Consider the following 72,089-nt stretch of genomic DNA (forward strand, 5'->3'; position numbering starts at 1 on the left):
GTCCACTACTTTTACCCCTTTCTGCCTTTGAAGTAGGCAAAATTCAAAGGAAAGTCTCTAATGTTTGTAAGATCCTGCCTTGCCCAGGCCAGGCCCCAGACACACACCAGGTGGTTGAAGACTTCATTATGTGAGGGCAGACACAGCCCTTTCAGGTGTGAGTGACCACTTCTCCCCTCCCTCCCAGGAAAGATGGCTCATCAGGATACGCATGTTACACCCCAGCTCCCTTTGTGTCACTGTCTAGAGGAGAGGTGCAAATAGTGCACCTGTCAAACTGACCCAGATAGTGAATCCACAAACAGGCAGAGTCACAGAATGGTTTAAGCAAGAACATTTCTACTTTCTAAAAGCTGCATTTTCAAACATACAGTGTAAAACCAACCTTTACCAAAAGATGTATTTTTCAATTGTGAGTTGAGAGACCCTAAACTCCAAATTTCTATCTGCTCCCAAAGGGAATACGCACTTTAAAAATATTTAAAGGCAGCTCCCATGTTAACTTATGAGACAGATAGGCCTTGCACAGTTAAAACCAAAGTTTGCATTATTTCACTGTTAGGACATAGACAACACATTAATATATGTCCTACCTTAAACATACACTGTACCCTGCCCATGGGGCTTCATTGGGCCTACCTTAGGGGTGTCTTACATGTATGAAAAGGGAAGGTTTAGACTTGGCAAGTGTGTATACCTGCCAAGTCAAATTGGCAGCTTTTCAGCTGCACACACAGACACTGCAGTGGCAGGTCTGAGCCATTTTTACAGGGCTACTCATGTGAATGGCACAACCAATGCTGCAGGCCCACTAGTAGCATTTGATTTACAGGCCATGGCACCTCTAGTGCACTATACTAGGTACTTATTAGTAAATCAAATGTTCCAATCATGGAAAGCTAATTACACATACATTGTACATAGAAGCACTTGCACTTTAGCACTGGATAGCAGTGGTAAAGTGCCCAGAATAGCAAAAATAGCAAAAACAGAGTCCAGCACACATCACCAACCTGGGAACAGTGGCAAAACGTTAGGGGAGACCACGCCTAGGATGCTAAGTCTAACAGCGTCTTGTATAAATAATTGTATTTATTTGAAAGCTGCAGGGGTAGTTAAGGGCCTTAGGCCCATATTTATACCTTTTGACGCAAAACTGCACCAATGCAGTTTTGCGCCAAAAAGTTTAATGTCGGCTACCGCCATTTCTTTGCATCGCTCGGGCATCAAATATATACTTTGACGCTCAGCGGCGCAAACCACTGGTGTGAGTCATTTTTTATTTTACTCAAACCAATGCGTCACATCATAAAGAAAAACGACGTTAACGTGGCGAAAATGACTTTGATCCGGTTTACGATGTTGCAAACCGGATATGTGCCTTTTTTTGATGCAATTGCATCAAAAAGCGGCACAAACACAGCAACATGTGGAAAGGAGAGCCAAAATGGATCCCAGAAGCTTTGAGAGACCCCAGAGACCAAGATGACAACCAACCAGGAACCAGCCAGGCGGACCCACACAACACCCAGGGGAGGGGGAAGAAGAAAAGGAAGTGTCGGTTCAGTGCAGAGGAGCAGGAAATACTGGTGAAAGAGGTGACGGAACACAAGCACCAACTTTTTGTCACCACTAAATTGCCAATTAGTAGGAGAGAGGCAATTTGGCAACAAATTATTGACAAGATAAACAGTGTGGCCGAAGTACGTAGAACAGTCATCGAGTGCAAGAAACGCTGACATGACTGCAAGTGCAGGACCAAGGAAAAGATGGCCAGGAACATTAAGGCAGCACTGAAGACTGTAGGTGGGAGTCCAGCACCACAGAAGGCCCTGGACCACAAGGAGGAGAAGGTGGCAGCCACCATCCCTGAGGAGATCGTCACAGGGATTCAAGGACAGGGCAGCGCAGACTACCAGGAGACAACACAGATGCAGGGTAAGTGGCATGCTGAACTAAAATGCCTAAATGTTAACTGTAAGCGGGGGGACATACCTACTACACAATGCATGTAAGTCATGATATTCAGGGAATGGAATGGGCAAAGGGGCATGGCACGGGGGTATGGGCTGTTCAGGGGAAACCTGGGGCACAGTACAACACTACACCAACAACCTTTGGATTGGGGTATGCTGCCATGCCAAGGATGTTGGAAAGGTAAAGTCAGTCCAGGAGGGTAGGGTACAACTTAAAACTGGCCTGCTGTCACACGAAAGCTGGTATTCTCCCTATATGAACTAGGGCTCAATTAGCAGTCTTAGGCCATATCCGCAAGTGGAATTTAACATTGACAACAGTTGCCACTACCACATCTGCTGTGTGTGCAGGTCAAGTAGCTAATGGTAGCTACGTGCCCAAGGACAAACACACCCAAAGTAGAGGGTTCAGGATGACAATGTTATCAATCCCCTGTAATCAATAAAAATATGCTAATCCTGTCAAATGTGAATGTCCATAGTCGCTACACACATCAGCCATTGCCATAAACATTATGAGGTACACAGCAGTAATGTCATACCCCTGCTGCACATGTCAGGGTCCACCCTGTGCCTGGGTCACAATAGCTGCAAAGATACCATGCAACATCCCAACTGTCATACTGCTCAGACAAAAGCATTGAGTGGGAGGACTTATTTTACCGGCTAGTGAAACACACCTTCTCAGTCAGAAGAGGAAATGGAACACTGCTAGGAACATCAGTGCAATCCAATGTAGCACACATTCCCCAACATGAACATTACACACTACCAATGCTGACATCTGTATTGTACCATGCCAGTACTATACATAGTATATGCTAGGTCACAGCAACATATAGCTGGATGTGAAATATCAGAGACTGGGGCAGTTCCAGATTGTTAAGTGTGATGTAAGTGCCATCAGAACACCCACTGTCAGTGCAAGGCCACAACATGAGAATGGAAATAGGCAGAGGGTTGAGTTGTACAATAAGGTGGCAACATACAATTTGGGCAGAACCTACACCTAGAGGATGCGACGCAGACAATTCCCCAAACTGCCCACACTACATGTGACATGCAGGTGGGGCATAGGCCTGGGAAAATGCTAATATTAAAGACAGGAACAATGGACAGGAACCAAGATCACAACGTGCAACTAATAGGAAGTCTTGTACGTCACGTTACAAATGCCACAACACAGACACACTAATTGTACTATATCTCATTGCAGAGGATGATGGCTCTCCTGGGGATATGCCTGTCCTGGACTTCCCTGATGACATGGATCATGAGCTGACAAACATCAGCCAGCAGACCCTCCAAGATGTCCTTGGAACCCTCCAGACGCAACCTTCAGTCGCAAGGAGGAGCACAGATACAGCAGCCATCACAGAGGACCCACCCTCCACCCCAATATTACAACCTGCCAGCTCCAACCCATCTGAGGACTCTGACGACACTGGCACCACCTTTGAAAGGACTGTAGTTGAAGTATAGCGGGAGCTGGCTAAGGAGGTGCAGGTGGGGATGCAAAATATGTCAGCCAGCCTAGAGGGTGTGTGTTCGTGCATGATGTCAGCTGCAGAACAGGCAGCAGCCATACAAGGGCGAACACCAATCTTGCAAGAGCTTCAACAAAGTGTGAAGGAAATCAGCACAGCAGTAAAGGAGTTGACACAACACCTCCAACAACAAACCTTTCAACGCGTGCACACATCCAATATTGACCCCCTCAGGGCCGACCTGGCTGCCTACCACAGTGATGTAGCTGCTATCCTTAAGAACCAGCAGCTCCTTCTTGCTGCAGTACTGCCCTTACTAGCCCCACAGTTGGCAGCTACCGGGATTTCTGACTCCACGTCTTCAAACACTGAAGTGTGTGTTGCTCTTTCAAATCCACCATCACCAAGGGCAGAGGAGACGACACACACATCAGAAGATGAAGACGTGGAACAGATCACCTTCACCCGTAAGAGTATCCAATAGCAGCAGTCCCTGCCACATGGGCACTTGTAACCAAGGTCCTGTGCTTTGTAACATGCCAGTCTTGAAACAGCTGCTCACAAGCACTGTTCTACAGCCCACTGTTTACCTTGACACCATGCTCAGTGTCTCTCACTACCTCATTGTCAATTCATGTCCCTCTGCACTGTATGACACTTCACCCCAGCATGTCCAATGACATGTCCTTTTGCAATTGTGTAGGATCACAATGGAAGGCGTCACACTAATGGACTCACAATCCTGGACTATGTAAATATAGCACTACAGCACTTTAAAATAAATAGCACTTACACAACCAATTTGTCTGTGTAATATGACACATCAACCGTGAGGGAGATTAGTGATGTTTGCCTCATGTCAATGCCCATAGAATGTCAATAAAACTGCCCTGAAAGATTGTAGGCTGATAACTATGTACTGTGGTCTGGATTGTACCATCATCTGCCCTTCCTGACGGTTAAATCTGAAGTAAATAGAAACATTACAGTATAATGCTGTGTTGGACAGAATAAGGCCCTCATTCTGACCCTGGCGGATTGAATCCGCCAGGGCCGAGGGCAGCGAATGCACCGCCAACAGGCTGGCGGTGCATTCATGGGCATTCTGACCGCGGCGGTAACGCCGCGGTCAGAAACGGGAAACCAGCGGTCTCCCGCCGGTTTCCCGCTGCCCATGGGAATCCTCCATGGCGGCGCAGCAAGCTGCGCCGCCATGGGGATTCCGACCCCCTTCCCGCCAGCCTGGTTCTGGCAGTTTACACCGCCAGAACCTGGCTGGCGGGAACGGGTGTCGTGGGGCCCCTGGGGGCCCCTGCAGTGCCCATGCCAATGGCATGGGCACTGCAGGGGCCCCCTAACAGGGCCCCACATTGCTTTTCAGTGTCTGCTTAGCAGACACTGAAAAGCGTGACGGGTGCCACAGCACCCGTCGCACACCTTCCACTCCGCCGGCTCCATTCGGAGCCGGCATCCTCGTGGAAGGCGCTTTCCCGCTGGGCCGGCGGGCGATCTTTTGCAGATCGCCCGCCGGCCCAGCGGGAAAGTTGAAATGCCCCCCACGGTCTTCTGACCGCGGGGCGGTGTTTGTGCGGTTTCCGCCCGGCGGGCGGCGTCCGCCGCCCGTCCAGGTCGGAATGAGGCCCTAAGTCTTCTTTAAGGGATGTCTAAGCAGAAAATCATTGTCTTCAAATTTTTCTTCCAGACAATCTTTAGGGATGTGACATTTGACTCAAATTTTTCATCACACACACCATAAAGTAGGAATGGATGTGTACAAGTTTACGTACATATAAGTAACCTGGCTGTACAATGTAAGAAATTATAGCTGTGAGTTATGTATACTATGCTACATGAGATTATACCATCACTCACCTTATCAGGGTTCACATGAACATCAGGGTGCAGACAGACGTACCACAGTGCCCTCAATACCAAATCTGGTCTCAAAGTATGACACATTAAAAACATACATCCAAACTTAACAAAACATTGGGAACCATAGTAACCTTGAGTGGTGTGTGCAATGGATGGCAGATTCCTAGCGAAGTAGCTTTGGTGTAGCTGCCAATGTGACAGCTCAATTGGGATTTGGATGCAGGGTTGAACACAAATGCAAATACTAAATTGGCACTGTTCACCCATGCCAAGGCCCTGATCCAAGCATATGACACATACTGTAAAGGAGTACCTACATATTTATTTAACTATAAAAATAGGATGCTAAAACTAGGGGAAACACCTTAACAAACCTAACCTATCCTAACGACACATTACCCACAACTGGCCCTAAGTACCCTAAGCTAAACTCACTTATCACATTTAACTAAACATTCTAAACATCAACCCCTCACCCCCCTTATATGATGGGACACATGGAGGCCAACATATACTAATCTAAACACATACTATCTTATACTAAACAAATATATACATATTTTTTTATATATTTTTTTTAATACATAAAAACACATGTAAAAATATCATACCCTCCACCCCCAAACCACTAGTACTAACTAAACTAACAGCCTATTCTAACCTAACACTAAGCCCCCTAAACCCACTAATTAAAAGAACAAAGAAAGAGGAGGGAGGGGAGGGAAACATGGGTGAGGTTATCAAAGTCACAAGTTCACCCTCCGCAGGGTCTTCTTAATACCACACACTCTCTTGTTTATCTGGGACACCTCCTGCTGCAGCCTGTCCAGTCTGCGCAGCATCTGTTGCATTGCACAAAATTCCACGTTGTCAATGACTGCAGCAGGCGTGGTCTGTGTGCCAGTTGTGGAGGGTTGTCCAGTTGGTTGTGCCATGCTTGGAGGGGGAGGTGCAGGGGCTGCTGTCAGTGGTCCAGGAGCTGAGGATGTTGATGGACCTGCAATGGTGGCTGTCATCCTTACTGCCACCTGGGTCGTAGTGGTAGTGCTGGTGGTGGCGGCTGTTGTAGATACAGATAGTCCCCCTTGGGCAAATGCCCTCCACATCCCTGAGGCTCTTTTATGGCAATAACGCTGTGCAATGTGGCGAAACCCAGACTCTACATCCGGAGGTGGCGGTAATGCATCACCCTCTGCTGAAATTCACGGATCTGGTTGGCATCCATATTGGCTGCTGTTAAAAAAGATAAAGCCAAACATTAGTTACCTCATTGTGTGATACAGCTACTGATGAGAATCAGAAAATACATCTAATGTAGCTGAAACAGGCCATATCACCGTACAGATCACAGATTCTCCCTGAGGATGTACATGCCAACGCAGCCTTCACATGTCCTATCTAACAGCACAGCAATGCTCAAAAAGATGTGTAGATACTTAATTGCTCTAGGTATTATTGTTCTGTCATTAGTCATATAACAAATACTGCAAGTCCTCCACATGTGACAGGACAATTAATGACTATCTTCTGCATGACAATCAAGGGCCACAAGATCTGTGATTTGTAAATGGAATTGCCAGGATGGTATGCAGTTGCTAATCAAGAGTGTGTATCCTAGGACAAATTAATTACAGATTTACATGTCTGTGTACTACACTTGGATCCTCACACCTAGATACACATATTCATAACCCTAAGCCTGTGCCTCGGGGGGAGGGACAAGCAACACATACTTTCAAACATCAAGGACAGCCAGGAAGCTTTGGACAGATGTACATGGGTTTCGCTAGTCCACCACAGGTAAGGAGGGTGTCCAACTAGGATAGACACAAACAATGGACAATCCCATCCATATTTATGTTTGTAATTGCAGACAATTGTCAACATCATTTGATACCAACAATACCTGTCTGACAACAAGTAGATAGATGCAAGCACCCATCTGGGCATGAGCTGCATGAACACCTAAGACATTGAACTCAAGTGCCACATACACGTAGCACAACATGTGGAGCTAGATGCTGCTAGGAAGTCAAACATACAGTCTAACATGTTTATTAGTGAACAGGGAGGTTCAAGTCTGTGGGTAATATTTTAGCATCACTATTCTGAGAGATTCATGATATGACTTGCTGATTAAATCATGAAAATGGCCCTCTCCAAATTTTTCTTTACAAGAAATGTAAGAACAAATGTCACCCTATTCACATGGCCATGCCTACAGGGCTGCACTACAATCCCAAAATATGACTCTACGCCACTGATTGTCCAACTCAAATATGGAAACAAAGTCAAACTCTAGTCAAGTTACATATCAGATAATGTGCCAGCACATCATACCTTGCTATGTGTCCAACACACAGGAGTCAATCACACCACAGCTGCAAACACAACAAAAAACTGAAATATCAACACTTACTGGATATTTCTGGGTCCGCAAATCGAGTCACTTCTCCAATTGTGTAAGGGGCAGGTCCACCTGTAAAGCATGGAAGGGTGAAATGTGCTCAATGTCTGTGCACTGTACAACACTTTCAAGTAAAATTACTGTGTGTGACATTATATCTGAAAGTCCAGCCCCTCAGGCATGATGATACTCCAACATACATACCACTGCAAACATTTATAGACCCTGTCACTCCAGTGAGTGGTACACACACATATACACACATATGCACATGCAGTGGCCTTAACTATCTTGTGGTGACAAACATGATCCCTCATTTGGTTGCAGACTCAATTATAGAGTGTACTCCATTTCATCATTTGTTGTAATGAGAGACATGCAAAGCCACATTCCTGGTGCACTGCAATACCAGTCACTCAGGTATTGTGGCTTGTGCATCAAGGGACAATCAGGTACTGTGTGATGATCATGTGGTTTGAGTTAAGCTCATGATTTATTATGCTTTCTATGGTCCCTTACATGTAGGCCTGTGTTGTGTGTAGGTTACATATGCTACATTTACAGTGTCCCCAGAGCCACATATGCCCCCTATGAAACCATAATGATAGGGATCCTGTGCGTTACTTGATGACAATCTGACGCTAAACATGGATTGGCCATTTATCGAAATTAATACAACAAAGAAAGATGTGCTGACAGTGTATATTTTGGTCATCAATGACAGAATGCATGGGCACAGGCCTGAAATGTGTCACTCATTGCCATATGTACTCATATTGGGTATTGGAATTCACAGAAAGCAACATTCATCAACTTACATTTGCCAAGTTGGGAGATCAGCGGGTATACAGCAAACTGACACTGTCCCAATATTGCAACATGGTTTAGCAAATGTCCTACTGTGTCTATCATGATGATGTAGGTTTGAATTTGTCTGTACCTTCGGAATGGTAGCAGTCACAGGAATGCTGGTCTTCTGATCTTAGCATACACCCATGTCTGTGAAAGCCTTCATACTAGGAAGTTAGCTATTGTACATATGCTGCACTAGATCAACATGGGTGTACCAAACGTAAACTAGCAAAGTATTTGGGAACTTTACATGTATGATGGAATTGCTCAGGGGTCCCTTGCACAACATCATGCAAGTAATGCATTGTGACCATGCATTCCCCAACTTCAGGTATCCCATGATGACCCAATAACTTCGAAAAGTGCATGGCTATCAGGTAACACAGATGGCAAATGCATCAGCTCTGTTTCAGCTATTGTGCACAAGACCAATTTAAAACACACAGGTATAATGAACAGATGGCCAGGGATATTTATTATCCCTCATTTTGTATCATTTGCTTCATGTTTTACGCTATAGCTATGGAAAGTAGCACCAAACATTTAAATATGAACCCGTGTGCTTTACTTTGGCATACATTCCTAATTTCATTGCGGCACTACCAAGTCAAACTATCAGCCTAAGATATTACCTGAGGTTAGGAAGAAATTTGTACGTATGGGACAGAATACAGTTCAGACATGTATTCAAAATAATTGGGGAACACATTAATTCCTTGCTTTAGCTTATGAAAAACATCTCTTTCCTGGTACACTCACAGACCATGGATAAAACATATGTTTGAGCTGCATTACCATCATCTATTGACGTGAAAGCAGCACTAATTTACAAGATCAAGTTGTGTTTTGTAAGTTTGTGCAGCTGTTCCGTCAACAAATGACGGTAATGTGTAGCAATTATTGTATAACTCAGGGCCACTGTATGTTTAATTTGCATTCCACATGTCCAAAAACATTGCCTGCAGCATATCAACAAATCTGCTACTGTCACTACAGAGCTTTTAAATGTGCACATAACTCTGAATTGTACTCACCAACAGGGCCACCAATCACAACACCCCAGGTGGTCCATCAGGTCTTGCTCTCTGGCAACAAGGGGAGCCCAGCGGTGCTTCAGTTGGTGGTTGTTGTGAGGTGTGTTGAAAATTTGACGCAGATGGTACAGCACCTTGTACTGCCTAAGCCGCCTCGCCTCCGTGTGATACCCCTGTATCACCCTGCCACCTGCTTCAATCATCAGGGGGAGGAAGTGGCACACCAACCAAAGGAATGCCCCCAGCTCCTCCTCACCCATTCTTCCCAGACATGGCCTACCCAACATGACAGAAATAATAGTACAAATAAAGGGTACAGAGGAAAATAAAGGGAAAGGAGGGAGGAAAATGAAAGTAAAGTAACCCACAAACAGCCCAACTATCCCCAAACTACCAATACCCACTACAGACTCCCAACAGTGCAAAGACAAAATTAGACACCAAATATGACAAATACACACTTACAATGAACAACTGAGACAATTACAAATAAAACAGATGACAAATAGGATAGCACACAGGAGACAGAAGCACAAATTGGACAGTCAAAACTCTCAGCACAGCCACATAGTGTAGAAAAATCACAGACTGCAAAGTGAAAGTGAAAGTACACCCACTGTACCATTTCTTTAAACAGGATATTCTATTACACCACTTCCTGCCTCAAATGCGGTGTGTTCTTATTATGATGCGTAAAAATGTTATGACGCTTACATTCTGTGCGTAATTTTTTTTTTATGCAAATGCTTAAAAATCACCCAGCATCCATTGTTCCAAATATTTTGCACTGGTAACCAATTTCATGGGGTACAGTGTAGGAATTACAGCTCAGGCCAATGGATGTATAATGGGTGTGAGCGTCATTTTTCAACTCATATGTGGTGAATTTTGACACATATGCATCTTTTTTTACGCATTTGCGTCAAAATATATGTCTTTTACTGTGTCTGTGTTTGTGTCTTTTCTCACATTTTTAAAGTACATGACAGCTGTAACTGTACAGAGATATGCTGTTTGCACCTGCATTGTGTATTCCAGTGTTTGGGAACATGTGGCAGATCACACTACTACGTACCATGATACTCATGTTGTTGTACCGGATGAGCACTCTTCACTGACGCAATAGGTACCCAAACTTTTAAAATACAAATTAGTATTACCCAGTTTGAGCAGGTTGTGCGTCAATAGAGGATAGCACGGCTACGCAACTTAATACATTAACTCATTGCCTGTGTCAATGTCTGTGAATTGGCTATTTCATTTTTTGTTGGGCTTCTGTGTGCACGTCACAAGACGTGCTTTCATTAATGTGCTTGTATGCATGTGTTGTAAATGTGGATAACCTTCACAAACTATTCAGTGTAGATATGAGTCAAGATGTGTGTTTGTCACACATGTAGCATCTAATGCTATGTGAACTGCGCTGACTTTTGGGACAATAGATCTCCCATGACTAACTATGCACAGGATAGATAGAGGACGGTTGATAATGACAATGAGTAAGCCATCACATGTACAGGAATGTTGGATACAACATCCTGGTAACTTGTTTGTATGCTAACCATTAGTCAGTCATTTTTAAATGCTACGTAGGTACAGTGTTTGTGGCAGAGAGTTGGAAAACAATCCAAAAATGTAATGTCACTCCACAGTTTGAGTCCTATATATGACCTATGTTTCTTGTGTGGCAGTGGAGGACCAGCAGACCAAGCTACATGTGTTCACATATTTTCAGTGGTTAATTGCACAAAGGTGTCCAGTTCAAGTGTGTGGCCATGTGTACCCGGTGTCATTATTGTCCTCCATGTTGTCACTGTTACGTGCATGTCTACTCATGAGTCTGTGGTATTATTTCCTGCATTAATAGAGTATCTTTCAAAGCAGAATTGACCTAAAGACAAAGGGGAATCGACAACACACATGGGGATATTTGAGCTATGGCACTGCAGAATTTTATGAGGCTGACAACAGGATAACCTTGGTGTGCTCACAAACGTAATGGATCAGTAAATATAACCCGGCAGCTTTCATCACAACATTTGTATACAGGGTGGCACTGAAAATTTCCATTGCAACAGGGAACATCAGTGCCTCTGTGCTGATTAATCTCACAGCTATTCACCACGCAACCACCATCATTGGGTTGCAGCCAATGTGGATCTGTGTGTGGACTGTGAGGGCACAAACATGTTTTGTCCATTCATACACATTAGCAAACAGGTTTTTTTGTGCTGGAGGCACCATTCCCAATCCATGCATACAGCCATAGTACACTGTCATTGTTTTCACTCATGCATACATGAAACACAGGCAAGGGATAGTGCCGGGATTAGGCTATTTGAATATATATGTCCCAGACCTTGATACCATCTGTAAACTGATTAAACTATACAATATATTTGTGGATTCATCATAGACCTACCAGACACAATACCCCAGGAGGAAAGTGAGGGCATGGTAAGCAACTATGAGAGAAATGTAGCCACAGGGAACCTCTATGGTAACACAAAGACAGGTAACAATCAGGCTAACAGGATACACACTCTGTCAGGAACTAACATGAACACGGCAAATGTACAGTGAGCAGACTCAGACTGGGAAAAGCCTGAACAACACTGTGGAAGATGAAAACTGGATTTGTGCTATTGGCTGCAATGTTACACAATAACCCAAAGGCTGTGTTACACAAGTAGTTTAGACAGAAATGCACAACAAGGATATTCATAAAATGGCAGCTTCTAAGCAGTTCCATGCAGCAGCAATGGCAGTGCAGATTCCAATGGCTGGTCTGCATGGAAGTGCTCACAGGTGTGTGCAGCTTCAGTCTCTCACAAGTCCTGTAGGTGAAAATCAAGTTCAAAGGGCCAACAGTACCTTTAACATTGGAAGCAATGGACAGGTGATTACAGGCGCTACAGACTACCAGGCAGTGCATTTTGGGACCTGCAGTCCATGCAGTCAGATGAACTAGGACTATGGCATGCTATACTAAAGAAGGAAGCACACTGGAGTCAGAATGTGAGTCTGTGTGTGTGTAGATGATGGATTATCAGGGTACAAATAGTCCTGGTACAGGCCCACCTAAAGAAGGGTGGAGAGAGACTGAATAAATGTCTGTGACAGAACTTATAACCTGGGATGGCATGCACAGGGCATGTCTTGTGAGCAATGCTTGTCATACTTGGGGCACTTGTGCTATCCATTTGCATCTTACATGGATTTCTTGTCACTCATGCTCCTTGCAGAGATAGCTGATCTCACACTTACTGCTGTCAAGGTTGTGGTCATACATTCCTGTTACTAATGCAATTGCAAATCCACTGGCTCATGTATGAAGCAGGTTTTTTACTTGTGCTTGATGGTGTCTTAGTTGTGTGCCATATGCTGCAATGAACCATGTTGCCAACATGGATGTGTCCCATAGTTGTGCTACTCTGTGTGTGAAGTTGTGTGCACATTCATGCCCAACAAATATGATATGGCTTTTTCAGTATCCTAATCTGTATTACTGCACTGCTCCATGAGGGTAAACTCAGATTGTGATTCATATGGATCATGTGATGCATAAATAATTACCCAGACCATGATTTAGTGATTAGATTAGGTGTTTAATGAGATATGGTAAGAAAGTGGTGATGGTGACTATAGTTAAAAGAAAATTTTGTACAATGTGTTGTCTCCGACGCAATCCTGCAGCAGTGTTTGGATGGTTCCCCTCATGTTGATGGACAGCATCCTCCTTTTCCTCCTCTTCAGGCATTTGTGGGTCTGGTTCATAGAGGGGAATGTTCCTCCTTACATATATAGGTGGTCATTACAACCCTTTGGTCGGTGTTAAAGAGGTGGTGAAACCGGCAACAGGCCGGCGGTAAAAAAAGTGGAATTACGACCGTGGCGGAAACCGCCAACATAGACAGCCACTTTAACACTCCGACCACCACAGCGGTACACACAAACACTGCGGCGGTAACCGCCAACAGAGAGGCGGGAGACAATGTACCGCCCACACTATTACAACAGTCCAATCCGCCACCTTTTCCGAGGCGGATTCCCCGTGAACAAAAACACGGCGGAAACAAGACTTGGAAGGGAAAACGCTCACCTCTACACACCCCACGAGGAATCAGGACGCCATGGAACCGGAACTTCAAATACTCCCAGTCTTTATCTTCCTGCTCCTCCACCAGGAGCACGAACGCCGTCGACGAAGACCACGGTGAGTACTGCAGCTATGACACAGGGGAGGGGGGAGGCAAAAGAGAGTGACACCCACACGCAACACACAACACCCCCACCCACAACAACACATACACTAATACAGCATGATACATTACAGTTACACCCCTCAACCCCACTGGAAGAATGCAAGGACAAAAGGAAATGAGTCGAATAATTGTTATATATTGAATTACATTAATCAAAAATATTTACATATATATACATTTACACTATAAACAATTATATACACCAAGAACACAAGTCCAAGGGATTCCACCATCATAGTCTGTGGAACACTGGGCCCAAAAGGCATGGGTGAGGCCTACACTCAGTACCCAAACAAGACGGAGAGAACACTGCTGGGGCATCCGATAGAAATTAAACAGGCACCTCAGGGAGAAGGGAAGGGGGGGCACCTCAGCCAGATGAGTGCACAACGCCAGATCCACGAGGTGGCTCCATGCCCACTGTTCAATCCTAGGGAGTGCAAAGCCACAGTCTTTCAAGTCTCTACAGTGGGTGGGTTGCCCACTGTTCAATCCTGGGGAGTGCAAAGCCACAGTCTCTAAAGTCTCTACACTGGGTGGTTAGCCCACTGTTCATTCCTGGGGAGTGCAAAGCCACAGTCTCTCAAGTGGATAACAGTCTCCACTGGTTCTGGAGGGGGCTTGGGGCCCAGAGTGCTTCATCCTGCCAAGGACAGAGGTAGTGGATGTGAATCTCCACTGGTTCTGGAGGGGGCTTGGTGCCCAGAGTGCTTCATCCTGCCCGTGGCGGCCTCAGTAGCGTTGTAATCATTGGCGCTCACTGTCCTGCAGTGGTGCTGGCGGTCTTGTCCTAGGTAGCGGGGCTGCTGGCAGTCTTGTCCTGGGCAGCATGGCTGCTTGCGGTCTTGTCATGGGCAGCGGGGCTGCTGCTGGCGGTCTTGTCCTGGGCAGCGGGACTGCTGGCGGTCTTGTCCTGGGCAGTGGGGCTGCTGCTGGCGGTCTTGTCCAGGCCAGCGGGGCTGCTGCTGGCAGTCTTGACCTGGGCAGCGGGGCTGCTGGCGGTCTTGTCCACCGTGCTGATCTTCCCAGCCTTGCCAGTTTTACTGTGCCCCTTCCCCACCTAGGATGGTGTTGCAACTGTCTCCACACTCCCAACTGTACCCCTGGGAGCGGCTTTGGTGGCTGATTTCTTTCCCCTCTCCCGCTGGGCACTGGCCAACTTTTTATGCTTGACAGGGGGGGACTATCCGTGCTCTGGCTCCTTGCCACACTGGCTGCCCTGCTGCCTGGTGCACTCCAGAATCCGGTGACAACTGGCACCACTGGTCCTGCCAATGTTGTGGCTGAGGTGCTAGGTTGGGACCTGGAGAGTCAGGCCCTAGGAGACTGAAGAGGTGGGGGAGGTGAGGGAAAGAGGTCAAGGTTGGCCAGGAAAAGTTTCTTAGGAACACTGGGACGGGTAGCTGGAGGGGGTTTGGGAGTGGAGGAAGAGGTAGTGGTTGTAGGAGGTGTAAGTTTGCTGAATTCGGGTAAAGGTGCATGGGTTGGAGGCTGTTGTGAGGTGGATGGCTGTTGGGTGGGTGTGTGGCTGCGTTTGTGTACCTTGGGAGGTGGCCTCACAGACACACTGGAAGAGGACACAGGGGACGTGTGCATGGTAGTGGGGGTGGTGACTGCATGTGAGTGGGGTGTGGTGGTGGGTGTGCTGGTGATGGACGTAGTGGCTGAGGATGTAGTGCATGCAGGTGTGAGTGGAGACGAGACAGGGAGGGAGGAGGGAGACGAGGAGGAGGGGGACACATTGGAGGCAGTGGATGTTGGTGTGTCTGCATGTGTGTGATGCTTGTGTGAGTGCCTGTGGGATGTGTGGTGCTTATGTTTGCCTGAGCTTCCCTTGTGTGTTGATGTGTGTGCATGCTGGTCTGATGGTGTGCTTGGGATAGGCTGGGGTACAGGGGTGTAGGTCTGGGTGGAGGAAGTTGGAGGGGGGAGGCTAGAGACAGGGACAATGGCTGCCATCAGTGCTGAGGACAGAGTCTGAAAAGCTCGCTGAAGGGCTGCCTGACCAGAATGAATGCCCTCCAGGTATGCATTGGTTTGTTGCAACTGCCTCTCTACACCCTGGATGGCATTCAAAATGGTAGACTGCCCAACAGTGAGGGATCTGAGGAGGTCAATGGCCTCCTCACTGAGGGCAACAGGGGTGACTGGGGCAGGGCCTGAGGTGCCTGGGGCGAAGGTGATGCCCACCCTCCTGGGTGAGCGGGCACGGGGCAAACGCTGAGGGACTGCTGGGAGGGTGGTGCTGGTAGGTGGGGTGGCGCCTGTACCTGTAGATGCAGTGGGCACAGATAGGCCCGCCACCGCAAGGGAGCTCCCATCAGAGGATGAGTCCGTATCGCTGGTGTCAGCTCCTGTCCCCGCCGTGGAGCTCCCCTCGCCCTCCATCCCACTGGTGAATTCAGACTCCGTAGTGTCGCCCTCCAGGGCCATGTGGGATGCAGCTCCCTCCTGCTCCGGTGCCAGTGCTCCTCCGCTTGATGATGCTAATGCACACAAGGACAGGGAGACCACAAAAAGGGGGGGATACAGAAGAAAGACATGTTGAGTGCATGCAATACCACTACCGTTGGCGGACACGACAGACAAAGAAGCCCCCTGCACTACGCCGCGCACTTGGAGTCCACTATTCACTCCCAGGGACATGGGATACAAGGCTATGCCCGATTTCTGCACACATGGATGTCACAGGAGCCTAACTAGGTGTAGTTTGCACTGTACACAGGTGGTGTGGGGTGCCACAGGGCCTGCCTCACGAAGGGTCCTTGCCTACTAAACTCGCCCTGGCCTAGGGGAACCCACAGCCCTCCTCCCCCACCCAGACACCTACAATGAGAGTGTACTCACCCCCTTGTGTCTGCTGTGATGCCCTCAAGCGCCCATCCAATTCCGGATACGCCACCACCAGGATCCTGAACATCAGGGGGGTCATGGTTCGGTGAGCACCCCTCCCACGTTGGGAGGCCATCCCCAGCTGGGCCTCCACTGTCTTCGTGCTCCAGCGGCGAATGTCCTCCCATCTTTTCCGCCAGTGGGTGGTCCGTCTGTGGTAGACCCCCAGGGTCCGGACTTCCTTGGCGATGGCACGCCAAATGTCCTTCTTCTGGTAGACGCTGACCTACAGGAATTGTACAGGGGAAAAAGAGAAGTAATTACCATCTGCACTGTCACAGTCATTGGCCCGCAACCCTACCTTTGCCATGATGCACATGCACTCACCGTCGTTTCATGCACGCCTCATTCTCACCCCCCCATCTTTCATCCACCCAACTCCACACAGGCATTGCCCATACAGCATGCTCACAGTGTACTTACATGTTTGTCTGGAGGACCGTAGAGTAGTGTGTACTGGGGGAGGACCCCATCCATGAGTTTCTCCAACTCCTTCGTGCTGAAGGCAAGGGCCCTTTCCCCAGACACACGAGCCATTGTCTCTTCCAGACTGAGGTCACAGCAGCACTTGCAGTGTAGTTCCTCTCCTGTCGAAGATCAGGTATCAAGTGGTTGAACAGATAGAAAATGGCGGTCACATCCACAGCGGTGCGTACCGTCACTGCCGGTGTACATCGTCATTGGTTCCTGGGACCCATAGGGTCCAATGTTAACCAATACAGGATTGTGCCGCGGTCTTCGACCGCCTTCCGTGACGGTGTACAACGCCAGCACAGTTACCTCATATCCCCCTGTCCCACTTTACAGGTCAGGCAGCTGCAATTTCAGGGGCCAACATGGCATTATTTTGGACTGCGTCACACATATCTAGGCTTTGCCTAAACACTCATATAGGCATATTTCGATTTGCTAATATTTTCTGAGTAAGTTGTGTTTACGTACCTCGGAGTTGGTTGACTCTCTGCTCGCTGTTCTCCTCCAAAGGCACCGTCCGCTGGGGCATGTGAGGAGATGGCGGCATCCTCTGTGTGCAGACCGCTGGTGGACCTGTCGACAATGGAGAAGCGACATGTGATCATCACCTACAGGCATGATGGTGCCACAATCCAGGAACTGTGTGCCCAGTTGGAGCCAGACCTGATGTCAGCTATCCGCCATCCCACAGGAATCCCCCCTCAAGTGCAGGTGCTGTCAGTACTCCATTTACTAGCAAGTGGATCTTTTCAAACAACAGTGGCTATAGCATCAGGGATGTCCCAGCCTATGTTTTCCAACGTGTCGTCCAGAGTGTTGTCTGCCCTGATGAAACACATGCGGAGCTACATCGTTTTCCCTCAGGTGAAGGATTTGCCTACAGTGAAAGGTGATTTCTATTCCCTGGGACATATCCCCAACATCATAGGTGCCATTGATGGGACACATGTGGCCTTGGTACCCCCCGCACGAGTGAACAGGTGTACAGAAACCGGAAGAGTTACCATTCCATGAATGTGCAGATAGTGTGTTTGGCAGACCAGTACATCTCCCATGTAAATTCAAAATTCCTTGGCTGTTAGACCTGGTTTTTTGACAGGGTCATCCCCAAACTTTTTGCCTCCTTCCTCCTATTTTTTCTGACCTGTTGTTGTTGGCTTTTGAACTCTGGGCACTTTACCACTGCTAACCAGTGCTAAAGTGCAAATGCTCTCTGTGCAAATTGTACTGTTGATTGGTTTATCCATGATTGGCTATTTGATTTACTTTTAAGACCCTAGTAGAGTGCACTATATGTGCCTAGGGCCTGTAGATTAAATGCTACTAGTGGGCCTGCAGCACTGATTGTGCCACCCACTTAAGTAGCCCCTTCACCTTGTCTCAGGCCTGCCATTGCAAGGCCTGTGTGTGCAGTTTCACTGCCACTCAGACTTGGCATTCAAAAGTAATTGCCAGGCCTAAAACTCCCCTTTTTCTACATATAAGTCACCCCTAATGTGTGCCCTAGGTAACCCCTAGAGCAGGGTGCTGTGTGGGTAAAAGGCAGGACATGTACCTGTGTAGTTTATACGTCCTGGTAGTGTAAAGCTCCTAAATTCATTTTTACACTACTGTGAGGCCTGCTCCCTTCATAGGCTAACATTGGGGCTGCCCTCATACATTGTTGAAGTGGCAGCTGCTGATCTGAAAGGAGCAGGAAGGTCATATTTAGTACGGCCAGAATGGTAATACAAAATCCTGCTGACTGGTGAAGTCGGATTTAATATTACTATTCTAGAAATGCCACTTTTAGAAAGTGAGCATTTCTTTGCACTTAAATCTTTCTGTGCCTTACAATCCACGTCTGGCTAGGTTTAGTTGACAGCTCCTTGTGCATTCACTCAGACACACCCCAAACACAGGGTACTCAGCCTCACTTGCATACATCTGCATTTTGAATGGGTCTTCCTGGGCTGGGAGGGTGGAGGGCCCTCACACAAAGGACTGCCACACCCCCTACTGGGACTCTGGCAGAGAGGATTGAACTGAAAGGGGACCTGGTGCACTTCTTAGCCACTCTTTGAAGTCACCCCCACTTCAAAGGCACATTGAAGTGGGGCCCTACCACCTCAGACACTTGCTGGAGAAGAAACCTGAACCAGAACCTACATCCTGCCAAGAATAACTGCCTGGCTGCTCAAAGGACTCACCTGTCTGTTTTCTACAAAGGACTGCTGCCTTGCTGTTGGCCTGCTGCCTTGCTGAACTCTTGTCTGGCTGTAAAATTACTCTCCAAGGGCTTGGATAGAGCTTGCCTCCTGTTCCCTGAAGTCTCAGGACCAAAAAGACTTCTCTTTTTCATTTGAACTCTTCGTGCATGGAAATTTTCAACGCACAGCTTGTTCCGCAGTGAAAAATTCACTGCACGCCGATCCAGAAAGATGACGCACAACGTGAAAACTGCGGTGCGACCGGAAGTTTGACGCACGGCCTCGCATGGACAACGGCACCCGACTTCGAGAGGGGAAATCGACGCGATGCCTGCTGCGAGAAAGAAAATTCCACGCACAGCCTCCCGGAACGACGCACAGCCGAATAACAAGCCGAGGAATCCACGCACAGACCCTGGGACATCTGGTAATCTTGCGATCCAAAGAAGGAGACGGTCCACGTGCCGGAAAACGACACACGTCTTCCCGAGTGAAAAATAACGACGCAAGTCCATGTGTGAAGGGGCGTAACCGACGCACACTCCGTTTTTTTCACGCATCTCCTCTTCTGCGGCCCTCTGCGGAGATTTTCCCCTCCAAACCAGGTACTTTGTGCTTGATAGAGACTTTGTTTACTTTTTAAAGACTTCTCAGTGATATCTTTACAAATTCATATTGCATCTTTGATCGTTTTGACCTACAAATACCCAGATAAATATTATATATTTTTCTAAACACTGTGCAGTGTGTTTTTGTGGTGCTATATTGTTTTATTGTATAATTTATTGCACAAACGCTTTACACATTGCCTTCTAAGTTAAGCCTGACTGCTCGTGCCAAGCTGCCAGAGAGTGGGCACAGGATCATTTGGATTGTGTGTGACTTACCCTGACTAGAATGAGGGTTCTTGCTTGGACAGAGGGTAACCTGGCTGCCAACCAAAAACCCCATTTCTAACACTGGCTCAGTGCATGACGTTTACATCCTGCGGAATAGCAGCATCCCTTATGTGATGGGGCAACTCCAGAGGCACCGGGTGTGGTTATTGGGTGAGGACATGGACCCAATACAGTGGGAATAGTTTTCTGGGTCTGTGGATGTCCCTATGAGTTAGTGTGTGACTGACAGTTGTCCCTCACCATTTGCAGGTGACTCTGGCTACCTCAACCTGTCATGGCTACTGACCCCAGTGAGGAATCCCAGGACAGAGGAACGCTACAATGAGGCCCATGGGCAAACTAGGAGGATTATAGAGCGGACCTTCAGCCTCCTGAAGGCCAGGTTCCGGTGCCTCCATATGACAGGTGGTTCCTTAGTCTACTCACCAAAGAAGGTATGCCAGATCATTGTGGCCTGCTGTATGCTTCACAACTTGGCTTTGCGATGACAGGCGCCTTTTCTGCGAGAGGATGGTCGAGATGGAGGTGTTGTGGCAGCTGTGGAGCCTGTGGACAGTGAAGACGAGAGAGCAGAAGAAGAGGACATCGACAACAGGAACACGGTGATCCTGCAATACTTCCAGTGAGACACAGCTAAGAAGAGAACACTGCCTGCTACATCTGATTTACATCTACTACCTCTCTACTGTCTGTCATTTTCACCCAGTGTATGGTCACTGAGTTGTCACTTTCCCTTATGATTTCACAGATATGGGTCCCACTGTGTGAAATCTGCTTTGTTTCCTCATAGACTAGAGCTGTGTGACATAGGTATGTTGACATTACATTTGAAAGAGCATTTTGCCACTGTAATTGCTAATACACTATTTCGAAATCACAGACTGATTGTTTTGTGCTTTAAGGGTGTTTATTTAGGTGCTCAATTTTGGAGGGGTTGTAAAATGGTGAGGGGTGACGGTAGAGGAATGTCCATGGCAGAGTCCAGTCTATTAGTCTCACAGGTGCATTGTCCAAAGGGGCATAAGAAGTGGAGCTGGGGCAGTTTAAGGATGGACAGGGGGACAAGGTGGGACAAAAGGATGACAATCAGGGTGGTCTCATTTCTTGGTGGGGGTCTTGGCATCGTTCGCTGTCTTTGTCCTGGATCTCAGGGACCGTTTGCAGGGTGGTTCTCCCTCTGCAGGGCGTGGAGTGCTGGTGTGGTGGTCCTGTGGCGGTGCCTCCTGTCCACTAGCGCCGGCGGAGGTGGTGAGTCAGTTCATCATCCAGTCTAGTGTCAGGGGACCCTTGTTGTGCCAAAGTGTCTCTCCTGGTGTTCACGAGTTCCTTCAGCACCCCTACAATGGTGCCCAGGGTGGAATTGATGGATTTGAGTTCCTCCCTGAACCCCAAATACTGTTCCTCCTGCACCCGCTGGGTCTCCTGAAACTTGGCCAGTAACATTGCCATCGTCTCCTGGGAATGGTGGTAGGCTCCCATGATGTTGGAAAGGGCCTCGTGGAGAGTGGGTTCCCTGGGCCTGTCCTCCCCCTGTTGCACAGCAGCCCTCCCAGTTCCCCGGTGTCCCAGGCCTCTGTCCCCTGAACCGTGTGCCCACTGCCACTGCCCCCAGGTCCCTGTTGTTGTTGGGGTGGTGGGTTAGCCTGGGTTCCCTGTAGTGATGGACACACTGCTGCTTGACGTGTCCTGGGGACAGAGGTATGGGCCCGCTGGGTGGGTACTGTGCTGGTGTTTCCAGAGGGGAGAAGCTCTGTAGTGGCTTGTGCCAGTTTGAGGGGAACCGACTGTCCCGAGGCCCCAGATGGGCCAGGCTGGTCATCTAGATCCAGTTGGACAGAGCTGCTGTCATCACTGTGGGCCTCTTCTGTGGGTGGAATGGACATATCTGGACCCTCCTGTCCGGTGACATTGGGTAGGGGTCCTGCAGGGGTGTAAAAGCATGATTATTGCATCTGTGTGTGCCATGGTGTACAATGGGTGGGTGACCGTGTACCCCAGTGCTTGCATTCCTGTGTAGGACCGTGTGTAATGATGGTTTAGGGGGGTGTATGGGTATGTGCAGTGGCCATGCTTTGGTGATGGGTGTCCGTGCTTTGGTGTTGCATGCAGGGCTTGGGTTTGGGATGTGTGGTTTGTGATATTGGGACATGTGTGAGGAGTTGGAGTGATGGGGGTGAGGGCGAGGGTGGGGGTATGTGATAGCATGCAGGTTGGGTGGGGGATGCAGTAATGAAAGAATTGACTTACCAGAGTCCATTCTTCCAGCTACTCCTGCGAGGCCCTCAGGATGCAGAATAGCCAAGACCTGTTCCTCCCATGTTGTTAGTTGTGGGGGAGGAGGTGGGGGTCCGCCGCCAGTCCTCTGTACCGCGATGTGGTGTCTTGAGACAACGGAACGCACCTTCCTCCGTAGGTCATTCCACCTCTTCCTGATGTCATCCCTAGTTCTTGGGTGCTGTCACACTGCCTTGACCCTGTCCACGATTCTTCGCCATAGCTCCATCTTCCTAGCTATGGAGGTGTGCTGCACTTGTGATCCGAATAGCTGTGGCTCTACCCGGATGATTTCCTCCACCATAACCCTGAGCTCCTCCTCAGAGAACCTGGGGTGTCTTTGCGGTGCCATGGGGTGGTGTGTGTTGTGATGTGTGGGGTGATATTTAGAGGTGTGTTGTGTGAGGTGCGTGGATGTTATGTGAGTGATGGTGTTGAGTGCCTGTGGATGCTCGTTTGTAGATGGTGGTGTCTCTCTCTGTGCTTCTTTCTCAATTGTTGTCATAGGGGTTTGTGGGTGATATGGGTGTGTTTTATATTGTATTGGATGTGTGGGAGTGGTGTGTGTATGTGTATCAGGTGTGTGTATTTCGAATTGTCCAATGTGGCTGTGTTTTGTAAATGTGTGTGTATTTTGAGCGCAGCGGTGTGTACCGCCAATGGAATACCACGGTTGAAAGACCGCCGCGTGGATTTGTGGGTCGCGATAGTGTGGGCCTATTCCTTTTGGCGTGACGGTGGAGATTTTGTTACCGCCAGTTTATCACTGACCTTTGGTGTGGCGGACTTGTGTGGCTGTCTAGATTTTGGCGAATTCCGGGCTTTGGGTCATAATGACCATGGCGGAATTCCATGGCCGCAGCGGTGTGTTGGCGGTCTTCTGCACGGCGGTAAGCGGCTTTTACCACCAATGTTGTAATGACCCCCATAGTGTGCAGGATGGCACAGGTCAGAATGATCTTGCAGACCATTTCCAGTGAATATAAGAGGCTGCCTCCGGTGATGTTGAGGCACCTGAATCTTGACTTTAGGATGCCAAAGGGCCTCTCTACTGTTGTGCATGTCCTCCGATGTGCCTCATTATAGGCATGCTCTGCGACAGTGCTTGGGTTTGCAAATGGGGTCGTGATCCATGGCTGGATCCAATACCCCTGATCAGCTGAAAGAGAAAATGAGTGAAAATATTTGATGGGGCTCGCACCATGATTATCACTTTGCATGGCAGTTGTTATCTTCTGTTGTCTGTGACTCATCTGTGTTTGTGTTATTGTGTGCAATCATAGGCTTGTAGGATGTACCATCAGCATTGGGTTGTTTCATTATCTGAACTGGTGTTTGGCTGATTGACTGGATTTCAGCGGTATTTTTGTAGACTTGCAGTACATTGTGTACTCCCATGTATTATGTCATGTGAAAGAGGTGTCCATGTGTCTTAACTGTGGGTGACATGATACTTCCATACACAGAATCAATTCCACAGTGGTGGTGACACGGTTCCATCTATATGGCTTGGACATCCCATCCAATTTAACATATGCAATAGAATTTGTTAAACATCAGTGAGGGCCTTTGATTTGGCTAGGTGACAATGTACAACACATCTCCATAAGTTGGCAGCACTGACAGCACTGAAGTGTTGACAATTGACAATGCACAAATATCCCATGTGTGAGAAGTTCAATGCAAACCTATTTTTCTGCCCTCAACGAGTTGGCTCATGTTCAAAGGAGTGCCTACACTACTGAACCTGGTCCACGTAATGTGGCTAGCTTTGTTGTGGGGGATGAAGCTTTAATTCTAAGAAGGTCCACATGCCTGTACATCTGTTGTGTCTATGTGTAATTGTCTCAATCCGTATTGTAGCAATGTGCACTTTGCAATATTGTCACATCAATATGTGTCCTTAGCACAGTCCACTTGCTTATTGGTAGTGGGCAATGTCAGACCAGGAGTGATGTGAGATGTTGGTACAGCCTCGATGATTCCATGTCCCATTCATTAGAGTCATCATCATCATGCTATGTGTGTCATGGTGTTTGATCTGCAGCAAAACACATTGCATACCCATTACACAGTACATATTGTTTGGAAGGGTGTGTGATTGAGTATTATTGATGTGATGTTGGAAGATTCATCTTCCAAGTTGTACTGGCAGTTAAGGCCATGTCATTGTCACTGTGTGGTTTTAAATTGGTCCCTTGTGTCTCTGGAGTGGCATCTGTTGTTACTTGCATCCTCCATTTGTCCATAGGTGTGTATCCCATTGGGTCAGGATATCAAACATGACTAGCAGAGTCATAACAACAGTGACTTCCTAGCCACATGTCTTTCTGTACTTACCAACAGGTAGGCCATTTCCATATCGTCCATCCTGGAAGTGTTGATTGATGGTGCTGTGGCGGAAGATGAATGAATCATGTACACACCACAATGTTGGTGATCAAACCCCAGTGATCCACAATGACCTGCACATTGATGGAGTGTGTGTGCTTCCTGTTGTGGTATAGATGCTCGGTTGCAGCAGGTGGCACAATGAATACATGTGTGCAGTCAATGGCACCAAGCACGTGATCCACAATGACCTGCACATTGATGGAGTGTGTGTGCTTCCTGTTGTGGTATAGATGCTCGGTTGCAGCAGGTTGCACAATGCATACATGTGTGCAGTCAATGGCACCAAGCACGTGTGGGAAGCCATTGATTTGGTAGAAGCCCTGTCTGGTCTCCTGCTGCTTCAGCTGTGTGTTGGGGAAGCTGATGTGGTGGGGAGTGAGGGAGATGATGGCATCCTGTACTTTGGGTAGGAAGGCAGAGAATGAGGGCTGTGAGATTCCGGCTACCAGGGCACCAGTGGTTTAAAAAGAGCCACTTGCCAACATGTGGAAGACAACTAGCAGCTTGGTCTCTGGTGGAATGATGTGGGGTGTCTGCAAGCTGGGTGCCAACTGTGGCTCAATGTGGCACAGCAGCACTGTATGGCTTGCCAGTTTAGTCTGTACCTCTGGATGATGTCATGTTCCCTGAGGTCCAGAAGGGTTGTCCTGGTCCGGAATATCTTCTCCTGCCTTCTGCGATGCCTTTGGGATCCCTGCTGGTATGGTGGAAGCTGCTGCTGTTGGTCCTGTGCTCTGCGTCTTCGTGCATGCTGGATGAATAGTGCCTCCATGTCTTACTTTGGAGCTCTGCTGTTGCTTCTGTGTGTTTTCCTTAAGTACTGGTGTGTTTGCCCCATTTTAATGCCTGCCCTGACCCAGGTGTTAATTTTTTACGCAAATCGGACTGTGTGCCATTTTCCGCTTCCCAGCCGTGCAGGATTTTTGCACAGTAGGATAAATATGGCGCACAGGTGTTTAAGTCATTTTTTGGATGGGAACACCTACCTTACATGTCATTAACGCAAGGCAGTTTCACGCATCCAGAAAATGATGCACACAGTCCGATTTGCGTAAAAAATTAACAAGTTTAAAACGTTTTACCTGAACAAGTTATATTAAATCTAACAACTGGAAGTTGTGGGCTTTATTATAACAATTAATTTGCAAACCAAATTCTTTGTATCTGTCACTTAAGGGGACTTTTAAAATTAAATTAAAGTCTCCCCATTCTAGCCTGTGAAGGCCATTCACTACAATGAGGGAAAACAAATGTGGCTGTTTTTTCCTCACCAGGGCTTATAAAACTACTTTTATAAGGTCCCTGCTTCTATTTACATGGCACCCAGGCCTAGGGTCACATAGGGCACACCTTAGGGGTAACTTATATGTAAGAATAAGGTCGTTTAAGACTACGTTTAATTCCAAAGTCGAATTTGCATATAACTTTAATTTTAAAAGCAGCCAGCAAGGCAGGCCTGCCTTTAAAATGACACTGGGCGCCTCAGCAGTGCACCTATGGGTGCACTACCTATGCTGTGGTCCCTAAACCTACATGCCCTACCATATACTAGGGACTTATAGGTAGGTTAATTTAGGCAATTATAATTAGCCTAATTTGCATATACACTTTACACAGAGCTCTGGCCCTGGGACTGGTAAGCAGTACCGAGGGCACAGCCAAGAGTCAGTAGCCACCAGTACCTGTCCAAAAAGTGTGGGGGTGACCAGGGCAAAAAGGAAGACTTTCCTACAAATGGCATGTGCAAAGTGGATGTATGCCAAATTTGAGTCCATATGCTATCCATGTATATGGACAGTAAGGTAACGTTTGTGTCCAGGATGTGCATTTGCGTCTGAGTAATTTTAAGGCAGTTGTGATTGCTATCACTGAGAGCCAAAATGTTTACTGCTCTGACCAAAGAGCAATGTCCAAATTGCCTAGAACTGTGACATATGTGGCTGTTCATTCATATGTTAACATGGCAGGGGACTTCATACATGGCCCAAAAAAAAAATCATACGCACAGATAAGCTGTTGTTCCCCACAGTGCTATATATGTCCGATGTGTATGTGTAGTCTACACAGGGCTGTTGGGTCCAAACACAGTGATGACAGTGGGACATGTGCCAGGATTACAGGGTCCTACACATCTATGCTGGGTGTCAATATGTGGTTCATGGAACATGTTCCTTCTGTGTATGCACAGGAACATCACAGTCAATTATGTTCTTCCAGTACTGGGAAGATTGCGAATAATCTAAGGGCCTCATTTACCAGGCCTGTGACGCAGGGCAGCACAGCAAGTGGCTTGCTGCGGTGCCTTGCACCACTGGGAAAGGGCAGAAATGCACTGTATCTAGAAGATATAGCACATTTTTGTCCCCCCCCCTGCGCTGGTGCACAAATTGCTGCTGTGTGCCAACACAGGCACCTTTGCACCATGGTGCAAGGGTGTCTGTGTTGTGGGAATGGTTGTTTCTGTGCAGGAAGGAACACCTTCCTGCAAAAAAGCAATCACAAGAGGTGGTTTCCTCTTTCTATGTGTGCTGCAGAAGCAGCCCTTGCTCAACTGACTTTGGCTAATGCCTACGGATTCAAGGGCATAGGAAGATGCAGAAGGGACAGTGATGGTGAATACAACATGATGGGTATGCTATACCAAGGTCACAATACTGCATTGTTCATATGTATACTCAGTGCTGACATGAACAGGCCTAGATGTTCCAAGTCAGGGCATTGCTATTACACAATGGTAGCTTAGCCTTGGTCCTTTGACCATATTAAATATGGGCGTAACTGATATTGTGAACATCTATGTTTACTTTGACCATCAAGATGTATATGGGATTTGTGAAGTGCAACATGTGATGTCTGAAGAATGTATTTCCATCTCATTATTGATGTTCATTTGCCAAATAAACTTTAGAATTACATGATTTCTTCACGATTACACAGGGAACATGACCCCAGACAAGAAAAGGAAGCACGAAGTGAGGGTGAAAAGGTATCACCACATATGTTAGGTGTGCAAGGCCTTTAAGAGGATGGTGAAAACATTTGAGAAGGAGAAAGCTTTGGGGTCCTAGAGTGCCTTTCCTCAAAAGGGGCCCAAGTTGGAAGGAGCAACCAAAAGCAAGGCTCAGGCCACAGACAAGGGTGGGTCTGCAGGGGGAGGCCCATCAACCTCCACCACCATTCACAATGCACCATTTATGTCCCATGTCACACCACAAGTACTGGCTATTGACTTGGACCATGACATGTGGAATGCATTGGCTGACCTCAAATACCATGTCTCCAAGTTGGAATATGAAATAGACTTGATGCTCATTCTGCCTTGGGAAATAAATCAAGGGGTGACAAAACCATGAGAAACAGGATGGGCCAAATTGACCCTTGCAGATAGTTGTTTTTATTCCTGGGGTTTTTAGATAGTTCAGTTTAAATAAGTTAGTATACTATAGGTTAGTTGTAGTACATTGCACTTTTAATTAGGAGTGAGTACACTTGTAGGGCTTTGTTTTTATTAGATGGTTATTGGGTGTTTTAGTTAAGGTATGTGTTTGTAAAAAAAAAAAAACATTTTGAAAAATACAAAATAATGTATCTTTGTTGAGGGGTAGATATTTAGTTAATTTATGTGTAGTTGTAGTTACTGTTGCCCTTGTCTGTAGATGTGTTTTAAGGGGGTGGGAGTTGATGTTTATCATGTGGCATTACATGTATAGGTTAAGATAAGATAGTTGCAGGTATCAGTTAGTTTAAGGTAGTGTAGGTTAGGTTAGGATAGTTACGTTTGGTAGTTTAGGTTGTTTTAGTCACATATTTATGGTTTATTAAATATTGTTGCGTCCTACATTAGAGTCTCCATCATGATTTACTGTCTAGGAGTTAGCATGTCTACATAGGTTATGTAAAGCACATGCCTTTGGCTGTGTTAGCACTATTTGACAACATGAGTGTATTCTCTATGGGCAAGCACCTGTCAGGTTGACAATGGAATCACATCAGCTATCTACAAACATTGTTGAGCAATGTATGCGACAATCTTGATGTGAATGGATACCCATCCCAAAATAGGCATTCCTATGCAGTTGATCTGTGTTGGTAAGTCAGGAAAAATGCATTGGAGGAATGTTGTTGTTATTGCACTCACCCTAATTCTGGGACTTGTTACTCACACGCTTAAGCCAGCCCCTCACAGACTTACACTGGCATAATTTGGTTGTCACTTTAATGTTGAATTGTTGCTACTATACATTCTTAGACTAGTTACCTGTGGTTTGAGTTACATCAGTTGTAACAATGACTTTATGATACCTGTTGTACTCCATGCTTGGGAGCCTTAGGAAATGCTTGATAGTCAATTTACATATCAGATTCAACAAGTATGTTTCACTCAGTCTGTTTGGCTCTGTCTAAAATCCACACATATACCTTTGGCAAGTAGTCAATGTATTTGCTTCACACAATGCAACATGTTCATATTGGTCCAGCTTCAGACACACATACAACACAAAGGTTGCAGTTATTGAATTTATTTAAATGTGAAAATGTAAATTTTGTTCTGATGTACATTTCATGAGACAACAACCCCAACAGATGTATCAAACAATTGGATGTCTAGACAGAGTCCATTGGAGTGAACATGTACTGGGACATGTTTTGAAGAGGAGGGCTTCAGTGAGGAGGAGGACCACACTGCCATTAGGGAAGATGGCCACAATGACAGTCTATATATGTGAGAGGTCAACAGTGGGAGATTCCAATTGAGGATAGTGCCAGGTGTTTTGATGCTGGCATGATCTTTGGTACAGATCAAAGGAGAAAGGGGCCATGTCCCACATAGGAAAGCTACTAGGCAGTTTTCTTGGTAAAATATGTATGTGGATCCTTCTGTGAGAGGGGTGTTGTAGGGGTAGACGTTGAGGGAGGCACACACACATCAGGGTCTAAAGATGTGGATCCTGGGTTCACAGCAACTCTCATCTGTGAGAACACATGAGGCAGCACAGCAGCAAGAGGGATCTGTAGGGTCTGCAATACAGCAGCAACATCATGGTGGTAGGCACCCATGCTGGCTATGAGAGAGCCCTGCCTCTGCTCCTTGGACTCAAAGACATTTTGTATTGCCTCTAGCCTGTTGGCAACCTCGCTGGTGCCACTTTGGATGGGCATTTGATCATGCCCCTGCCTCATGATTCCATGATGTCAGCCAGGGACTGCTGGAGGCCACAAAGCAGAGAGTAGGTGCCTTGTATGGTAGCCGAATAGTTTCTTTTCAGACTGAGGCACCTATGGACTGCCTCTAGGGTACCTGTCATGGTCTCCATCCCCACCCCCACCTGATCTGCCAGCTCCTGCTGGACTCCTACTGGAGTTTGTTGGAATGTAAGTTCTGGTTCTTAGGAGTCCAGGCTTGTGGGAGGACTGGCAGGTGGAATCTATTGGATGTTGGGCCCAACATCTGGAGACCCCAAAATGCTGTCTAGCCTCCCTGCGACCAGAAATGGTATATGTATGGCATCCAGGAATTGTTGGAGGGCATCTAGGTGTATGGTTTGCAGCTGGTCATCCACATCAATAGAAATGTCCAGGACAGTCAGATGGCCAGGAGGTATGTGTTCATCCTCTTCAATGAAATGGAGATATGTTGATGTTGATCTCTGATAGATGTTGACGTGAGTAATCAGGTTTAACAATCAAGGTTTCCATAGGAGCACTATGAGCTCCTCATTTAAGAGGCCCTTGCAGCACACTGCACAGAGGGATTGTCATTGTTTTTGATGCTCCAGTGGCACAGTGGGCAGGCCCCATACTTACAATGCCACACAAAGTCACCTTGTATAGCTTGTCCTGGCCTTGTAAATAGGCACCCCTTTCATGCATTACACTGTCTATCAGGTGAGTTCCATGTGTGTTGCTTTGGGTGTTCCCGCGCAGCACCCATGAAATCCAAAGGAATCTGATGTATTCCCAGATTTAGATGTCTGGCACTGCGTCAGATTGCTACACCACCTCAGGGGCGGCATTGAAGTGGTTCAAAGGAGTGAAAGTATATTTTCCTCCCCATTTTTTCCACTTTCAATGTGTGCTGCATTTTGCAGCACACATAGAAAGTGGAAGAGGGCATTCATGATTGTTTATGTTCAAGAAAGAGTGAACAATCATCCCTGCAATACAGGTACCCCTACACCATGGTGCATGGCTGCCTGTGTTAAAACAAGGCAGGAGTTTGTGCACCATCGCTGAGAAAAGTACAGAGATGTGTTGCATTTTGCTAAATAAACCACATCCCTGCACTTTCCAAATGATGCAGTGCAGCACAGCAAGCTGGATTGCAGCACCATGTTGCATCCTTTCACCATAGAAGGGGCCCTGAATTGTACAGTAATGTGCTGAATACCTGTTGTGCATGGGTATTGATGCACAGTTTCATAACTTTAGGTTGCAAATGGATTGTTCTCACAAGCTCTGTGTGCCTGCTCGGAGGGGATGAGCCCTGTCCTACTGGGTAGTTTAGCTCACTTACATTCCTCCCAGCATCCTGATTTGAGTTTTTCATCAGAAGAGATTCACACATAATTTGACTCATGTGCACAGACCTCCTAAGATTAACCACAAATGGGCACCTGGACAAATGTGTCCTGGTACACAGGTAGGTGGCAGACAGTGATCCTACCCAGATCATGCATTCATTCCCACATGCCTACAACACATCAATCATGCATGACCATATCCAGTGGTACTACATGTTGTTTTGTTATGGACAGCAATTGTTAGTGCTTCATCCAACATTGTAGTGGTGGTGTGATTAGTGCCAAGTCCCTACATTTGAATCCCACATCAGAAGGCCACCCACTTCAGCCTGGGTTATTCCATGGAACTTATCATTTGTTTTGGCTAGGTGCTGTTTGGTATCCCTTGTCAAGTCCCTGTTTGACATCCTCCAAATTGTTCATGTGGCACTTTGAGACAATGTTGCAGCATACTTCTACCTGACATGTGCCACATGCTTCCCCCAGTCCACATGACATTTACATTGTCGTCCCCCACTGGGCTTTTCTCTGCCATCCCTTCCTAGGATTTGTGTCAAGTGGTGCACAGTCAGACCCAGTGTCACATGTGTATTTGTGTAGATACCGTGCAGTACACGTTCATTCCCAACTCCCCAGTTTGCACAGTCTCTCCATTCAAACTGAATGTCATTTTGCCATGCACAGTCAGCATCTACCAAGCAGAGCAGTAGCAGTGTCCCACCATGCTCCTGCATAATCATTAGTATGTGCACACATGCTCCAGCAGTGTGCATGTCTTTAATTACCCCCCTCCAATTGATTCTGTATGTCCCTTCCATGGCGTTTGACACCTGTGTGCATGCACCTTGTTCGCCACATTAGCTGGGGACAATATAGGTTCATGCAGGGTACAATAGACATGTCTCTTGCCATGTCAATATGTGTGGATACCTTCAATCGCCCACACCTGGCCCCCTCTCAGTTGAGTTGTTGGTCCAGTGACCCAGAAACTCCAGTCAGAGGATTTACATGCTACTTTAGTGTGCATAGGTCCAAATAAGACTGAGTAGCTACATGGTGCAAGGGGGCCTGTATCGGAGCTAGGAAGGAGTTTGTGTGCCATCACTGAGGAACGTACAGGGATGCATTGAATTTCAGTACATACAATGCATACCTTCACTTTATAAATGACGCAACGAAGCACAGCTAACTGGCTTGCTGCACTGCAATCAATCAATCAATCAAGGATTTATAGAGCGCACTAATCACCCGTTAGCGTCTCAAGGCGCTGGGGGGGAGCTACTAGTCGTAGAGCCATGTCTTGTGGCATTTCCTGAATGTCCAGAGGTCTTGGGTCTGGCGAAGGTGGAGCGGTAGGGAGTTCCAGGTCTTGGCGGCTAGGTGAGAGAAGGATCTTCCTCCAGCTGTGGTGTGGCAGATGCAGGGGATAGAGGCGAGGGCGAGGCTGGCGGAGCGAAGATTGCGGTGGGAGTGTGGAAGGTGAGTCTGTCATTGAGGTAGGCTGGGGCTGTGTTGTGGAGGTCCTTGTGTGCGTGGATGAGGAGTTTGAAGGTGATCCTCTTTGATACTAGTAGCCAGTGAAGGTCTCTGTGGTGGGGGGGAAATGTGGTCGCGGCGTGGTATGTCCAGAATGAGGCGGGCGGATGCGTTCTGGATTCTTTGCAGCTGTGTTAGGAGTTTGGTTGTTATTCCTGCATTTAGGCCGTTTCTGTAGTCCAATCAGCTGCTGACCAGGGTGTGGGTGAGTTTTCCTGGTTTCGACGGGAATCCACTTGAAGATTTTGCGGAGCATGCAGAGAGTGTTGTAGCAGGAAGAGGAGATGGCATTGACCTGCTGAGTCATGCTGAGTGTGGAGTCCAAGATGAAGCCTAGGATGCGTGCGTGGGTGGTGGGTGAGGGCGCGGCTCCTAGGGATGTGGGCCACCAGGAGTTATTCCAAGTTGAGGGATTGGTGCCAAAGATGAGGATTTCTGTCTTGTCTGTGTTTAACTTGAGGTGTCTTGATTCCATCCAGCTGGCGATGGCGTGACGTCCGTTGTTAAGGTTGTTCTTTGCAGTTGTAGGGTCTTTCGTGAGAGAGAGGATGAGCTGAGTGTCGTCTGCGTAGGAAATTATGTTGATGTGGTGAGTTCGTGCGATGTTGGCAAGGGGGGCCATGTAAACGTTGAAGAGTGTGGAGCTGAGCGAAGATCCTTGGGGAACACCACAGATGATCCTGGAGGCTTCTGACAGGAACGGTGGGAGGCGGACTCTCTGGGTTCTGCCTGAGAGAAATGACAAGATCCAGTTGAGTGCCTTGTCGCGGATTCCAGCGTTGTGGAGGCGTGTGCGGAGAGTGTGATGACATACCGAGTCGAAAGCTGCGAAGAGGTCCAGGAGGATGAGTGCTGCTGTTTCTCCTTCGTTGAGCATGGTCCTAATGTCATCTGTGGCAGCAATTAGTGCAGTCTCGGTGCTGTGGTTTCTGCGGAATCCGGATTGGGAGGTGTCGAGTACCTTGCTGTCTTCTAGGAACCGGGATAGTTGGCTCTTTACGATTTTTTCGATGTACTGCACTGCATCGTTTTCTCATACATGAGGCACATTGTGGAATAAATGTAGTCTAATGCTGCACTTCACACAATGAAGGGAGTGAGGTGATGGTTCAGGAATGGTGTGTACAAATTGTGGGAGGTCAGTGTGCATTACATCTCTTTGCTGTTAATCCATAAGTGTGCCAGCATACTGCCCTTTGGCCTCCAGACAGTACATTTTAGTGCTGGGACATAGCTACTTTTACTCAATGATATTGGCTAGTTACCACATTCCCTCCACTGTGACTTATCCTGTGGTTTTTGTAGTTTGTCATATGCTGCACTGTCATGTTCTGAACCCACTGCCACCAACTCTCAGGGATGATGGCTACCACCATCTCCTCCAACTCATCCAGCTGCCACTGAGTGCTGGACCTCCACTGCCGGTCTGCACTGCTGCCTTGAGGTTGCTGGCCAGTTTCTCCTTTGTTCTGAGCTTGCAGTCACGCCAGCGCTTTTTAGAGTTGATGACTTTACTCTTCAACTCTGCCACACTGTTGACTTTATCCACAATGAACTGCCATGTTGCCTATTTCTTCCCTAGTGGCAATTTGGAGGTGGCGAAGAGCTGCTGTTGATGTTCCGTTACCTTACTGATCAAGATATTATTTTCCTCCTCCTTGAATCTGCACTTCCTCTTTCTCTTCCCTCTCTACTGGGAGTCTGTCTGGACATCCTGGCTGAAACTGGGATTGTTGGGGTTGTTCTGGGGTCTCTGGATTCCTGTGTTCTCCATATCTGCTTCTGCAGTATTTCCTGTTTGTTGTTTTGTTTTTTTAGTGCATCATTTTCGGATTTTTTTTAATGTTTTGGGCACCAAAGCGATACTAGGATGGTTTGTGCCAGAATATATGCCGCAAATCAGGCTAGCATCACTTTTTTTTTACAATGCAGCGCAAAGGTTAGCATCGCTTTTTTGATGCAGCCCAGATCCTAACACCATGGTGTGCCATTTTGTAAAATCGGCACAAGCATGATGTTAGGATCTGTCATGCAGTGGCATTAGCATTTTTACACACACCTGCCCAGTGGCAGGGATGCATCATTTATTGTAAATGAGGCCCTTTGTGTCACATAGCTGTACCTAGGTGGCACCTACATTATTATAAGGAAAGTGAGAAGTAGCAGTATTTTGGTGTGCCATACCACCCTTTATTATGGGCACCCCTGGTTAGATTTGCCTAACACTCAGAGACCCGGCCAAATCTGTAAGAGAAAGGGAAAATAGCCTGGTACCTCAGATCAAATTACCGAAATCAACATTAGGGACCTACGCAGAGTCAGATTCGTCTGAGTCAATACACACATATTCAAAAGTGATTGTGAGAATTTATCACTCCCTAGCATACTGTAGCATGTGTGGAATTGGATAATCATAATTATAATACTGTGAAAGACATCTAAACGGTATTTGAAAGAAAACAATGAAAATAGTAAGCATTATACACCACACTGTAGGATGCTAGGTCTCAATTTACTGTACAGAAATGACCTGCACTGTGCAGGGAGTTCAAGCAACCCCACCTTGGTATACAGGGGTAAAAAGCAGACCACCTAATGCTCTGTTTTTGTGGTAGTGTGGGCGAGCACTTAGGCTAATCCAGGAAATGTGCTAAGCATTGGTTGTACTCACAGTATTAATAAATGCAGACACACACTCAGAAGAATAACTCAAGACCAATTTACAAAAATTATTAAGATTTTTAAAAAACTTTTAAGACCAAGAACACCAAGATAAAGTAAGTACTTTTTTATTTATGTTTTTCAAATTTTAGAAAATATTGCTTTTCTGTGCGGAATTACGCACCATAGGAATCATTGGGAATAAGTCGAAAAATACATAAAAAATCAGGCAATGTTCTCGTACGTGTCACCTTCTCTTTTCAGGTCGTGGTCGTGAAGAGGCCCAAATATCCAGCCGGAGAAGTTCAGGTGGTTTTCAGTTGAAGTGGGTGCAGTGGCTGAAGGTCTTGGAGCTGGTGCACAGAGGAGAAGGAAACCACTTGGAAAAACACTAAACAGATGGACTTAAAGGTAAGTCGGCGGATCTACTTGGAAGGTGGAGGTCGCAAGGGCTTGCGGGCCCCTAGAGCACAGCTGTTTGTTTGGTGCAGAGGCCAGGGAGGCCATGCGTCTTGGAGTCTTTGCAGTAAAAATAACTGCAAACTTCACACTTGTATAGCACACTACTCACCCGTTAGGGTCTCAAGGCGCCATACACATACCACTGTGGAACCCCTCCTGGCTTTTCCCTGTGAGGCACCCACTCCTGGACAGCTCCAGGGTGAAGCCAGGCATCTAAGCACTGTGAGGGCCATTGAGGAGATTAAGCAAGCTATTGCCCAGAGTGGGACCCATTAATTAGATTAGGCACCGAGGTGAGAATTATCTGGTCTAAGGGAATTGAGCTCAAGACCCACCGAGATGGGAAATTGAACTCTGGTTCCAGGCCAGATCTCTGCATCAGGGTCTGCCACTCTAACTATTGTGCCCCACTTCTTTGCAGTCAGGGGAAGGTAGCTTTAAGGGTGGATCACAGGTCAGCTGGGACTCTGGGGGGTGGATATTCAGTGTCCTGGAGTAGCATGACCGGTGCTTGCTCCTGTGCTTTTGGTAGTCCAGAATGGACTCTGATCTGGGTTTCAACTTAGGGGTTCTGGTACCCTGGGCACAAGTACGCCATAGACCTAGAAAGCCCTACTTAGCACAGTGGTAGAACTTGTCCTTTGGAGATGTTATACAGTTTTTGGTTGGGCTGCTCGGTCCAAATCATTGGTCAGCAGCTGGTCAGTAAACCGGACTTAATGGGGTCATTGCCTGCAGGGTGCAGGAGTGTGATATCTTCACTCAAAGGGAGGTTCTTGGCAATTTTTAGAAAACTGGAGGTGTTCTGAGTTTTTATAGAGTCCTTAAGGTTTCCAGGCAACACCTTAGTAATGATGATCGAGTTCTTGGAGCACCAGGTAGGGTTTGGCAACTTTTTCTTTGTGCAGCAGGGCTTCAGTTCTTGTATGTTGGAACATATTTGTCCTGGTATTCTTGTTTCCCTTGAATCTAATGTTCTTGGTCAGGGAATGTCCTCTAAATACTTCACTTAGGGGACGTTAGGGAGAGAACCTGGTAGTGGCCAATGGGCTACCTAACTTAGGGTGGCTGCACCCACTAAGTGACCACCTCCTGGGGGAAGGGAACACATCCTTGACCCTGATTGGCTATTTTTCTGACCATACAAGATGGAGAAAAATGAAATGGAGTGATCACCTCACCTGCACACCCGAGGGGTGGTGCAGGATGAGGGTGGCTACTCCTTCTATTCTTGCTATGTTTCCAGCTGGCTTTCCCACCTAAAGTGGGGCTAAAACCATTGGGCTGCCTTCTGCTGCTGGCAGCGGAGGTGTGGGTCAGATTTCAAAGGCAGTAAAGCCTTTTGAAGCTCATTTCTGGAGCAGAGTGCCTGCCTGGGGGAGGAGGTGTGACACCTCAGCTCAGATAGGCTTCGTCTTCTGGCTCCTGAGATCAAAGGCTCTCACCCCAGGAGTCCAGAATTGTGTCTGTTTGTGGAAGGCTGGTTGAGTCCGGTCAGCAACCATGCTAGGGCTGTTAGGTTTTGCAGGGGGTACCTCTAAGGTGCCCTCTGGGTACCTTTTATAATAAATCCCACACTGGCATCAGAGTGGAATTATTATTCAGGGTTGTTTGATACCAAACAACCCAGCATTCAGTGAGGCCATCATGTAGCTGGGGACCGCATAATAACTAGTGTCCAACATATGGCTACCCTATACACTTACTATGTCTAAGAATTGGCAAAGACACAGTAGGGGCGTATGCGTCACATTCATTAGTGCACCCTGCCTTAGGACTGTAAGGGCTGCCAGAGGGGTGACTTACCTATAATGCATTCAGTGTTAGTGGACATGCCACTCATGGTGAGTGCCATATTGAGTTTGAAACGTGGCTACACCTTGTCTTGCACTTGAAATGGATATCTCCTTGAGGCTGGTGTGTGGCCTCTCAGAGTGGTGCAATTGGTGCTGAAGCTCTGAGGGGCCCTCTTCAGTACCCATGACCTAGGTACCAGGGGTACCAATTACTAGCCACTTACAAGTGTGGCTAAAGTGCCAATCATTGTACAGTTTTGTAGAAATAGCTTGAGGAACCTGGGAAACTGTTTTACAGTTCGAAACTACATCATGTTCCAGGCAAAAAGTGGGCAGGCAACCATGCCAATAGAGGAACTTTCCCACACTACCCACCCTCCCCAATCAAAGGGGATGAAACTACCCTTCCCCTGGGGAGTCTTCATCCTCTAAGTGGTAGAACCTGGAAAGGCTATCTGCATTGGCATGGCAGTCCCAGGTCTGTGTTCCACTGTAAAGTCTATTCCCTGTAGAGATATGGACCACCTAAGTAGTTTGGGGTTTTCACCTTTCATTTGTTTTAGCCACCTGAGAGACCTGTGGTCTGTCTTAACTATAAAGTGAGAGCCTAACAAGTATGGCCTCAGCTTCTTCAAGGCCCAGACTACAGCAAAGGCTTCCCTCTCTATGGCATTCTATTTTTGTTCTCTGGGGAGTAGTCTTCTGCTTATAAAGGCAACCGACTGGTCGTGTCCCTCATCATTTGTCTGGCTAGGAATGCTACTATCCCATGGTCAGAGGTATCTGTTTGGGCAATGAACTGCCTGGAATAATCTGGAGCTGTGAGGACTGGGGCAGAGGACATCGAATCCCTCAGAGTGTCAAAAGCATTTTGACAACTCCCTGTCCAGCTAACCTATTTGGGCATCTTTTAGGAGGTACGTTCTGTGAGGGGGGCCACTATGGTGCCATAACCAATCACAAACCTCCTATATTACCCAATTAAGCCAAGGAATGCTTGGACTTGAGTGTGGGTAGCTACGTCTTCCCAAGCCTGAATTGTCTCAATCTTGGGCTGTAGTGGTAGAACTTGTCCTCCACTTATCAGGTGGCCCAAGTATACAATTTTCCCTGTCTTATCTGGCACTTCCTGGCCTTGTCACTGAGGCCTGCCTTTTGCAGAGCCTCATGGACCCTCCCAAGGTCGATCAGGTGATCCTGCCAGGTGGAGCTTTAGACAGAAATATCATCCAGATCAGCTGCACTAAAGGATTCTAATCCAGCCAAGACTTGGTTCATTAACCTCTGGAAGATGGAAGGGGCATTCTTTAATTCAAAAGGCATCATAGTAAAATGGTAGTGCCCGCTTGGCTTGGAGAATGCAGATCTTTATTTTGCTCCTGGGGTCAGGCCTATAAGTGATTACCCAGATGTAAGATCAAAGGTACTCAAATATTTGCCTACCCCTAATCTGTCAATAAGCTTGTTTGCCCTAGGAATTGGGGGTGCATCCGTTTTTGTTACTGCATTGAGGCCCCTATAGTTCACACAGAACCTGATTTCTCTTTTCTCACCCTTGGAGTGAGGCTTGGGGACCAAGGGCGAGATGTATGTAGTTTTGGCTTTGCGATTTCCTAATAGCAAATCTTAGTGATTCACTATTAGGAAATAGCAAACTGGGACTGTTAAACTGTGTTTAACACTGTTTGTGATTCCCAATGGGGTGGCAAATTACCTACCACATCAATATTCAAGAGGTAGGTCACAATTTGTGATCCAATTGGGAATGGCCTTATTCATAGGGATGGTGGCCTGCTGGGAGCAGCAGACCACCATGTCTGTGACTGCTTTTTAAATAAAGCAGTTTTTTTTTTTTTTAATGCAGGCCGTTTTCCTTAAAGGAAAATACGATGCATTTCAAACCAAAAAATGAAAGGTTTTCTTTTCATTTTTTCAGAGTAGGCAGTGGTCTGTGGGACACTACAGCGCTCTGAAAATATATTTTTGCTTCCATGCAGAAAAGGGGAGTGGTCTCAGGGGGGCTCTTTCCCATTGGTGGTAACAGTGATTGTTTCGCAACCACATTGACAATCATAAAACAATCTTACATCCCCCTGTGACTCGTCATGAGGAAGGGATACCCCTGGCATGCCCCTTCCTAACAGTGACTCACAGACCTATTCTGTGAATCAGTAACAGGTTAACAACTCACAAAATACGATTGTTACATGGGGTAAAGCCTTTTCCCAGTTGAAATTTCCCTAATGGGCCATTTGCTACTGAGAAAAGGCTTTTATACATCTGGCCCTAAGGGTACTGTGCTGGCAAAGGGGCTCTCAGAAGGGTCAATGACACCTGAATCCAGCATCTTGTTTACTTCAACTTTCTCTGACATTGACTGTCTATGAATTTTGCTTTTCGACAGACAAGCTGTCTCGTTTGTCTACATCTTGGGTACACCAGCTGGTCCTACATGGGTCAGAGAGAAAGGTTCAGCATACTGTTTGAGGACTTGTCTGCAATCAGCTTGCTGGTGCTCTGTAAGGTTGTCTGACTAGATCACTCCATCAACCGAACCATCTGATGGATTGCTGGAGAGGAGATCAGGGAGATGTTCACTCTTTTCTTCCTGTCCCTCATCAGTAACCATGAGCATAGTCACATCAGCTATGGCAAAATAGGGCTTCAGACGATTGACAAGAATTTTCCTTTTGGGGTTCTTACAACTGCCAAGGTCAACTAAGTAGGTGACCTCCCCTTTTCTTTCATGGATAGTGTAGGACCCAGACCACTTATCCTGGAGAGACCTAGGAGCCACAAGCTCAAACACCCATACCTTCTGCCATGGTTGGAATTCCACCATAGCAGCTTTCTGGTCACACCAGTGATTCTGGAGTTCCTGGCTGGCCAGAAAGTTTTTGCTTGCCTTCTCTATGTCATCCTGGAATGAAGGCCATGCACATAATCCACAATGTCTTGCTTGGGGTCTTTGGGAGGCCACTCCCTGGCTTCCCTTAAAATATTAAATGGACCCCTAACAGGATGCCCAAACAAAGGTTCAAAGGGTGAAAACCCAACTCACTTTTGTGGCAGATGTGGAAGTAAGACAACCCATCTCCTTCTGAGTTTTTCAGGGAGTCCTCCAATCATGCCTTTCAATGTTTGGATAAATCCTTCAACCAATCCATTGGTCTTTGGATGGTATGGTGTAGTGAAGTCAAAAGACACACCATATTCCTGTCACATGTGTTTTAAGTATGGAGACATAAAGTTTGAACCCCTGTCTGATACTACTTCTTTAGGAGAGAAAACCCTAGTAAAACATACCCAGGAGGGCTCTGCCACTGCCGGGGCAGTGATGGTCCTAAGAGGAATAGCTTCAGGATATCTAGTGCATTATCCACTATTACTAGGATATATCTATTTACTGAGGCTGTTTGAGGGTCAAGGGGGCCAACAATATCAATCCCTACCCTTTTGAAGGGCACTCCATCCACAGGTAGTGGGACTAAGTCAAACCTCAGGTGGCTTTGTGCCTTACCACTGGCTTGAGAAGAGACACAGGACTGGCAAAAGTCCTTCAGCTTCTGGGACATCCCAGGCAAATAAAATGATTGAATAACCTACTCCATGTTTTGTTTTGGCCAATGTGCCCAGCCAAGGGAATGTCATGGCCTATAGAGAGAAGAAACACTCTGTATTGCTGAGGTGCTAGCACCCTCCTGGTTGTACCACGACTGAGGTCTCTGGCTTCAGTATACAGGAGTCACTCCTCCCAGTAGACCCTCTTGGTACCCGTGGCATTATTTTGTTCTTCTTATGCAGCTTGCTGCCTCAGGCTTTCAAGAGTGGGACAGTTTTTTTTTATCCCTGGCCTAGATCCTCCCTAGAGGGTCCTGCTGGACCTAGAAGCTCTGGGTGGTAATAACCTAGATATTCAGGATCAGTCTCCTCTGGGGCTAACAAGTCCTGGGAAGAGGGGTTCTGACTTGGAATCTGTGTGGAAGCTGGTCTCCCAGTATTCTTGCCTTTTCTCTTGGAGGGTTGGTCCATTCTTCCAGGATCCAACACCTCTTGTTCACTTTGCAATTTGCTCTGGTTTTGACACAACGCCTTTCTGTGATTCCAAGCTTTGCTTCATGAGTCCTCAGTTCTTCTTCAGCCCAGGGAGAATTCTCCAGGTCATTTCTAGGCAGACAGTCTACAAGGTTGGATGGGGACTCATTCACTTCCTTCTGTCCAACTACTCCCCCCCCCCCCAGTCAAAAGAAACCATAGCCATAGGATGGTTCTTTGTGACATTGCTAGCATTTGAGACAGGATACATTTTCCCAATCAGGCACTGATCTAAGTGGACCTGGTGCTGGGTCACCATAGTGACAATAGCTCCAGTGTCCCTTAAAGCTTTAACCTTAGTCGCAAAAATCAAGGGGTGCTGTCTGTATTTTTGCATGTTAGTGGGCCAGGCAACACAGGATATGCCTACCATTCCCTTAGTGACTAATGTTGCCTCAGTGGGGTCACTGACATGGTTAGGCCACAACTGTGATTCCATCTGGAGATTAGCAACTGCATTTAATGTAGGTGGAGTACAGGCATTCTATTCATTTTTACAGCTAGAGTCTCCAATTTGGTGTCCTTCAGTTTCGCAATTATGGCACCAAGCCTTGTTGGGATCATGGTGGTTTCTTTTGTAACCACCCTTGGACTATGATGAGCCTCAAGCCCACCCTCTGGAGCACGTTTTTGGGGGCCTGATGAAGACTCCTTATTTTTATTTTGGTTCCCATCTTTCCCTTGGGAGGTTTCTTTAGCCTCTTTCTTTTGGTCTCTCCCACCAGTGGTAGTTTTGGTTACCCTTGTTTTGAAGAGCGAAAGAGGACCTAGGTCTACCAGGAACTGATGCAGTTTCTCAATGTATTTATTACTGAAAAAGATGTCCTTTCACAATTAAATTGTACAACCCATCATAATCTTTTACCTTGTTACCTTCTAACAAGCCACCCAGCATTTTTTACTGAAAAAATCCACATATTCTACCCAGGACTGACAATGGATTTTTCAAGTCTCCCTGAATTGTATTCTGCATTCTTCAGTGGTAAATCCAAAGACCACAATCAGGGAAGCCTTCAGAGGTCATCTGCCTCATTTAATGTCAGGAGTCTATCCCTGCGTTTACCTGAGAAAGGCTCCACATTCGAGTGCCCAATTGTTTCCTATCTACTTCCCTGGCTATGCCGGTTCTCTTATAGGCAGAAAACCATTTGATGATATCAGCACCTTCTGTGTAAGGGGGGGACAACTACTTTGGAGAGTTTTAGGTTAAAAATGTCTCTTTCTTCCTAGTTATTGGTATGCTGCCACAAGAGATGGTTCCAAGGCCCAACTCCCTTCTTTGTATCTCCTTATCCAAAAGCTGAGTTTCTAAAGAAAACCTTTTGGCCATTCTCTCTAGAGCCAAATCCTCTTCCAATGGGGCTCCTACTTCTGATACAGAGGATCGTACCTCCTCATCAGCCTTATCTGAGTTTCCTTGGTGTTCTGAGCATTCTCTTTCCTCCACTGGATTTTCAGTCTTATATTCTGCCACAAGCCTTCTAAGGGTGTCCGTGGGAGCATGAGCACCAGTGTGAATTTTGTTTTCTTTGCAGAGAGCCCTTAGCTTGAGGTATTTATACTTCAGCCAAGGGATCAGGTCAAGCTCCTGAGCCTGATTTTCTGCATCAGACATTTTATCTTAATAAAGTTGGGACCTTTTTAGCAACTGTAAAAAAACTAAAGTACATTTGTTTAAATCTCTAATTATTAATTCAGGGACTGAACCATGGCCCTATCAATTAATTTCAAATTGTTTGAAAAACTGTCCAATTGAAGAGAGCATTGCAATTAGACTAAAGAAAATGTTTTTGAGTTATTCAGGTGATAACTTATTGGTAAAGTGTTATCAGCAAATGCAAAGTCTTACGTCCCACGGGTGATCCACCAAATGTACGAGGCTAGCTCTCTATATAGAGTACAAAAATGACATGTACTATGCAAAGAGTCAAAGCAAGCCCACCTTTGTATACAGAGGTAAAAAGAAGACCACCTAATGCTCTGTTTTTGTGGTAGTGTGGGCAAACAGTTAGGCTCATCCGGTAGTTGTGCTAAGCATTTGTTATACTCACAGTATCGATAACTATGGAGACACACTATAAAGAATACCTTGAGACCAATTTATAAAAATAGTATATATTTTTATAACATTTTTAAGACCAAGATCACCATTTACAGTAAGTACTTATGGACCACTGCCTGCTCTGAAAAAATGAAACTGACACGTTTCATTTTTTCGTGTGTAATACAACTCATTTTCCTTTAAGGAAAACGGGCTGCATTACAAAAAAATGCTTTATTTAAAAGCAGTCACAGACATGGTGGTCTGCTGTCTCCACAGGCCACCATCCCTGTGAGTGCTGCGACTCGCAAGGGGGTCGCAAATTGCGACCCACTTCATTAATATTAATGAGGTGGGCCTTTGCGACCCCCTCGCGACTCGCAGATGATGTCAGGGACACCATCCTGCATCCGGCATTGCGAGTCGCAATTTGCGAGTCGCAATGTAGGAATTTGCTACATCTGGCCCTTCGTCCTACTAATTCATTCCTCAAGGGAAAAGTTAGTAAGGCACTACACTCTATAACACTGGTTATTGAATACTGTGTAGGAGCATGGAGTATGGTGAATGAGTTTAATACTTTGAAGAAAAGGAACAAAGTCATACCTCCTGGATGCTGAGGTAATATCTTATCCTGCACTTGTGTGTAGACTTGTATTTTCAATATACTTGTGAAATAAGCAGGGGAATATAGCAGCGTGTGTGGGATGTTGCCCTTTCACGTACAAGAAGAAATATTTGTATGTTGCATGTGTTGCATGGAAGGAGCTGACGAAACACAACAAGATTTGAAAATGCCAGCCACAATAAGGTACAAAAACAATTACTATAAAGTCAAAACATATTTAAAGAAACAGTCAATGACAACGAAATTCACAAATGGAGCCAGTGGTGAAATGATGCTGCAGACAGTATAAAATTGTTAGAGGAATCTAAATTACAAGGTGCTGTGAATAGCAGTCAGAGCACAGAAGAGACCATTGACCCTGCACATAAGTGATGGAGTCTGAGAATCAGCGGTTTATTCCATGGCTGCCTCATTGCATAGAAGTATGAAGATAACAATGAAGAAAGGGATAATTGTGAACTGTTTGGGGGCAAAGAAGATATTGCTGATGACGTTATGAAGAAAAAGATACAGCTAAATGCTGTGATGTAAGCACAAGTGATGAAGAAGACACAATAGTAGCAGGCAACGATACCAGTGTTGAGTAATAAAGTAACGAGTAAGGCAATAATGAATGCCTTCTTAGAGCGGAGGCTGTAGACTGATAAAATGATTAATCAATTGAAGCTGCCACTGCACAGCAAATGCAGTGGATTGCTGAACAGAAGTATCAACTGAAGAGGAGTAGCTGTGGACAGCTGTCTTTGTGGACTCAAGAAATGAAGGTTTTGCGTGGTGTAGGTGTGTTCTAAAGAATAAATGAAGAAGCAGATGAAACAAAATAATGAGGCACAGTGCATTATGTAAATTCAAGAGTTGATGATCGACCCAAGGGGATATAAGTCAAAAGTTAAAAAATGTCCACCAAGGAATCCTCAGCAGCTGTGCTATAGAATATTTATGTCTTACATAACACCTCAGAGCAATGTTGGAGATGACAGTAAAATGGGCCAAGAAGCGCCAGTGCCAGAATCTAATGAAGAAATAGGAAGTAAATGAGTGACAGTCATCTGACGATTGCCTCATGAAAACTAGAAGGGACTGCATTCACCACAAAAGGCTATCATTGATGACAAAAATGAAGAACATTGAGAAGACAGCAAGTCTTCCTCACCACCTGGTCCATTCAAAATGCACACACCATCCTCTTGGGTGACTTCAGTCTCCTAGATAATGCAAGCTTAAAGAAAACAAGACACACCCTCATCAACCTCAGCGACACATTCAACATGGTGCAGTATTTCACACAATTAACACAATCCAAAGGCCACATGTTGCAAATGGGTTCAAACCAATTAGTGCATGCTAATATTTTATTGCTTGATTGCCAGTTTTTGTATTTTTACTGTGGGTGAGTGTCACTACTCAAGTCTCATGGTAATCACATGGTAAAAGGACTATGAATGTTTATGGTCAGTGTCTGCCTTTTAAGATAAGAACATTATAACACAGCAAGTGTAAGGGGCACTTGGTAACACATGAATACATGTGCACATGTGTGTGCACATGTGCAAGCTGCTTGTGTGAGGCTACCATTGTGTGCAGCCCAATAACTGCTCACAGGTACCGTAGCACAGAAAGAACTGTCCACATTTTGAGTTTGACCTAGGCTAAGCAGTATAAAATCAGTGGGCAAGGTCAGTAGGGTTCACTGTTTTATCTGCAGTGTCACTGCATCATACACAGGGAGAAATCTGCCTTAACATGCAGTTTTACTTCTCTTAGGCCTAGAAAGTCCAGAGAGGTTTCAAACTGGGGTAAAACATGACTGCTAAGTTTGACTATGCAGGTCCCAAGAGTCTACATGTGAACTTTATGGGTCATCCAGAATTCTCATACTTCGCTAGCTCAGCTCAGGATCAGATTCCAGGCCTTTTGTCACCCTGCAAAGCCAAGTGAAATATTTTGCTATCCAGCAGAGGGGAAAAGGCCTTCCCACACAAAAGGAGTAATAAACAATGCTTCAGTCTGAGGAGTAAGGGATGTGGAAGAAAATCTGCATCTGGTAATCAGCAGCCAAAATGTACCAGGGTTGGGACAAGCCGGGCCCACTGACCAAAGGGGGAAGCTTATTCTTCTGGAGCCAAAGTAGGAAGGGACTCCTCTGATAGTTTGATGGGAAGCTCTCTAGAAGTGATATCAGCTAGGGGTGGAGCTGAGGCCCCCAGAGGAGATGTGAACAGAGACAAGTTGATGCCACCATCTTGGATTGTCCCAGCATGTTGTGCAGGAGGGTTAACACAGTGATGGAGGGGTGATGTGGCACCCTAGGGTTGGCCAGGAGTGCCTGGCATCTAGATCTTCATACCCCAATAAAATACTCTTGCACAGGGTAGAAAAAGAGAGTTGGACATTGGAAAAGGATGACAGCAGCATTGTGGAAAGGTGGAAGGCCAAGCCCTCTGATGCCCTGTTGGACTAAAGACTCTGTCTACACCTGACCCCAGGAACAGTATATATCTCTTGGAACAGTGAAGCAGGTTTCTTTACAACCTCTAAGGACCAGTTGGGGGAAGAGCTGGAGTTCTATGCCCCAGCAAGATGAGAGGAGAACCAGAGACAAAGGAAAGGGGCAAAGTGTGACACATTGAAGGCCTGGAGGCCTATTGAAAAGGCACCAGGTGGCTAGGGCTCACAAGCAGGAGACAAATGACACCAGGGTTGTAGATATCAGCCCATGAAGATATCCTTCCCCAAAGGATTTGACCTTTAAAAACCTGCCAGAAAATGGAGCACATGGAGATCCACTTCATGTTCCTGATATTACCCCATGGGGTGAGCGAATGCCTGGTGGGCAGCACAAGTGTAAATAAATTACTTTTCCAGGGAAACGACATACATGGGGCTCCCGCCCCATACTCTCTGTCTTCCGTGGGAACGCATCCCCAGGCACGCATAAACTGTAAAGCGGGCTGGGACCACAAGGCTGCACTTACAAACTAAGTGGTGAGAGCTTCTGTTTAATATTTATTTTCCCCAAGAGAGCACACAGTATAACGCTTTGCAGGGCTTATTCTGCCCATGGAATGGCGATCATAGTAGGCCTGAGAAGGCAGGGACACCACCAACATACAGTTAATGTACTGTGGGAGATGCAGGGAGTGCAGAACCCCCCCACTTGATTAATGCTTGGAAAATACCCCATGTCTTCCAGGTCAAAGTAAGCATGGCTGGAGAGGGTTTACTTTCACTAACAAGCCTTACCAAGGCTAGAAACGTTGTCTATAGTCTGGGAGTATGGCAACATCTGATGGTTGTTTTATGGCTGCATTTAATGTGATCAAAATGTGTGAATGAGAGGCTCAAACATGTTAGGTTTACTTTAAATATTGTATTGATATTATGTAGTTCATAGTTTTTTTCATAAAACTTGCCAAGCTTTATTGACAACAAGTGCATTTTAACATGATTATATGATTGGCTATTGTTTTCCAGCATATGATGGTTATTGGTCTTTTATTGTGGTGAACCCTTTACAAAACCAATAGACTTGCTTTATTTTATTATCTTCTATTTGGTTTATATCGGGGAGGACTGTGATTTTGAAAGTAATTACCCAGTAGGGTTCAATCGTGATTTTGGAAGGTCAGTTAAGGTCAATTAAGGTATTTCTATTTGTCTGATGTATATATTTGTAATTTAATGCATAGTATTTAGTAGTGTGAGTAGTAAATGTACTTTTCCTTTTCTAAAGAAAAAGCACAAAATGTATTGAATATAATTATTGCATGCCTACAAATTGTGATTACTAGCCCACATTCTCTTCCCTGAGTAGGTCTTAAATTGCTCTACTTTGCTATCCTGAGAGAGGTAAGTGCTACAATGAGGTGCTTGTTTCCAGAAGCCTCACATCCTGCATAACTAATAGCCAAACATCTTACATTATATCACCATCATTGTCCTTTTAACATTACTAACAATCCACCGCAAACCACCCATGTACCTAAACTGGACTGACCACTTTGCTGTAACTATCTCTGTGCTCAGCATCCTATCAACAAACTAAGGTAAACCAAAAAAAGATTACCAAAACAGTCAAAGTCTATAAAGGACTCTCAACCAAAAACCTCACTGTGAGCAATGGGTTGTTGGTGGACTAGGTTGTGAGCCCTGGTCAAGCAATAGCCAAACCCCCTGCAGGGTGAACCATAAAAAGCCACTAAATTAACCTGTGCCTAACCCTGGGTAGCCTGGTAAAAAAAAAAAAAAGGAGTCAGTCCTTAATTAGCTAGCATGTGTAAAGTATTTATGCAGCACACGAACATCAATAAAGTAAGAACACAACACAAGAAATATCCCAAACCAATTTAGAAAAATAGAGTACATTTAAATAAATTCTTTGACACCAAAATGACAAAAGTCCAATAAGTAAAAGTGAAGTTGTGAAATTTTGAGATTTTATTAAAATCTACCACCTAAAAAATCAAAGTGCCAACTGTGGACATCTAATCATGCAAGACTAGGTCAAAGTTGAAAAATATGGGCAACCTTGGTGGAGTGTGGTTTAGATACAAGAAGTGAATTGGGCCCTGTCAGCGCTTACCCCCAGAGAAGGCAATTTTCATCAGGGCAGGATTGCAGGAGGACAGAGTGTTGTTGTCAAATAGCCGTGGGTCAAAGCCACTGTAAAAATGTCTACATTTGGACTTAGGCCTGCATTGGATCTTGGCCGTATTACCGCCAAGCAGCATCAGCACCAGGACCAAAAAGACCATCAAGTCGGCAGTCTTCCGCCTGATGTATTTGAATGTGTTGTGGCTAAGCTAAATACCTCCATGACAGATTGTACTCCCTCGCACCAGCTGCATCCTGCAGCCGATGAGGCAGACTCCAATGCCGATGGGTAGGCCATCCATTGCTGTCTTTGATGGCAGCATCCCGATAAGCCTATTTAGATCATATCGTTGCGCTGCAGTGTTCAGCAGCGGGCCCATGGCGATGGGAGTCCATTCTGGGACCCATGCAGTATACTACCATGGCTGTGACTAGTGGTTGGAGGCAATTAGGTCACACCTTATATACTGGACTATTGTGAACACCTGAAAAAAACACAATAAAACACACTCCATTCCAGACCATGATCCTTTGCCATTCCACTGCAGCAGACCATTCAGGAACTAGAAATTTCAAACCAAGAGACAGGTGTTTCCTTGTTTTGTGTTCCTCTCCACTTGTGTTATTTTTTGTTTAATTTCACTAAATTTCGTTACTCTTATTTTTTGGTTGCAATATATATTGTGTTTATAAAAAAATCACTTTGGGAGGTAGGCGAGATCCCCATTTCACAGAGGGAGTGCTGACTGTCATGGTGGAAAATCTTTAGAGTAGAGCCACAATTGTGTGGAGCACAAGAACAAAATACAACCATTTCCTAGAAAAGGCATGTGTGCTCCAGAATAGTGGACAGAGTAAATGCTGTATCTAGCAATCTGTGCACACAGGAGGAGATTAGGAAGAGGTGCAATGACCTACGTGGGAAAGTCAGTTCCCTGGCCTCCAAGCATCACCTGGAGAACCTGAGGAATAGTGGTAGCTCTCCCAGCCCCCCTTTACAACTACTTCCCTTGAAGGAGAAAGTCCTGCAGATCCTACATCCTCAAGGCTTGACTTGAATCCCTGGTGGAGTAGAGTCTGCTAAGTTGCACTTAGCAATGCCTCAACAATCACAAATGGAGTTCTATCCCTAAGTTAGACTTTTAGAATGGTTGAATACAGTTTGCAAAACAGATATACCTTCACCTGACTACACAAGATAACTTCTTTCATACCAGTTATTATTCTCATGATTAGAGTTCAGTCCTTAAGTTAGACATTTGGAATGGTTCAACAGCCTTTGCAAAATAAATATAACTTAGCTTGACTACACAAAATAACTTCTTTCATACTAATTATTAGCCTCATAGTTGAACCTTTCTCATTACCAACGTACAATATGTGTAGTCAGATTGTGTGTTGGCCCCCATGGAGTATCCCTTGCAGTTGCTCAGCCCCTTGTGTACTATCAATGTATATTGTTCTCCCAAACAAAAAGCCAAAACTCCATCTCCTTGCACAGGACAGTATAGTGTCTGTAAGTGTTATTCTCACCTTTTCACATCATGTCCATGCATGTGTATATGTTGTAAATGTGTGCTCATCTCCACTATCGTCATTGAAACAGATATATGCAACTGATTTTCAAACAAGTATTGTCTTGGTATGAACAGATGACGACAACTACCATGATCCCCTGTTTTTGTGTCTGCAAAACTATAGTGCTGTGTAATGTTGTTCCGCCTTCCTTGGCTTCCATATCTGCACACATCTCAACAAAATTGCATTACACAGTCACCATGTCAAGCTATGATTTAAACTGTCAGTTGTTGTGTATCTGAAGAATGTTGATATCTTCTCATAGCTACATTGAAGTGATGGAAATGCTCACATATTTCAAAGTCCTCTGCATCCAGGATTTCCTACATTTTGATGTGGCACGCTGTATGAAAATAGTATTCTTACACAAGTTACATTGTACTGTCCATATGAAGACCAATGACAGTTACATTTTGAAGCTCACCTGCATTGCTTCGAACATCTTGTAGCCTGCTAGGCCTTGAAATAATACAGTACTGTTATCTACTCACTACTGTTTTGGGTTGAAAGTCCACTACATGTAATGTACAATGCTGAATTAACACTTTTACATTTCAAGACATCTCTACAACATCATCACTGGAGTTGGCATCTGTTTAAATCAGCCTGCATGTGTATAACAATGGACATCACACAAATGCCTAATCATTCTATCAGTCTGATTTTAATTTTTTAGGTTGCCCCATTTGTAGATAAAGGCACATAAAATGCACAAACTAGATATTAATTTCATATTGTCTGCATCCTTCACAGTTCCAACAACCTGGAGCACTGTAACAGCGAATGCCACCCAAGACACATCCACCCCAGACCAGGAGCAAGCCTTCAATGAGGACACCACCCCTGCAAGTCTGGATTATCAGAAGCAACCTGCGCTGTCTGGTTAGTCTAGCCAGACAGCTCCAGTGAGTCACACTCAGTCCATGGGTTCAGACTCTTGGGTGTTTAGGCTGGAAGCCAATGTAGCTGTGTATGGAATTATGTTCAAGAACTGTACAGGTGGTTTACCCTTTAGTAGCTCACAATGATTGTGAGTGATCAGGGGTGGCTCTCACAACTGGATAAGTTACATAGATCTGGCCAAGATGACCCACTCACCCTCCCCTTTTTACTAAGGAGGATGTCATGTTTGCCCTGGCCCTGATCTCTACCACATCCCAGACCACCCCTCCCAAACATCTGACCAACCCACCCAACATCTTTGTAACCCTTCCAAATCCCAAACTACCCTTTCCACATCCAGAATCATAACTTCCACATTCCACACCACCCCTTCCAAATCCAAAGTAGGCCTGGGTAGAGTTTGTGGAGTTGCGCTACACAGAGCTTTGCAGAGTAGTTAAAAATCTTTGTAGTGCTATGCAGAGTTCTGTCTGCAGGTGGAGTTTCCCAGTTGTACCCATTCATGTTGAGTGTTGTGTCAAACGCAATGTGGAGTTCCTCCATTCAAAATCATATGCCAATGGCACCAATGGATTGGCATGGGCGCGGCAATTTCACAATGTTTAGTGCATTCATTCATTGCAAAAAAGGGAGACTGAGTTGGTCCATCAAAGAGGATAAGAAATGAGAATAGAAACAAAGATTATTTATTACAATGCATTAGTTCCAAGTGTAGTTTTTGTTAGGGAAATTTAGAAAAGGGATTTTTGGAGAATAGGCAATTCGACAGCAGTCAGTACTAGTACCATAGGCGATCTCATTCAGATAAGTACAATGTTACTGCATTTGCCTGTCGTAATAATTTAGTGGAGATTTACTGCACCACTAATCAATTTTTTTATCTTATTTATTTCTTACATCAGCACCCAAGGGCAAGAAGAGGGACGGCACAGAGGTGGGTCTGGCAAGAGTGTGGGAGGAGGCTCCGGCCACCCGCGCCAATGCTGAGGGCTCGGCTCACCCTAGTAAGTCCTATTATTTATTATTATTATTTCCCAAACTTTTACCTTTGCCCACTATTAGGCTGCTTTTAATTTTGCCTTGTTTATTTTTTTATACCGTCTCCTTTTGTCTGACTTCCCTATGTAAACTGTGTGTTAATTCCTATTATAGGTGCATTATCTTTTTTTCCTCGTTTCATATTTATTTTTATTTTTTTGTAGCTAACTGTTGCCGGTCTGCGCTAGTCTGTAGCTTTCTTCTGCATTTGATAGTAATCTTTCCCTGCCCCCACACATCATGTGGTACTGTAAAACTAAGAACATATTTTTATATTTTTTGTACTCTATTGTCTACTGCAGGCCCAAGTAAGATAGTTTTATAAATAATATTCAAGATTTATGTTTGTTGGCAAGGCTTTATTTTTCTTGTTCATGTTCTAACAGTTAACGAAAGAGTGTCCATGGTCATGGACCACCCCCCACCCCAATGTTGTGCTGTGTAATTAATTTATACAGAATACCAGCAGTTCCTATGACAGTGCAGCATGGCTGGAAAGTATGAGGCCCCATTGCATGTGCCAACCAACTCCATATGTCTTTCATTGACCATTTGTTTTCCATTATTGGATGGGGAGAAGCAGAGGCAGGGATGGGAGGTGGTAAGACACATTGCTTGCGTATTGACAATTACTGTTATACTCACTAGCTACAAGGGTGTTGTTGTGACTCGTGATCGTAAACCCCCTACTTTACCAGCTAGAGCAGTGGTTGAGTAATGGCATCATTATCTGCAGCTCAGCAAAAGTTCACATGCTTTAATGCTAAAAATTATGGCTTGATTGAAAAGGGAAAGAACAGAAGGTTAAAAGAAAGAACGAATGAAATGATTGAAAGGTAAAGATTAGTGGGTGGGTGAAAGGATGCATGGGCAAGTGTTGGGTGAATGGATGGATGGGTGAAAGGATAACTGAAAGGAAGGATGAATACTGAATGGAGAGATAATGGATTGGAAATCTTGGTGAAAGACCAGATGAGAGAAAGTAAAGATGAAATCATGGTGGCTACGTGTCAATATAGAGGGAAGAATGAAAGAATGATTGAATGATTGCTTGCATAAACAAGGGAGCTCCTCTGAAGAGGAACATTGTGCTCATCCATTTTGCTTACTTTCTTTTATGGTTATCAATGGTATGGTTTGAATGGGGTGCTTTTGAATTTTTGCACTAATCCCTTGACTCACTGTATGTGTTAAGCGTGCTAGATATGTATCCCACCCATCATCATTCATCAAGCCCTCTTCCTGCCCATGGCATTTTGCCACCCATGACCAAAATGCACTTTGCTTTAATTTGTGACTGCAGTGATATCTGTGCAATGTGTGTCTGCTTCAGTTAATGTGGCAATTACAAAGTTTTCCATGCATTGCAAACCAAACACACATGGTGTGTTTCCCTTCACCCACTCAGTCACCTCTTAGTACTTTACTCCTTTATTCTTTCTTAAGATTTTCCGTCCCAAACTACCAAACACAATTCAAACACTATTTTTGGCACGTGAGACATTTCTTTAGCCCTGTGAAGAATTTAGTCTATTACAGTGTCTGAATAAGTCAAAGCTTAGACACATTTCGAAACAACGATCAGCGAACCCCCATTCTTTAGCAAAAGCTCTAACTATCCACCTAATCCCTCTACCTTACTCTGCAGTAGATTAAGTCAAGTTTCCTTTCCTTACTGCGAATTGAATGAATTTGTTGGAAATAACTTGTGGTGGTGAGCGAGGTCAGTGAGGAAAGTGGGACAAAGTAGATGATTTGATTTTAAGTTTGACGTAAGGGATAATCTGTGACGAGCATGCCAAATACAATCTATATAGCCCATCCTTTCCCTGTGGTGCAGTGCATCATATTCTCTATCATCAACTTACAGCAGACAGGATAATAATTTCCACATTTTACATGTGGCATGTGTGACGTAGTTTCTTACTTATTATTAATCTGCCTCTTTCGAGTCAGGGTGGAATGTGAAAGGCATTTGGAGATGAGCAAGGCCATTGAAATTAAAGATAGATAATTGTCAACTACAGCCGCTACAGCTGCAGACTATAGCAAAGTACCCGAAGTGCCGGCTAGCATGCCTCCATTAATTTAGCAGCAAAATAACATGCAAACCATAGTATATAATACCTTACTCATAAATGAGAGGGAATTTATTTTTATTTTTCTACTCAAAGTCCCTGATAGGCCTTTAAAGAAAAAAATCAAATCACTGTTTTTTATTCTGGTGTTATTCTGCCTTAATTCTTTTCTACCTGACAGCAAGGGCTTTTTATGTTAGGTATTTTTAGATTAAAAAAAAAAATTGTCCCTGTGCCTCTCCTAATCAGAATCATACAATCCAACGGAAGTGGGGGACCAACAATGTACTGCTACTGTGCCACCCACTACTTAATTTTAAACAAGTATTTGCACAGATCATTGCTTACAATCTGTGTTTTCTCTTTTTGTTTTACTTGATATAGTTACTCCTGCACGTCCACCAACACTACCCAACAGTCAGGAGGTAGAAGCCCATCTCCGGTGGCAGAGGGTGGTGACAATCCAGGTCGAATACCAGTGACTGGTGATCCCGGAGGATGAAGAGGCAGAAATATAAGCTCCTTCTGACCCGCTGCCCTAGTTCAGCAAGCCGGCCTCAGCCTCCAACTCCTATCCATTCTATCACCAGTGCCTCCGCCAGCTGCCAGCATCCTCTGCCGCCCCTCTGAGCTGACACATAGAGGACATTGCTGCAGCCCATCCTGCAGTGGCAGGACTGCCTCTAGAGGCGGGTGGATAGCCTTCTGGAGAGAATCGAATGGGGCCTAGACCAGCTCTAGACCTATTCAACAGTGCCCTCTTCTGAGCCCTTTGTTAACTTTTTCTTTTGTGGGAGGGACTTGGCGGTGGAGAGAGTGAGAAGAAAGTTGAGACCAGATTTCGGACTTTAGACTATCATTGTCCACTTTTGTTGTGGACTTTTGACTTTTGGGGACAGGGCCATTTGTTCGGGGAGAGGAGTGGGCCTGTTGTGGTTGGAAAGGATGGGTGTTATATTTGTAAAAATGAAGGGGGATACTTTATTTGCCTTTATTTATGCTTCAAATGTTTATTTTGGTGCCTTAGTGTGTACTGGTGTCTTTTAGTGTAGCCTATTTGTGTAAATCTGCTAAAATAGTGTATGCCATGTACTTATACCCTTGCTCTGCCGCCCTCTGTAACTATATTGACCCCTAGGGGATGATTGCCATTGCCTATTTTGTCTACAAAAACCTAGATACACACAACCAACATCTTCTTCAGTAGAGGATAGTTACTAACTAAACAAGTTCACTTCAATCCAATCCGGGTGTTTGTCTGCTGGATTTGGGTGCAGGTGCATGGCCTGTATGCTGTTGTGAGGTGGATGGCTGTTGGGTGTCTGAGTGCTGGTACGGGGGATGGCGGCTGTAGCTGGGGTGATCACAGAGGTATCCGCCACCACCAGGGAGCTTCCATCAGAGAAGGTATCAGAGTCTGTATTGTCCCCTCCAGTCTCCGCCATGGTTTTCCTCTCGCCCTCCGTCCCACTGATGCCCTCAGCGTTAATGGACTCGGCCTACAGGGTCCTGTGACATGCAGCACCCTCTGTCACCGGTGCCTCTGTTCCTCCGCCAGATGATGCTAATGCACATGAGGACAGGATGACAAATCAAGAAAGGGGGGAAGAGAGACAAAGGATAAACAGGGTCCATGACTGCACCAACAACACTGTTGGCATACACAGCACCCTCACACACTGGGAACACTATGCATGGCACTACCAGTGAAATGGCTAGCCACCATGGAATGAGGAGGGGCACACACCGACAACTGCAGCACACTAGGGACCAACGCAGCCCTGCCCAGGAATGAATACGAACAAGCTAGGTAAGCAGTACACCCCATTCAAACCCTTAGCCATCAGAGGACCTATGCTGCTATGTCTGGCCTGGCCTAGGGGCACCCAAGGACACAAAACCACCACCCTGATACCACCCCACCAGCCATAAGTTGTAATGATAGCCACTGTACTCACCCCCTTGTGCCTGCTGTGATGCCCTGAGGCGCCCATCCAGATCAGGGTAGCCCACTACCAGTATACGGGCTATCAGGGGGGTCAAGTTCCAATGGGCACCCCTTTTTCATTGGGAGGCCATCCCCAGTTGGGCGTCCGTGGTCTTCCGTGCCCAGCATCTCAGGTTCTCCCACTGTTTCCAACAGTGGGTGCTCCGCCTGCCATAGACCCTCAGGGTCAGTACCTCCTTGGTGATGCCACGCCATATTCTCTTCTTTTGATGGACACTGACCTGCAGAGCAATACAGACAGGAGGACATGATTAGACAAACAGTCCAGCCTGTCACACAAATGGCCCACCATATCCGTTTGCATCACCATTGGCACACACATAGCCCAGCCCACAACATGTACACTGCCAAGAGGACATCCACCCACCCACTTACATGAGGCCTTCACACACAACTCCATTCATTCATGCCACATGCATCGAGCACAAGGTGTACTCACTTGTTGGTCTGGAGGCCTATACAGCAGTCAGGACTGGGATAAGACCCCATCCACCAGTCGCTCCAACTCCTCCAAAGTGAAGGCTGGGGACCTTTCCCTGGTCACATGGGCCATTGTAGGTTCCAGACACAGGTCAGAGCAGCACATGCAGTGTAGGTCCTCTCCTATGGAAGGCCAGGAAACAAGTGAGAAATCAGATAGGAAATGGCGGTCACATCCGCGGCGGTGCATACCGTCACCGCAGGCGTAGATCACCATTGGCCACTGTATACCATAGGGCCCAATATTAACCATCGAGGAATTGCACAGCGGTTCACAACCGGCTACCACCACGGCACACAACGTCAGCGGCATTACCTCACTTCCACCTGTACCTCCACACAGGATAGGCGGTCGCCATTTCAAGGGGGGGGGGTGAACAGGCCTATCAATTATTGCTGCATCACAGGATAAATAGGCACATACTTCACTAATTACACTGTCCCATAACATGTTTGCACATTGCGGACTGCTGTTGTAGCTCCATTGTTCAGTTTTTAACAGCCTACTCACTCTTGTGTCCCTTAGATACCTACACTGTGGATGAATAGGAGATGGAGACTTACCCCCATGTACAGACCCTTGGTGGACTTTGCTACACTGGAGAACAGGCACATTATCCTCACCTATAGACTGGACAGGGCCACAATCACAGAGCTGTGTGCCCAATTGGAGCCTGATTTGACATCTGCTATCCGTCACCCCACTGGGATTCCCCCTCTTGTGCAAGTGTTATCAGTGCACCATTTCCTGGCAACTGGTTCTTTCCAAGTGACAGTGAGCTTTGGCAGCAGTAATGTCACAGCCAGTGTTCTCAAACGTATGAAGAAGAGTATTTTCTGCCCTGATAAAACAAATGTGCAGCTACATTGATTTTCCCCAGGTTGAGGATTTGGCCACTGTAAAGGCCAGACTCTATGCAAAGAGACATATCCCCAATATAATTGGGGCGATTGACGGAACACATATTGCATTTGTGCCCCCAAGAATGAACAGGTGTTCAGGAATTGTAGGAGTTTCCACTCCATGAATGTGCAGATGGTGTGCTTGGTGGACCAGTACATCTCCCACATCAATGCTAAGTATGCTTGGTCAGTGCATGATGACTTTGTCCTGAGGAATAGCAGCATCCCAAATATGATGTCTCAACTACAGAGGCACAGAGTGTGGCTAATAGGTGAGCTCTGGTTCTCACCTAGTATATTTTGGTGTATGCCTATGGTGTTGGCCATATAGGATAGTGTGTGGCTAAATGTTGTCCCTCAATATTTGCAGGTGACTCTTGTTAACAAAAGCTATCATGGCTGCTGACCCCTGTGAGGAATGCCACGACAAGGGCAGACGAACAATATAATGAGGCACATGGGTGAACAAGAAGGATCATTGAAAGGACCTTTTGCCTCCTGAAGGCCAGGTTCTGGTGCCTCCATCTAACAGGTGGATCACTGTGCTACTCACCTAAGAAGGTCTGCTGCATAGAATTGGCATGCTGCATGTTGTACAACTTGGCCCTCAGTCTGCATGTACCTTTTCTGCAGGAGGAGGAGACTGGAAATGCGTCTGTGGCAGAAGTGGACCCTGAGGACAGTGAGGATGAGGAGGCAGAGGATGATGATGTGGACAACAGAACATTTGTGATACAGCAGTACTTCCAATGACACACAGGTGAGACAGTGCAACTTTACATTTCTATGATTATTGTTGTATTCTGTGTGGCATTGCCATTCTGGCATTACCCACTTCTTTGCACTACTTACTGTTACCTCTGGATATTTATTTTGCAGATGTTGGTGATATGACACATTCTCCTGGTGTGATCACAACAGTCATTAATTCTATGCACATTCTATGTACAGTTCATTTGCAATGGTTGTAGCTGTTTCAATCAATACATATTTTCAATACATGAAATACTAGTAGTCGGGTTTTGTCCAAGGGTGTTTATTGTAGTGCTAAAAAATAGAGGGGAAAGTGCAACGGAATGGGGTGATGATGGAGGAAAGTCCAGTGTATTCTAGTTTGTTTGTAGCACAGGTGCTTTGTCCATTGGGGAGATAGGAAGGGGAGGAATGGCAGTTCAAGGTGACTAAATGGGACACAAGGGGGACAATCAGGACAGTGTAATTTCCTGATGGTGGTCTTGGCAAGTGTATCTGGCTTCTGTCTGGTTTGCAGGGAACATTTGCGGGGTGGTTCATCTTCTGCAGGGGGAAGGGTGCTGGTGGCCTGTTGATCCTGTGGCGGGGCCTCCTGGCCACTAGCGGCAGCGGAAGTGGAGAGCTGTTCAGATGACTGGCAAATGGTAGGGGCCCGCTGATGTGACACTGCCTCCCTCATGATGTTGGTCATGTCTGCAAGCACCCCTGCTATGTAGACCAGGGTGGTGTTAATGGCCTGCAAGTCCTCCCTGATCACCTGATACTGTCCCTACTGCAGCCGCCTGTTCTCCTGCAAGTTGTCTAGGATCTGGGCCCATCATGTCCTGGGAATGTAGGTAGGCTCCCAGGATCTCAGAGAGTGCCTCCTGGAGAGTCGGTTCCCTGGTCCTGTCCTTCCCCTGGGCACACAGCAGTCCTCCCAGTATCCCTGTTGGCCTGTGCCTCTGTCCCCTGAACCGTGTGCCCACTTCCACTGACCCCAGCTCCCTGATTGTCTTGGGTATGAGGTGTGGCCTGGGGTCCCTGTATCGGTGTACACACTGCTGATTGACGTGTCCTGGGGACAGAGGTTTGGGGATGCTGGGTGGGTACTGTGGTGTTGGTTCCTTATGAGGGAGTCGCTGTGGTAGTCTGTGACTGGGCTTTGGTGACCAACTGTCCAGTGGTCCCTGATGGGCCAGGTAGATCATCCAGATCCTGAAGTCCACAGCTGTTATCACTGTGAGCCTCTTCTGTTGGACTGGATAGTGGTGGCACCTCCTCTCCAGTGACATTGGCTGGGGTACCTGTGGGGATGTACATGATGTATTATGCTTCGGATGTCTGACATTTGTACTTTTGTAGATTCCCCTCTATGATTGTTGTTCCCCTGCCAGCTTTTGCTTGTGTACGTTGGTGTATAGTGGTTATGATAGTTTCCCTATGCTGTGCATGCTTTGGTGATGAGTGTCCATGCAAGGCTGGCGGGTGTCCATGCATTGGTACAGCATGCAGGGCTTGGCATTGGGATTAGTGTCATGTGATGGTGGAGTGTGTGGGATGGAATGGAGTGATGGGACCGAGGGTGTGGGTGTGTGATGGCATGTAGGAATGGGGGATGATAATTGTTAAGAGTTGACTTTACAGTGTCCAGTCCTCCTCCAACTCCGGTGAGTCCCTTAGGATGCAGTATTACCAAGACTTGCTCCTCCCATGCTGTGAGTTGTGGGGGAGGAGGTGGGGATCCACCGCCAGTCCTCTGGATGGCAAGCTAGTGTCTTCCTGCTATGGAATGTACCATCCCCGTAGCTCATTTCACCTCTTCCTGATGTCGTCCCTTGTTCTTGGGTGCTGTCCCACGGCATTGACCTTGTCCACGATTCTCCGCCATAGCTTCATCTTCCTTGCTATTGATATCTGCTGCACCTGTGCTCCAAATAGCTGTGGCTCTATCCTGACGATTTCCTCCACCATGACCCTTAACTCCTCCTCAGTGAAACGGGGGTGCCTTTGTGGTGACACAGGTGTTATGTGATGTGTGTTGATGAGGGTGTGTTGGATAATGTTGGGGTGTATGATGTAGAGTGCGTGAAGGGTGTGTGGGTGTGCGTGGTGTGTCCATCTATTTGTCACAGTGATGTTGGTGTGAGTCTCATGGCAATGAATTGTATTCGTAAAGGGTTGTGGATGATGTGGGTGTCTGTTTTATAGTAGTGTGGGTGTGTGGGTGTGGTGTGTGTATGGGCGTCAGCTGTGTGTTGTTTGAATTGGCCAATGTGGTGTTTTTTTATCTGTGGGTGTCTATTGTGAATGCAGCGGTATGTACCGCCAATGGGTTACCGCTGTTGGATGTCCGCCGTGGTGATTCGTGGATCATAATGTAATGGGTGTTGTTCTGTTGGCGTAATGGTGTGGGTGTTGGGATCGCCAGTTTATCACTGACCTTTGGTCTGGCGGATTTGTGTATGTGGCCGTATTCTGTCGGATTGGTGTGTGTGTGTCATAATATGGTGAACGGATATTCGACAACGCGGCGGTAAGTTTGCAGCCATCAGCATGGCAATAAGAGGCATTTACCGCCAATGTCATAATGAGGGCCATAGTGTAGGGAGTGTTAGAGTAGTGTAAGTGAAAAAGAAAAACTTACTCAACCTAACCCCTAGTCTCTTAGAAAGGAAGGTATAGCCCTAGGTACAGAGTGCTCTTTCCTGTGGAAAGCACCGGTGACAGAGTGATAAGGCAATTGCAAGTACTTATCCTGTCACGTAGGCTCTCATTATTCTAATTAGACTACTGGATTTGAGTGGTAGAATCGTACTGCGGTGTGGGGAACTGAGTCTAACCCACTACAAGCGACACCTGTCGGCCTTATCCAGGTTTTGCAGGGCCTCATCTCCACCCAAGAGAAGGGATGATTGGGCAGCCAAACGCATGACACAATTGACTCCTCAGGGAAAGTGTGATTACTCAGATCTCATCAGTTTCTCTCAGTTACATTAGTCTCACATATACAAGGACAAGCAGAGACAGTATATGTTTCAATAAGGTTTTAAGGAAGCAACTGCATCTTAGACAATAAAGTATGTACTGCAATAACCAAGATGATAAAGCATGACAGGATTACAATTGTGACAAGGAGAGTAAAGCATAGAAATAACACTACCATATTGACACTAGAGTCAATAGACTAATTCCTACCTAGGCTATATTCAAGCACAACATGTTAAGCTCTAGTTCTGCCCTTCAGGTTCCCCTCGGAAGACATCACACCCCATCCCTGAGCAAAGGCCTGAAGTCAGCATAAGCAGCTGTAGGGCAGCACTCGGCAATCAGCATACAGTCGTGGTCATCGGTCTGGAATCTCCCTCTAACATGTATGGGACAGGGAAGTGTTTTCATAATAAAACAGATGATGTTCTGAGAAAATGTCCTTACTTAAGGATGTATATGTTTCTAAAAATTTCAGAGACAAAACTTTACTATGTTTACCGGCAACCTATCTTAATGCAGCTTTGATAGAAAGAAATGTCTTGCTTGAGAACACAGTGCTGGCCTAGGCAAAGAACATCTAGATAGAGAGAAAAAAACAAGATGGCAAATGTGGCTATTGTTAAAATAATAAACAAAGCTGAATAGAATATATCTAGGTTAAAGTGCACAGTGGCAGGCCTAGTGTGCTAAAATAACGTGCATGGAGCTATAACTAAAATGGCTATAGAACAATCCCTCCGCTGCACCACCAATGTAGGAGGATGGCCCGGTGTGTAGTGGGTACCTATGGTACTCACACCATATACCAGGTCCAGTTATCCCTTATTAGTGAAATGTAGTCAGTGTCTAGAAGCCAGGCTCTCTAGGGGTAGTGTGGATGAGCAGCCAAGGCCTAACTACGAGACATGCAAAGCTCATGCAATACCACTGTAGTCACAAAGTACTCACACACATGAAAGAAAATACTCAGTATTACAAAAATAAAGGTACTTTATTTTGGTGACACAAATGCCAAAATACCTTAGAGACTATACTCCCTTAGGAGATAAGTAATATTCACAGTATATACACTAAAATGCAGAAATAGCTGAAAGAACAGTTAGAAAACAGTGCAAATAGTGAAAATCACATGTTAGAAATGGACCTAGGGGGAACACAAACCATATACTAAGAAAGTCAGTTTCCCACCCAGGCAAGTGTAGTGTGTAGAGGGGCACTGGGAGTGTTAGAAAACACCAAAGGTAAGTAATAGCACCCACCCCAGAGCCCAGGAAAGGAGGAATAAATAACAATAACGTTCCTAGAACACACAAGAACATGTGATAGAAGATTTAGCAAGAACCAGAAGAGACTGTAAGACACCAACAATGGATTCCTAGACCTGAAGACCTGTGGAAGAAGGGGACCAATTCAAAGAAGCACTGAAGAGTCGAGGGAGAACAGCAGCCCCTGCTAACCCGGATGAAGGTGCAAAAGAAGAACCACCGGTGAAGAAGAACAGTCAGTACTGCACCCAAGAAGATGGTTGAGGATTCCTAGTTAGTGCAGATGATGTCTCACGCTGGATGGATGATTGCAGTCTGGTTTGTGTCGCTGGATTCTGCCATCAGACTTGGCTCATGCAAAGCACACGGTTAGTGGAAAATGGTGCTGCCCAGGACCTGGAGGGATCACACAACAGTGGAGAACCACTCAGTAAGTGCTGTCGGCTGGACCTGCATGGTGTATGAAGAAGTTCATGGAAGGATGCCAGCAAGCCTTGGCAAATGCAAAATATGTGATGCACAGGGATACTGCCTTGCGTGGGGAGGCAAGCTCTTACCTCCACCAAAGTTGGACAGCTGGACTTTAGGACCGTCTTGACCACATCTGTCCACCACCCGTGTTGCTGGATCCAAGCACTTCTTCAGGAGAGGGGGCCCAAGCCATCGGTCATCACTGCAGAGGGGTGCCTGCTGAAGCAGGGAGGTGACTCCTTCACTTCAAGGGAGATTCCTTTGTTCTGCTGGTGTAGGCTGAAGACAGGCAGTCCTCGGAGAATGCATGACCTGGAAACAGTTGCAGTTGCTGGCAGGAGCTGAAGATACTTTGTGCAGAAGTTGTCTTTGCTTCTTTCTTGTAGTTTGTAGGGTTCCTGGAGGGCCCAGATGCAGTTTTGTCTGTAGAAGGTGAAGTAAAGGATGCACAGGACTCCTGCTGGAATATTGCAATCCAAATCTGAGAAAACACACATAGGATGGACCATAAATAGCCCTGAAAGGAGAATTGGTCAGCTACACAGAAAAGCACCTATCAGGGGAGGGCTCTGACGTCACCTGCTGGCACTGGCCACTCAGATGCTCCCAGAGTGCCCTGCCAACTTGTAATCCAAAATGGCAAAACACAGGGACACTCTGGAGGAGCCCTGAGCACCACCCCTGGGGTAGTGATGAACAGGGGAGTGATCCCTCCCCTTTCCTTTGTCCAGTTTTGCACCCGAGCAGGGACTGGGGGTCCCTGAACTGGTGTAGACTGGGTTATGACACCATATGGGCCCTTCAAAGCATTTCCAGAGGCTCTGGGAGGCTACCCCTTCTCTGCCTGTAACTCCTATTTTCAAAGGGAGAGGGTGTAACACCCCTGTCGGAAAGGTAATGCTTTGTTCTGCCTTCCTGGGCTTGAGCTGCTCATGCAACAGGAGAGCAGAAACCTGTCTGTGAGGTGGCAGCAGCTGGGGCTACCTGGAAAACCTCAGAAGGTTGTAATGGCAGTACTGGGGTCCTGTAAGGAGCCCCAGAGTGCATGGAATCATACAACCAATTCTTGCAAAAGCCTCGGGGTATGATTCCTACATGTTTGATACCATACGTGGCCATATTCGGAGTTACCATTGTGAAGCTGTACATAGGTAGTGACCTATGTCAAGTGCATGCGCAAAATGGCATTCCTGCACTCACAAGGTCAGGGGAAATGGTCCTGGATGATGTGGGGCACCTCTGATAGTGCAGGGGTGCCCTCACAGACAGGTACTCTGTACCCAGCCTTCAAGGTTGGAAGGCCTGGTATATGGTTGACTTATAAGTGACTTGGTGCAGTGTAAATGGCTGTGAAAGGGTGCATGCACCATTTCACAGGCTGGAATGGCAGTCCTGTAGAAGCCCTTGTTTGGGCTCCCTATAGGTGGCAAAAGAAATGCTGCAGCCCATAGGGATCCCCTGGAACCCCAATGCCTTGGGTACCTAATTACCATATACTAGCGACATATAAGGGGTGATCAGTATGCCATTTTGGGCTGAAATACTGGGTTACCAGTATGCAGTGACATAATTTAGAGGAAAGATCATAATCACTGGGGTCCTGGATAGCAGGATCCCAGTGACACAGTCAAACACACTGACATCAGGCAGAAATTGGAGGTAACATGCTAAAAAGAGGGTACTTTCCTACATCCACACATATCATATCTTAGTTTGCATATCAATGATATGATCAGATTCCTTTTTTCTGAGTTGTAGTGTTCTGTTACCACTTCCGGACATGTCTATGACAAAGTATGAAAGTTTGAATCTGTTTCTGAAATGTGCCTCTTGAAAATGTAATACCATGGGATAGTAAGGTCCCTATGGTTAATAGTGTGGTGAAGCATGTTAGAACCCATGCAGGGTCTCCATTTTAAATTGCACATTTTAGCTTGGCATATTTTCTGATGTGACTTTTTTACATGGTTTTACACTCATGCAATAGTGTACTGAGAAGACACAGGACATGCAGTCTATTCCCTGTAAGCATTGCTGCCATGCAATTTGTGCACTCCACCCAGAGCTAGGCCTACAGAATGCAATGCCCTTATACCACGATTGTCCTTTGGAGATAGCTCTGAAGCTTCATGCAAATTATTTCACCAGATCTGCTGCTCTGACACAGTGCAATGTGAACAGTGCTTTCATACATTTGGCAGAGGAGCACTTCTGCTGGGTTATCCTGGAAAGCGGTACACTGAGATCGTGATGCAGCCCTGATAGGAGTATACAAACACAGAAACATTATCATGGTTGAATTGTTTATCTTTTTTGCCATACTTATGATGCTGGTTACCATGCTTTGTTTAATATACCCAATAATCACAGCTCATGCTTTCTACACAAGATTATGATTGTTTCAATTAATGTTTGAAAAAACATTTTGATATCTGTCTTGTGTTAAATTGGGCATGCAGAATAACAACAAAAGAGTAGATCTGTTTCCATGATTTCCTTGGGAATCCGAGTTGTCATGTTCAAGGCTGTTGATACCATCTGGCACTCTGGTAAGTTTAGGGGTTCAGATGGGGCACTGCGAGCTAGCTAGGATGATATAAATGTACTAAGTCCCTATATCCTGAAGTTTATGTTGATACACAGTCCCACTTAATTTGTAGGAACTGTCTAACATGGCACTACCAACGTTCTAGGTCAGGTACATCTTTAACGGGTCTCCTGAGTAGATCTTATGTGTGCACAAGGTCTCCTTTTCATCTTTATATTGATAGATTTCCATTCTGTTAGGGATTCATTCTTCACAGCTTAATAGGAACCCCCTATTATTGTCTGTTGATTGTTCAAGCTTGAACCTTTAAAAGGATCACCATAGTGAGTTATTTCCTCTATGAATCACAGCCTTTGAAATAGCGAACACAATTAACATGCCTGTCAATTGTAGACATGCAGTTATGGCAGATTTGTTGGCAGAAGGACTTCCTCTTATAGATGGAGATGTTACCTTTGTTGATGGGGTTCACAAAGCATATTAATGCAAAGTTTTTTTTTTTAATTGGTTCAAATTTCTTGCAGCCGATGTCACAACACAGACATTTTCATTTATACAGTAAGACCACAATACCTAATCAATATAGGCCTTACCGTCAATCAATCAATCAATCACAACATCTGTAAAACACAGCACTATAACCTCTAAGGGTATCTGGACACTAAAGGTGCCATGTCTCTGTCAAAAAAACACATCTTGAGTCTCCTTTTGAAGTCTGCCAGGTAGGGAGCTATTTGATGGTTGAGGGATAGGCTGTTCCAGTGTCGAAGTAAGCCTCAGCAAGGCCTACTAGTGCAAAGGGTTCGCCCTTCGCTGCACAAAGTCCTCACACCATGTAGGAAGAAGTTGGCACAAAAACTGAAATAAAAGACAAAGTTTATTAAACCTCATGAGGTGGTACTGCAGTTCAAACAGCACCCTTTGGTAATGTTTGAAGTAGCACACTGAACTAAGAGAGCATGGTCCTTTTATACCCACGCAGGGGCTAAAAAGATGGTGGTACAATTATAGAAGCAAGACTTATATACATATAAGGTCATATGGAAATGTACAGTAGACAGGTAGGAGGGGCTAACAGTTTTCAAGGACTAGTAGACACATTACTGTCGGTTACTAATTACTAACAGCTGCAGACCTTACTGGGCATGTGCAAAGTGGGAGATGCTAAATATAACTTGTCACTAGACAGATTTTCAAGAGTAGTTAACAGGAAGGTAGGACAGAGCACATGGCGAACACATGGCAGCAGGTGGCAGAGAAAATGGCTGTCATGACTATAAAATGTATTCCGCGAAATGTTCACAATAGTTGCTAAATACAAGATGTCTTCTGCTAATGCTTAATCTAATCGCTACTAAATTACAACAGACGACCCTTTCATCATTAGCTGAAGACATTCGTCTTTCTGGGATAATCAAAATATTCATCTTGTATATTTATGCTCATCATTTCAGCTATTTCCTTATCTAACATGTGTTGTGCTTTCATTTCTGAAAAATCTTTTTTGGTAGACATACAAGCAGTAATACACATGGAGCAGAACATTGGACCACACTGAATACAGATACAGCATGTGAAAAATATTGCAATCATTACACACAGGATAGTCAGTAGATTCCAGCCCCAAGCGGAAACAAGAGCCCAAAACCATCCAGAAAAAGTCCAAGTACCAGTCTCTGTGTGAATTTCTGCAGCAATTTTATGCAATTTAGATATTGCATCATATACTGAAGGTGAGTGATCTGGAATGAAAACGCAGCAACTACTAGTGATGATGCGACATGCAACACCTCGATCAGCTAATATCACATCTAGTACCATACGATTTTGGAGCGCTACAATCCTCGCAATTTGGAGCTCCTCTGTAATATTCTCAAGTGCCAGAGCTGCCTGATTGGTAACAGCTTCCACAACCCTAGTCAATCGTCTCACTTTCCTACTGTTTAACGCAGCACCCACAAAGGAGAACAACCCTAAATTAAAATCAACATATTGTTGCAGGCTAGTGTCCATTTGGTCTACCTCATTTGTACTTATTGTCCTTTTATATCTATTTTCAATGATGTCATTGAACAGTTTCAAATCACAGTGATATGATGCAGGTGCCAAAAACACAGGGGGTAATAGAAAAGATACATAACACACACCTGACCACCCAACATGTAGTTGGTAATATCCATAGTTACCACAAACAAAATATGTATTATGTGAAGCTGTAAAACTACTATTATTTACCCCCTCAATAGTTAAAATCAAGGTACAATCGCTTATCCCCACTGGAATTCGCCCAATGCTACGTATACATAAATCTGCTCTAGGTTTTGTAACAGAAATCACAAATTGTTCTTTCTTGTCAGAGTCTCTTATATTTGTGAAGACATATGGTATTGAAACATTGTCCGGTTGATACTCTTCCCATTCCCATTTAGTTCCTTTGGCTTGGGGATACCCATCTTTGTCTTGGTAGCATACTTTACTAAGGCGAAAAAGAAGTCCGCCCTCTGTACGTTTTCAAGATGCAAACAAAAGCATATACCAAGCTTGACAAGAACCATTGTGTGAAAAAGGAAGAGGAATGAAAGGTGTTCCTCCTTTCTTTTGATGCACAGGTATCATTCCACATACCCAACAGTTAGTAGTACTTGTAGCATTATGAGTATGATGCAACATCTGAATGAAAGTATTATTGAAGTACGATTGACGGTGCTTCTGCTCATGATAGGGAAGCGTAAAGTAATAGTGATCCTCTGATACTGGAGTAGTGGCAACAAAAAACTCACGAGCAGGAGCCATCTTTTCAACAAACCAGGTGATTATTGCTATAACCACCAAAACAACAACAAACCCCATAGTACTAATGATCACTTTGTTATTCATTTTAGCAACAGTGAAAATCAACCCTTCCAGAAATTAATTAAAAACAATAGTTGGATCTCTGATCCCTGGGCAGCCGCTGATTTCTTCACCATGGGCCAAGACGGGTGTCACTACTCTAATGCATGACTGATCCCCCCCCTTGCCACATTGGCTCTCTGTTTCACTAACCCAGGGCGGTAGCTCAACCAGTTTTTTCAGCACTACAGATTCTTTCCTGAGTCTCAAATTATATAGCGACACTCCAGAAATCGTATGGTCCGGGAAGAACTCCACACATTCGTCAGGTGATATAGCAGGCCTTTCTCCGTAGTCAAAATCTCTCGATGATCGGTCAGCACAGCAGGTTCCACCAAGGTAGGTAGCACTCTCTTGCAGTGAGTACTATGGACCCAATTCTTTCGGTTCGTCACTCGAACTGCTGTCCTTGTCGCAAGGAGCACCTGCTCTGGGCCACGCCACCTTGGTTCCAAGTTGCTTGATCTTTCAAAGGACTTAATCATCATCTGGTCACCAGGTCGGAGTTCATGGCCCTCACCTGTAGATCTGTCAGGAAGTGCTTCTCGAACCTGTTGATGAATAGAAACCAAATTGTCGGTTAACTGTGCCAAATAATCATTCATCAGGACACAAGGTACATCATTTACAGAATTTAGCTTAGGAAATCCCCAAATGTTCATTGGCCTTCCAAATACTATTTCATAGGGGGTAAGGCCCCCTAACTTCAGCTTCAAAGTAGCATTATACCTTTCAATGCTACGTATACATAAATCTGCTTTAGGTTTTGTAACAGAAATCACAAATTGTTCTTTCTTGTCAGAGTCTCTTATATTTGTGAAGACATATGGTATTGAAACATTGTCCGGTTGATACTCTTCCCATTCCCATTTAGTTCCTTTGGCTTGGGGATACCCATCTTTGTCTTGGTAGCATACTTTATTAAGGCGAAAAAGAAGTCCGCCCTCTGTACGTTTTCCAGATGCAAACAAAAGCATATACCAAGCTTGACAAGAACCATTGTGTGAAAAAGGAAGAGGAATGAAAGGTGTTCCTCCTTTCTTTTGATGCACAGGTATCATTCCACATACCCAACAGTTAGTAGTATTTGTAGCATTATGAGTATGATGCAACATCTGAATGAAAGTATTATTGAAGTACGATTGACGGTGCTTCTGCTCATGATAGGGAAGCGTAAAGTAATAGTGATCCTCTGATTCTGGAGTAGTGGCAACAAAAAACTCACGAGCAGGAGCCATCTTTTCAACAAACCAGGTGATTATTGCTATAACCACCAAAACAACAACAAACCCCATAGTACTAATGATCATTTGTTATTCATTTTAGCAACAGTGAAAATCAACCCTTCCAGAAATTAATTAACAACAATAGTTGGATCTCTGATCCCTGGGCAGCCGCTGATTTCTTCACCATGGGCCAAGACGGGTGTCACTACTCTAATGCATGACTGATCCCCCCCTTGCCACATTGGCTCTCTGTTTCACTAACCCAGCGTGGTAGCTCAACCAGTTTTTTCAGCACTACAGATTCTTTCCTGAGTCTCAAATTATATAGCGACACTCCAGAAATCGTATGGTCCGGGAAGAACTCCACAGATTCGTCAGGTGATATAGCAGGCCTTTCTCCGTAGTCAAAATCTCTCGATGATCGGTCAGCACAGCAGGTTCCACCAAGGTAGGTAGCACTCTCTTGCAGTGAGTACTATGGACCCAATTCTTTCGGTTTGTCACTCGAACTGCTGTCCTTGTCGCAAGGAGCACCTGCCCTGGGCCACGCCACCTTGGTTCCAAGTTGCTTGATCTTTCAAAGGACTTAATCATCACCTGGTCACCAGGTCGGAGTTCATGGCCTTCACCTGTAGATCTGTCAGGAAGTGCTTCTCGAACCTGTTGATGAATAGAAACCAAATTGTCGGTTAACTGTGCCAAATAATCATTCATCAGGACACAAGGTACATCATTTACAGAATTTGGCTTAGGAAATCCCCAAATGTTCATTGGCCTTCCAAATACTATTTCATAGGGGGTAAGGCCCCCTAACTTCAGCTTCAAAGTAGCATTATACCTTTCCACCAACCCTGCTGATTGTGGGTGGAAAACCGCATGGAACTTCTGTTTGATTCCTAATCCTTTCAGGACATACTTAATAACTTCCCCAACACAATGAGGTCCGTTATCATTCCATAAAAGTCTCCAGACACCAAACCTAGGAAAAAAATCTTTCAAAAGCACCTTCACTGTGGTAATGGCAGTATTATACTTTGTGGGGCACACCTCTATTCATTTACTGAAGGCACATACTACCACCAAGACATACTTTAAATTGTTGCAGCTTTCAAGCTGAATATAATCCATTTGTAGAACTTAAAAAGGTGCAGTTGGTGTAGAAAACCCTCCCGCAGGAGTGTGTTTCCCTTTTCCAGGATTGTATTGTAAACAGATCAAACAAGACTGTACTACTCTCTTTTCTGTACTGGAAATTTCTGGTTGCTCCCAAACTTGCGTAAGCAACTTCGTTATTGTTGAAGCTCCAACATGTGCCAGCCCATGTGCCATCTGAACCATAGGTTGTACAAAAGCTATAGGCAATTTCCATTTATCCATCTGCTTATTCTGCCAACAGCCCTCATCCTTCAATTCTCCTTCTTCAGACCATTGCTCATGTTCTTTCACAGAAGCAGATTTCTGTATATCTAATACGTCTTGTCTAGCATTATGCCAACGTTCCGCTTGTGACTTCACTACATACATAGAAGTAGTACTTCGCTGCATCACAGTCTCACGTGCTACGCGGACCGCAAGGGCATTACCTTGCCCTATCTTATCGGTCACTCTCTTGTGTGCACAACATT

Source organism: Pleurodeles waltl, chromosome 1_2 (assembly GCF_031143425.1).
Source record: "Pleurodeles waltl isolate 20211129_DDA chromosome 1_2, aPleWal1.hap1.20221129, whole genome shotgun sequence".
In the NCBI taxonomy this organism is placed as follows: domain Eukaryota; kingdom Metazoa; phylum Chordata; class Amphibia; order Caudata; family Salamandridae; genus Pleurodeles; species Pleurodeles waltl.